Source organism: Chiloscyllium plagiosum, unplaced genomic scaffold (genome assembly GCF_037043375.1).
Source record: "Chiloscyllium plagiosum isolate Xiang-an unplaced genomic scaffold, Cpla_swu_hap1 HiC_scaffold_43, whole genome shotgun sequence".
In the NCBI taxonomy this organism is placed as follows: Eukaryota; Metazoa; Chordata; class Chondrichthyes; order Orectolobiformes; family Hemiscylliidae; genus Chiloscyllium; species Chiloscyllium plagiosum.
The window spans coordinates 35030174-35102262 of record NW_028270181.1 but is presented as its reverse complement, the minus strand read 5'-3'; positions in this window follow the sequence as shown (position 1 = coordinate 35102262).

Below are 72089 nucleotides of genomic sequence, written 5' to 3'. Positions count from 1 at the left end.
CCTGGAATGCAGTGCCTGAGAGTGCGGGATAGGGCGGATTCATCCAGGGATTATGTCTGGAACACAGTGCCAGAGAGTATGGTGGTGGTCGGTTTAATGCTGGAGTTAGGGTCTGGAACACAGTGTCTGAGAGTGAGGGGAGGCCGGATTAATTCAGGGGTTAGGGTCTGGAACACAGTGTCTGAGAATGTAGGTTAGGCCGGATTCATCCAGGGGTTAGGGTCTGGAACACAGTGTCTGAGAGTGTGGGATAGGCCGGATTAATCCAGGGGTTAGGGTCAGGAACACAGTGCCGGAGAGTGTGGGGGAGGCCGGATTAATCCAGGGGTTAGGGTCTGGAACACAGTGCCTGAGAATGTGGGATAGGCCGGATTAATCCACGGGTTAGGGACTGCCACACAGTGTCTGAGAATGTGGGTTAGGCCGGATTAATCCAGGGGTTAGGTTCTGGAACACACTGCCTGAGAATGTGGGGGAGGCTGGATAAATCCAGGGGTTAGTGTGAGGAACAAAGTGCCTGAGAGCATGGGATAGTACAGATTAATTCAAGGATTTATGGTCTGGAACACAGTGCCTGAGAGAGTGGGATAAACCGGATTAATCCAGGGGTTAGGGCCTGGAACACAGTGTCTGAGAATATGGGTTAAGCCAGATTAATCCAAGGGTTAGGGTCTGGAACACCGTGCCTGAGAGTGTGGGGGAGGCTGAATTAATTCAGGTATGAGGGTCTTGAACACAGTGCCTGAAAGTGTGGGATAGGCCGGATTAATCCACGGTTAGGTTCTGGAACACACTGCCTGAGAATGTGGGGGAGGCTGGATTAATTCAGGGTTAAGAATCTGTAAAACAGTGTCTGAGTGTGTGGGATTGGCTGGATTAATCCATGTATTAGGGTCTGGAACACAGTGCCTGAGAGTGTGGGGTAGGCCAGGTCAATCCATGGGTTAGTGTCTGGAACACAGTGCCTGATAGTTTGGGATAGGCCGGATTAATCCAGAGGTTAGGGTCTGGAACACAGTGCCTGATAGTTTGGGATAGGCCGGATTAATCCAGAGGTTAGGGTCTGGAACACAGTGCCTGTGTGCGTGGGATAGGCCGGAATAATCCAGGGGTTAGGGTCTGGAATACAGTGCCTGAGAGTGTGGGGTAGGCCAGGTCAATCCATGGGTTAGTGTCTGGAACACAGTGCCTGATAGTTTGGGATAGGCCGGATTAATCCAGAGGTTAGGGTCTGGAACACAGTGCCTGTGTGCTTGGGATAGGCCGGAATAATCCAGGGGTTAGGGTCTGGAACACAGTGTCTGAGACTGTGGGATAGGCCGGGTCAATCCAGGGGTTAGTGCCTGGAATGCAGTGCCTGAGAGTGCGGGATAGGGCGGATTAATTCAGGTGTTAGGATCTGGAACACAGTGTCTGAGAATGTGGGTTAGCCGGATTAATCCAGGGGTTAGGCTCTGGAACACAGTGCCTGAGAGTGTGCAGGAGGCCGAATTAATTCAGGTGTTAGGGTCTGGAACACAGTGCCTGAGCGATTGGGATAGGCCGGATTAATCCAGGGGTTACGGTCTGGAAAACAGTGCCTGAGAGTGTGGGATACGCCAGAATATTCCAGGTGTTAGGGTCTGGAACACAGTGTCTGAGACTGTGGGATAGGCCGGGTCAATCCAGGGGTTAGTGTCTGGAATGCAGTGCCTGAGAGTGTGGGATATGGTGGATTAATCCAGGTGTTAGAGTCTGGAACACAGTGTCTGAGAGTGTGGGATAGGGCGGATTAATCCAGTGGTTCGGTTCTGGAATACAGTGTCTGAGAGTGTACAATAGGCCGGGTCAATCCAGGGTTTATTGTCGGGAATACAGTGTCTGAGAGAATGGTAATGGTCGGTTTAATACAGGGGTTAGTGTCTGGAACACAGTGTCTGAGAGTATGGGGGTGGCTGAATTAATCCAGGGGTTAGGGTCTGGAACACAGTGCCTGAGAGTGCGGGATAGGTCGGATTAATCCAGGGGTTAGAATCTGGAACACAGTGTCAGAGAGTGTGGGATAGGCTGAATTATTCCAGGCTTTAGGGTCTGTAAAACAGTGTCTGAGGGTGTGGGTTTGGCTGGATTAATAGAAGGCTTAGTGTCTGGAATACAGTGCCTGAGAGTGTGGGATTGGCCGGATTAATCCAGGGGTTATGGTCTGGAAAACAGTACCTGAGTGTGTGGGATAGGCCAGATTAGTCCAGAGGTTAGGGTCTGGAACACAGTACCTGAGAGTGTGGGAGAGGTGGGAATAATCCGGGGGAAGGATCTGTAACACAGTGTCTGAGAGTGTTCGGGAGTCCGAGTTAATCCAGGGTTAAGGGTCTGGAACACAGTTCCTGAGAATTTGGGATAGGCCGGATTAATCCAGGGGTTAGTGTCTGGAACACAGTGCCTAGGAGTGTGGGATAGGCTGGATTAATCCAGGGGTTAGTGTCTGGAACACAGTGTCTGAGAGTGTGGGATAGGCCGGATTCATCTAGGGGTTAGGGTCTGGAACACAGTGTCTGAGAGTGTGGGATAGGCCGGATTAATCCAGAAGTTAGGGTCTGGAACACAGTACCTGAGGATGTGGGATAGGCCGGATTAATCCACGGCTCAGGGTCTGGAACACAGTGTCTGAGAGTGTGGGATTCGCTGGATTAATCCAGGGGTTACGTTCTGGAACACAGTGCCTGAGAGTGTGGGGTAGGCCCAGTTAATCCAGGGGTTAGTGTCTGGAACATAGTCTCTGAGAGTATGGAATTGGGTGGATTAATCCAGGGGTTTTGGTCTGGAATGCAGTTTCTGAGAGTGTGGGATAGGCCAGATTAATGCAGGGTTTAGGGTCTGAAACAAAGTGGCTGAGAGTCAGGAATAGGCCAGAATAATCCATGGTTATGGCCTGGAACACAGTGCCTGAGAGAGTGGGAGAGGCCGGATTAATCCAGGGGTTAGGGTCTGCAACACAATGCCAGAGAGTGTGGGGGATGCTGGATTAATCCAGGGGTTAGGGTGTGGAACAAAGTGCCTGAGAGTGTGGGATAGGCCAGATTAATCCAAGGGTTAGGGTCTGGAACACAGTATCTGAGAATGTGGGTTAGGCCGGATTAATCCAGGGGTTAGGGTCTGGAACACAGTGCCTGAGAGATTGGGATAGGCCGGATTAATCCAGGGGTTTGGGTCTGGAAAACAGTGCCTGAGAGTGTGGGATAGGGCAGAGTCATCCAGGGATTATGTCTGGAACATAGTGCCAGAGAGTATGGTGGTTGTCAGTTTAATGCTGGGGTTAGTGTCTGTAACACAGTGTCTGAGAATGTGGGTTAGGCCGGATTCATCTAGGGGTTAGGGTCTGGAACACAGTGCCTGAGAATGTGGGATAGGCCGGATTAGTCCACGGGTTAGGTTTTGGAACACAGTGCCTGAGAGTGTGGGGGATGCTGGATTAATCCAGGGGTTAGGGTGTGGAACAAAGTGCCAGAGAGTGTGGGTTAGGCCGGATTAATCCAAGGGTTAAGGTTCTGGAACACAGTGCCTGAGAATGTCGGGGAGACTGGATTAATCCAGGGGTTAGGTTGTGGAACAAAGTGCCTGAGAGTGTGGGATAGACCAGATTAAAGAATCTGGAACACAGTGCCTGAGAGAGTGGGATAGGCCGGATTAATCCAGGGGTTAGAGTCTGGAACACAGTGTCTGAGAGTGTGGGAAAGGCTGAAATAATCCAGGGTTTAGTGTCTGTAAAACAGTGTCTGAGAATGTGGGATAGGCAAGATTAATCCAGGGGTTAGGGTCTGGAACACAGTGCCTGAGTTTGTAATAGGCCGGATTAATCCAGGGGTTACGTTCTGGGACACAGTGCCTGAGAGTGTGGGATTGGCCGGATTAATCCAGGGTTTAGGGTCTGGAAAACAGTGTCTGAGAATGTGGGATAGGCAAGATTAATCCAGGGGTTAGGGTCTGGAACACAGGGTCTGAGAATGTGGGTTAGGCCAGATTCATCTAGGGGTTAGGGTCTGGAACACAGTGTCTGAGAATGTGGGATAGGCTGGATTAATCCACGGGTTAGTGTCTGGAACACAGAGTCTGAGGTTGTGGGTTTGGCTGGATTAATTGAAGGCTTAGGGTTTGGAACACAGTGCCTGAGAGTGTGGGATTCTCTGGATTAATCCAGGGGTTACGTTCTGGAACACAGTGCCTGAGAGTGTGGGGTAGTCCCGGTTTATCCAGGGGTTAGTGTCTGGGACACAGTGTCTGAGAATGTGGGTTAGGCCGGATTAATCCAAGGGTTAGGGTCTGGAACACAGTGCCAGAGAGTGTGCGGGAGGCTGAATTAATTCAGGTATGAGGGTCTGGAACACAGTGCCTGAGAGATTGGGATAGGCCGGATTAATCCAGGGGTTAGGGTCTGCAACACAGTATCTGAGAATGTGGGTTAGTCCGGATTAATCCAAGGGTTAGGGTCTGGAACACAGTGTCTGAGAATGTGGGTTAGGACTGATTAATCCAGGGGATAGGGTCTGGAACGCAGTGCCTGAGAGTGTGGGATAGGCCGGATTAATACACGGGTTAGGTTCTGGAACACAGTGCCTGAGAATGTGGGGGAGACTGGATTAATCCAGGGGTTAGGTTGTGGAACAAATTGCCTGAGAGCGTGGGATAGACCAGATTAATTCAAGGATTTAGGGTCTGGAACACCGTGCCTGAGAGAGTGGGATAAACCAGATTAATCCAGGGGGTTAGAGTCTGGAACACAGTGTCTGAGAGGGTGGGATAGGCTGAAATAATCCCGGGTTTAGTGTCTGTAAAACAGTGTCTGAGGGTGTGGGTTTGGCTGGATTAATCCAGGTGTTAGGGTCTGGAACACAGTGCCTGAGTTTGTGATAGGCCGGATTAATCCAGGGGTTAGTGTCTGGAACACAGTGCCTGAGAGTGTGGGATTGGCCAGATTAATCAAGGGGTTAGGGTATGGAAAACAGTGTCTGAGAGTGTGGGATAGGCAGGATTAATCCAGGGGTTAGGGTCTGGAACACAGGGTCTGAGAATGTGGGTTAGGCCGGATTCATCGAGGGGTTAGGATCTGGAACACAGTGCCTGAGAGTGTGGGGATGCTGGGTAAATCCAGGGGTTAGGGTCTGGAACACAGTGCCTGAGTGCGTGGGATAGGCTGGAATAATCCAGGGGTTAGGGGCTGGAACACAGTGTCTGAGAGTGTGGGATAGGGTGGATTTATCCAGGGGTTTTGGTCTGGAATACAGTTTCTGAGAGTGTGTGATACGCCAGATGAATGCAGGTTTTAGGGACTGACACAGAGTGCCTGAGAGTCAGGGATAGGCCAGATTAATCCAGGGGTTAGGGTCTGGAACACAGTGACTGAGAGTTTGGGGAGGTCAGGTCATTCCAGGGGATAGGGTCTGGAACACAGTGCCTGAGAGTGTGGGGGAGGCTGGATTTTTCCAGGGGTTAGGGTCTGCAACACAGTGTCTGAGAATGTTGGTTAGGCCAGATGAATCCAGAAGTTAGGGTCTGGAACACAGTGCCTGAGTGCGTGGGATAGGCTGGAATAATCCAGGGATTAGGGTCTGGAACACAGTGCCTGAGAGTGTGGGGGAGGCCAGATTTATCCAGGGGTTAGGGTCTGCAACACAGTGTCTGAGAATGTTGGTTAGGCCAGATGAATCCAGAAGTTAGGGTCTGGAACACAGTGCCTGAGTGCGTGGGATAGGCTGGAATAATCCAGGGATTAGGGTCTGGAACACAGTGTCTGAGAGCGTGGGATAGGCCGGGTCAATCCAGGGGTTAGGCTCTGGAACACAGTGCCTGAGAGTGTTTGGGAGGCCGAATTAATTCTGGAGTTAGGGTCTGGAACAGAGTGCCTGAGAGATTGGGATAGGCCGGATTAATCCAGGTGTTAGGGTCTGGAAAACAGCGCCTGAGAGTGTGGGATAGGGCGGATTCATCTCGGGATTATGTCTGGAACACAGTGCCAGAGAGTATGGTGATGGTCGGTTCAATGCTGGGGTTCGTGTCTGGAACACAGTGTCTGAGAGTGTGGGTTAGGCTGGACTAATCCAGGAGTTAGGGTCTGGAACACAGTGCCTGAGAGTGTGGGTTAGGCTGGACTAATCCAGGAGTTAGGGTCTGGAACACAGTGTCTGAGAGTGTGGGTAGGCCGGATTAATCAGAGGTTAGGGTCTGGAACACAGTGTCTGAGAATGTGGGTTAGGCCGGATTCATCTAGGGGTTAGGGTCTGGAACACAGTGTCTGAGAATGTGGGTTAGGCCGGATTCATCCAGGGGTTAGGGTCTGGAACACAGTGCCTGAGAGCGTGCGATAGGCCGGATTAATCCAGGGGTTAATGTCTGGAACACAGTGTCTAAGGATGTGGGTTTGGCTGGATTAATCGAAGGCTTAGGGTCTGGAACACAGTGCCTGAGAGTGTGGGGTAGTCCCGGTTAATCCAGGGGTTAGTGTCTGGGACGCAGTGTCTGAGAGTATGGAATAGGGCGGATTAATGCAGGGGTTTTGGTCTGGAATACAGTTTCTGAGAGTGTGGGATAGGCCAGATTAATGCAGGGGTTATGGCCTGGAACACTGTGCCTGAGAGATTGGGATAGGCCAGATTAATCCAGGGGTTAGGGTCTGCAACACAGTGTCTGAGAATGTGGGTTAGGCCGGATTAATCCAAGGGTTAGGGTCTGGAACACAGTGTCTGAGAATGTGGGTTAGGCCGGATTAATCCAGGGGTTAGGATCTGGAACACAGTGCCAGAGAGTGTGCGGGAGGCTGAATTAATTCAGGTTTGAGGGTCTGGAACACAGTGCCTGAGAGATTGGGATAGGCCGGATTAATCCAGGGGTTAGGGTCTGCAACACAGTGTCTGAGAATGTGGGTTAGGCCGGATTAACCCAAGGGTTAGGGTCTGGAACACAGTGTCTGAGAATGTGGGTTAGGCCGGATTAATCCAGGGGATAGGGTCTGGAACGCAGTGCCTGAGAGTGTGGGATAGGCTGGAATAATCCACGGGTTAGGTTCTGGAACACAGTGCCTGAGAATGTGGGGGAGACTGGGTTAATCCAAGGATTTAGGGTCTGGAACACAGTGCCTGAGAGAGTGGGATAAATCGGATTAATCCAGGGGTTAGAGTCTGGAACACAGTGTCTGAGAGTGTGGGATAGGCTGAAATAATCCTAGGTTTAGTGTCTGTAAAACAGTGTCTGAGGGTGTGGGTTTGGCTGGATTAATCCAGGTGTTAGGGTCTGGAACACAGTGCCTGAGTTTGTGATAGGCTGGATTAATCCAGGGGTTACGTTCTGGGACACAGTGCCTGAGAGTGTGGGGTAAATCCGGTTAATCCAGGGGTTAGTGTATGGAACACAGCGCCTGAGAGTGTGGGATAGGCAGGATTAATCCAGGGGTTAGGGTCTGGAACACAGTGACTGAGAGTTTGGGGAGGTCGGGCTATTCCAGGGGATAGGGTCTGGAACACAGTGCCTGAAAGTGTGGGGGAGGCAGGATTTATCCAGGGGTTAGGGTCTGCAACACAGTGTCTGAGAATGTTGGTTAGGCCAGATTAATCCAGAAGTTAGGGTCTGGAACACAGTGCCTGAGTGCTTGGGATAGGCCGGAATAATCCAAGTGTTAGGGTCTGGAAAACAGTGTTTGAGAGTTTGGGATAGGCCGGATTAATCCAGGGGTTAGAGTCTGGAAAACAGTGCCTGAGAGTGTGGGGTAGGCCGGATTCATCCAGAGGTTAGGGTCTGGAACACAGTGTCTGAGAATGTGGGTTAGGCCGGAATAATCCAGGGGTTAGGGACTGGAACACAGTGCCTGAGAGTGTGGGGCAGGCCGGATTTATCCAGGGGTTAGGGTCTGGAACACAGTGCCTGAGAGTGTGTGATAGGCCGGGTCAATCCTGGGGTTAGTGTCTGGAACACATTGCCTGAGAGCGCGGGATAGGTAGGATTAATCCAGGGGTTAGGCTCTGGAACACAGTGTCTGAGAGTGAGCGGGAGTCCAAATTAATTCAGGTGTTAAGGTCTGGAAAACAGCGCCTGAGAGTGTGGGGAGGCTGGGTAAATCCAGGGGTTAGGGTCTGGAACACAGTGCCTGAAAGTGTGGGGGAGGCCGGATTTATCCAGGGGTTAGGGTCTGCAACACAGTGTCTGAGAATGTGGGTTAGGCCGGAATAATCCAGGGGTTATGCTCTGGAACACAGTGCCTGAGCTTGTGGGTTAGGCCAGATTCATCCAGGGATTAGGGTCTGGAACACAGTGCCTGAGAGTGTGGGGAGGCTGGGTAAATCCAGGGGTTAGGGTCTGGAACACAGTGCCTGAGTGCGTGGGATAGGCTGGAATAATCCAGGGGTTAGGGGCTGGAACACAGTGTCTGAGAGTGTGGGATAGGGTGGATTTATCCAGGGGTTTTGGTTTGAACTACAGTTTCTGAGAGTGTGTGATACACCAGATGAATGCAGGGTTTAGGGTCTGACACAGAGTGCCTGAGAGTGTGGGAAAGGCCAGATTAATCCAGGGGTTAGAGTCTGGAAAACAGTGTCTGAGAGTGTGGGATAGGCCAGATTAATCCACGGGTAGGGTCTGGAACACAGTTCCTGAGTGCGTGGGATAGGCCGGAATAATCCAGGTGTTAGGGTCTGGAAAACAGTGTTTGAGAGTTTGGGATAGGCCGGATTAATCCAGGGGTTGGAGTCTGGAAAACAGTGCCTGAGAGTGTGGGATAGGCCGGATTCATACAGAGGTTATGGTCTGGAACACAGTGTCTGAGAATGTGGGTGAGGCTGGACTAATCCAGGAGTTAGGGTCTGGAACACAGTGTCTGAGAGTGTGGGATAGGCCGGATTAATCCAGACGTTAGGGTCTGGAACACAGTGTCTGAGAATGTGGGTTAGGCGGGTTTAATCCAGGGGTTAGGGACTGGAACACAGTGACTGAGAGTGTGGGGGAAGCCCGATTAATCCAGGGGTTAGGGTCTGGAACGCAGTGCCTGAGAGTGTGAGATAGGCCGGGTTAATCCAGGGGTTAGGGTCTGGAACGCAGTACCCATGAGTGTGGGTAAGGCCGCATTAATCCAGTGGTTATGGTCTGGATCATAGTGCCTGAGAGTGCAGGGTAGAACTCTGTAATATAGAGGGTAGGGTCTGGAGCACCGTGCCTAAGAGAGTGAGATAGGCTGGTTTAATCCGGGGTTAGGGTGTGGAAGACAGAGTCTGAGAGTGATGGATTGGTCGGATTAATCCAGGGGTTAGTGTCTGGAACACAGTGTCTGAGAGTGTGGGATAGGCCGGATTAATCCAGGGGTTAGGCTCTGGAACACAGTGCCTGAGAGTGTTCAGGAGGCCGAATTAATTCTGGAGTTAGGGTCTGGAACACAGTGCCTGAGAGTTTGGGATAGGCCGGATTAATCCAGGGGTTAGGGTCTGGAAAACTGCACCTGAGAGTGTGGGAGAGGCCGGTTTAATCCAGAGATTATGTCTGGAAAACAGTGCCAGAGAGTATGGTGGTGTTCGGTTCAATGCTGGGGTTCGTGTCTGGAACACAGTTTCTGAGAGTGTGGGGAGGCCGAATTAATCCAGGGGTTAGGGTCTGGAACAAAGTGTCTGAGAGTGTGGGATAGGCCGGATTAATCGAGGGATTAGGGTCTGGAAAACAGCGCCTGAGAATGTGGGGTAGGCCAGATTCATCCAGGGATTATGTCTGGAACACAGGTCTGAGAGTGTGGGGAGGCGGATTAATCCAGGGATTAGGGTCTGGAACACAATGTCTGAGAAAGTGGGGTTAGGCTGGATTAACCCAGGGGTTAGTGTCTGGAACACAGTGTCTGTGAGTGTGGGATAGGCCGTCTTAATCCAGTGGTTCGGTTCTGGAACACAGTGTCTGAGAATGTGGGTTAGGCTGGATTAATTCAGGGATTAGGGTCTGGAACACCGTGCCTGAGAGTGTGGGATTGGCTGGATTAATCCAGGGGTTAGGCTGTGGAACACAGTGCCTGAGAGTGTGGGGGAGGCTGGATAAATCCAGGGATTAGGGTCTGGAACACAGTGCCTGAGCGTGTGGGATAGGCCGGATTAATCCACGGGTTAGATTCTGGAACACAGTGCCTGAGAGTGTGGGGTAGGCCGGATTAATCCAGGGGTTAGGCTCTGGAACACAGTGCCTGAGAGTGTGAGGGAGGCTGGATAAATCCAGGGGTTAGGGTCTGGAACACAGTGCCTGAGCGTGTGGGATAGGCCGGATTAATCCACGGGTTAGATTCTGGAACACAGTGCCTGAGAGTGTGGTGTAGGCCGGATTAATCCAGGGGTTAGGGTCTGGAACACCGTGTCTGAGCGTGTGGGATTGGCTGAATTAATCCAGGCTTTAGGGTCTGCAAAACAGTGTCTGAGGGTGTGGGTTTGGCTGGGTTAATCAAGGGGTTAGGGTCTGGAACACAGTGTCTGAGAGTGTGGGATAGGCTGGGTCATTCCAGGGGTTCGGGTCTGGAACACAGTGCCTGAGAGCGTGGGATAGGCCGGATTAATCCAGTGGTTATGGTCTGGAACACAGTGCCTGAGTGCGTGGGATAGGCCGGAATAATCCAGGGGTTAGGGTCTGGAAAACAGCGCCTGAGAGTGTGGGATAGGCTGGATTAATCCAGGGGTTAGGGTCTGGAACACTGTGCCTGAGAGTGTGGGGGAAGCCCGATTAATCCAGGGGTTAGGGTCTGGAACACAGTGCCTGAGAGTGTGGGTTAGGCCGGATTAATCCACAGGTTAGAGTCTGGAACACACTCCCTAATAGTGTGGGGGAGGCCGGATTAATCCAGAGGTAAGGGTCGGGAACACAGAGCCTGTGTGTGTGGGATAGGTGGGAGTAATCCAGGGGTTAGGGTATGGAATTCGGTGCCTTTGAGTGTGGGATAGGCCGGATTAATCCAGGCATTAGGGTCTGGAACATAGTGCCTGAGAGTTTGGGGAGGTCGGGTCATTCCAGTGGATAGGGTCTGGTACACTGTGCCTGAGAGTGTGGGGGAAGCCTGATTAATCCAGGGGTTAGGGTCTGGAACACAGTGCCTGAGAGTGTGAGGTAGGCCGGGTCAATCCAGGGGTTAGGGTCTGGAACGCAGTACCCATGAGTGTGGGTAAGTCCGCGTTAATCCAGTGGTTATGGTCTGGATCATAGTGCCTGAGAGTGCAGGGTAGGACTCTGTAATATAGAGGTTAGGGTCTGGAGCACCGTGCCTAAGAGAGTGGGATAGGCTGGATTAATCCGAGGTTAGTTAGAATACAGAGTTTGAGAGTGATGGATTGGTCGGATTAATCCAGGGGTTCGTGTCTGGAACATTGTGCCTGAGAGTTTGGATTGGTCGGCGTCAATCCAGGGGATAGGGTCTGGGACGCAGTACCCATGAGTGTGGGTAAGGCCGTGTTAATCCAGGATATTTCGTCTGGAAAACAGTTTCTGAGAGTGTGGGATAGGCACATTAATCCAGGGGTTAGTGTCTGGAACACAGTGCCTTTGAGTGTTGGATAGGCCAGGTCAATCCAGGGGTTAGGGTCTGGAACAGTGCCTTTGAGTGTGGGATAGTCTGGATTAATCCAGGGGTTAGGGTCTGGAACAAAGTGCCTGAGAGGGTGGGATAGGCCAGATTAATCCAGGGGTTAGGGTCTGGAACACAATGCCTGAGAATGTGGGGAGGCCAAGTCAATCCAGGGGTTAGGGACTGGATCACAGTGCCTGAGAGTGTGGGGAGGCCGAATTAATCTCGGGGTTAGTGTCTGGAACACAGTGCCGGAGAGTTTGGGGGAGGCCGGATTAATGTAGAGGTTCGGGTCTGGAACACAGTGCCTGAAAGTATAGGATAACCCAGATTAATCAAGGGGTAAGTGTCTGGAACACAGTGCCTGAGAGTGTTCGGTAGGCCGAGTCAATCCAGGTGTTAGGGTCTGGAAGACAGTGTCTGAGAGTGCAGGATAGGCCGGATTAATCCAGGGGTTATGGTCTGGAACACAGTGCCTGAGAGTGTGGGATAGGCCAGGTCAATCCAGGGATTATTGTCAGGAATATAGTGTCAGTGAGTGTGTGGGAGGACGGATTAATTCAGGTGTTAGGGTCTGGAACACAGTGTTTGAGAGTTTGGGATAGGCCGGATTAATCCAGGGGTTAGAGTCTGGAAAACAGTTGCTGAGAGTGTGGGATAGGCCGGATTAATCCAGGGGTTAGGGTCTGGAACACAGTGTCTGAGAGTGTGGGATAGGCCAGATTAATCCACGGGTAGGGTCTGGAACACAGTGCCTGAGAATGTGGGATAGGCCGGATTAATCCAGGGGTTAGTGTCTGGAAAACAGTGTTTGAGAGTGTGGGATAGGCCGGATTAATCCAGGGGTTAGGGTCTGGAACACAGTGCCTGAGAGTGTGGGATAGGCCAGATTAATCCACGGGTAGGGTCTGGAACACAGTGCCTGAGTGCGTGGGATAGGCCGGAATAATCCAGGTGTTAGGGTCTGGAAAACAGTGTTTGAGAGTTTGGGATAGGCCGGATTAATCCAGGGGTTAGGGTCTGGAACACAGTGTCTGAGAATTTGGGTTAGGCCGGAATAATCCAGGGGTTAGGCTCTGGAACACAGTGCCTGAGAGTGTGGGATATTCCGGATTAATCCAGGGGTTAGTGTCTGGAAAACAGTGTTTGAGAGTGTGGGATAGGCCGGATTAATCCAGGGGTTAGGGTCTGGAACACAGTGCCTGAGAGTGTGGGATAGGCCAGATTAATCCACGGGTAGGGTCTGGAACACAGTGCCTGAGAGTGTGGTGTAGGCCGGATTAATCCAGGGGTTAGGGTCTGGAACACAGTGTCTGAGAGTGTGGGTTTGGCTGGATTAATAGAAGGCTTAGGGTCTGGAAAACAGCGCCTGAGAGTGTGGGATAGGCCGGATTCATCCAGGGGTTAGGGTCTGGAACACTGTGCCTGAGAGTGTGGGGGAAGCCCGATTAATCCAGGGGTTAGGATCTGGAACACAGTGCCTGAGAGTGTGGGGTAGGCCGGATTAATGCACAGGTTAGGTTCTGGAACACACTCCCTAATAGTGTGGGGGAGGCTGGATTAATCCAGAGGTAAGGGTCGGGAACACAGTGCCTGAGTGTGTGGGATAGGTGGGAGTAATCCAGGGGTTAGGGTATGGAATTCGGTGCCTTTGAGTGTGGGATAGGCCGGATTAATCCAGGCATTAGGGTCTGGAACATAGTGCCTGAGAGTTTGGGGAGGTCGGGTCATTCCAGGGGATAGGGTCTGGAACACAGTGCCTGAGAGTGTGAGATAGGCCGGGTCAATCCAGGGGTTAGGGTCTGGAACGCAGTACCCATGAGTGTGGGTAAGGCCGCGTTAATCCAGTGGTTATGGTCTGGATCATAGTGCCTGAGAGTGCAGGGTAGGATGCTGTCATATAGAGGTTAGGGTCTGGAACACAGTGCCTGAGAGGGTGGGATAGGCCGGATTAATCCAGGGGTTAGGGTCTGGAATATAGTGCCTGAGTGTTTGGGGAGGTCGGGTCAATCCAGGGGATAGGGACTGGATCACAGTGCCTGAGAGTGTGGGGAGGCCGAATTAATCTCGGGGTTAGGGTCTGGAACACAGTGCCCGAGAGTTTGGGGGAGGCCGTACTAATGTAGAGGTTAGGATCTGGAACACAGTGCCTGAAAGTATAGGATAACCCAGATTAATCAAGGGGTAAGTGTCTGGAACACAGTGCCTGAGAGTGTTCGGGAGGCCGAGTCAATCCAGGTGTTAGGGTCTGGAACACAGTGTCTGAGAGTGCAGGATAGGCCAGATTAATCCAGGGGTTAGGGTCTGGAACACAGTGCCTGAGAGTGTGGGATAGGCCAGGTCAATCCAGGGATTATTGTCAGGAATATAGTGTCAGTGAGTGTGTGGGAGGATGGATTAATTCATGTGTTAGGGTCTGGAAAACAGTGTTTGAGAGTTTGGGATAGGCCGGATTAATCCAGGGGTTAGAGTCTGGAAAACAGTGCCTGAGAGTGTGGGATACGCCGGATTAATCCAGGGGTTAGGGTCTGGAACACAGTGCCTGAGAATGTGGGATAGGCCGGATTAATCCAGGGGTTAGTGTCTGGAAAACAGTGTTCGAGAGAGTGGGATAGGCCGGCTTAATCCAGGGGTTAGGGTCTGGAACACAGTGCCTGAGTGCGTGGGATAGGCCGGAATAATCCAGGTGTTAGGGTCTGGAAAACAGTGTTTGAGAGTTTGGGATAGGCCGGATTAATCCAGGGGTTAGAGTCTGGAAAACAGTGCCTGAGAGTGTGGCATAGGCCGGATTAATCCAGGGGTTAATCCAGGTGTTAGGGTCTGACACTATGTTCCAGACCCTAACCCCTGGATTAATTCGGCCGATCCCACTCTCTCAGGCACTGTGTTCCAGACTCTAACTCCTGGATTAATCCGGCCGATCCCACTCTCTCAGGCACTTTGTTCCAGACCCTATCTCCTGGATTAATCCGGCCTAGCCCACACTCTCAGGCACTGAGTTCCAGACTCTAACCCCTGGATTAATCCAGCCTATCCCACACTCCTAGTCACTGAGTTCCAGACACTAATCCCTGGATTAATCCGGCCTATCCCAAATTCTCAGGAACTGTGTTCCAGACCCTTAACCCTGGATTGACTCGGACTCCCGAACACTCTCAGACACTGTGTTACAGATCCTAACCCCCGGATTAATCCGGCCTATCCTACACTGTCAGGCACTGTGTTCCAGACCCTAACCTCTGGACTAATCTGGCCTATCCCACACACTCAGGTACTGTATTCCAGACACTAAGCCTTCTATTAATCCAGCCAAACCCACACCCTCAGACACTGTTTTACAGACCCAAAAGCCTGGAATAATTCAGCCTATCCCACACTCTCAGACACTGTGTTCCAGACACTAACCCCTGGATTAATCCGGCCTACCACACATTCTCAGGCACTGTGTTCCAGAGCCTAACCCGTGGATTAATTCCGGCCGATCCCATACTCTCTGGCACTGTATTCCAGACACTAACACCTGGATTGACCTTGCCTTCCCCACACACTCAGGTATTCTGTTCCAGACCCTAACCCCTGGATTAATCCAGCCTGTCCCACACTCAATTCCATACCCTAACCCCTAGATTATTCCCACCTATCCCACACTCTCAGGCACTGTGTTCGAGACCCTAACCTCTGGATTAATCCGGCCTATTCCACACTCTCAGACACTGTGTTCCAGACCCTAATCCTTGGATTAATCCGGCCTATCCCACTCTCTCAGGCACTGTGTTCCAGACCCTAAATCCTTGAATTAATCAAGTCTATCCCACGCTCTCAGGCACTTTGTTCCACAACCTAACCCCTGGATTAATCCAGCCTCCCCGACATTCTCAGGCAGTGTGTTCCAGAACGTAACCCGTGGATTAATCCGGCCTATCCCACACTCTCAGGCACTGTGTTCCAGACCCTCACCCCTGGATTAATCCGGCCTATCCCAATCTCTAAGGCACTGTGTTCCAGACCCTCATAACTAATTAATTCAGCCTCCCGCACACTCTCAGGCACTGTTTTCCAGAGCCTAACCCCTGGATTAATCCGGCCTAACCCACATTCTCAGACACTGTGTTCCAGACCCTAACCCCTGGATTAATCCGGCCTATCCCACTCTCTCAGGCACTGTGTTCCAGGCCATAACCCTTGGATTAATCCGGCCTATTCCTGACTCTCAGCCACTCTGTTTCAGACCCGAAACCCTGCATTAATCTGGCGTATCCCACACTCTCAGAAACTGTATTCCAGACCCAAAACCCCTGGATTAATCCGCCCTATCCCACACTGTCAGGCACTGTGTTCCACACCCTAACCTCAGGATTAATCCAGCCTCCCTCACACTCTCAGGCAGTGTGTTCCAAAACCTAACCCGTGGATTAATCCGGCCTATCCCACATTCTCAGGCACTGTATTCCAGACCCTAACTTCTGGATTAATCCGGCCAATCCCACACTGTCAGGCACTGAGTTCCAGACCCTAAGCCTTCGATTAATCCAGCCAAACCCACACCCTCAGACACTGTGTTCCAGACACTAACCCCTGGATTAATCCGGCCTATCCCAAATTCTCAGGAACTGTGTTCCAGACCCTTAACCCTGGATTGACTCGGACTCCCGAACACTCTCAGACACTGTGTTACAGATCCTAACCCCTGGATTATTGCCACCTATCCCACACTCTCAGGTACTGTGTTCCAGACCATAACCCCTGGATTAATCTGGCCAATCCCACACTCTCAGGCACTGTATTCCAGACACTAAACCTTCTATTAATCCAGCCAAACCCACACCCTCAGACACTGTTTTACAGACCCTAAAGCCTGGAATAATTCAGCCTATCCCACTCTCTCAGGCACTGTGTTCCAGACCCTAAATCCTTGAATTAATCTGGTCTATCCCACGCTCTCAGGCACTTTGTTCCACACCCTAACCCCTGGATTAATCCGGCCTATGCCGCACTCTCAGGCACTGTGTTCCAGACCCTCACCCCTGGATTAATCCGGTTATCCCACTCTCTCAGGCACTGTGTTCCAGGCCATAACCCTTGGATTAATCTGGCCTGTCCCTGACTCTCAGCCGCTCTGTTTCAGACCCTAAACCCTGTATTAATCTGGCCTATCCCACACTCTCAGAAACTGTATTCCAGACCCAAAACTCCTGGATTAATCCGCCCTATTCCATACTCTCAGACACTGTGTTCCAGACACTAACCCCTGGACTAACCGGGCCTACCCCACACTCTCAGGCACTGTATTGCAGACCCTAACACCTGGATTAATCCAGCCAAACACACACCCTCAGACACTGTCTTCCAGACATTAACACCTGGATTAATCCACGTATCGCACACTCTCAGGCACTGTATTCCAGACCCTAACTTCTGGATTAATCCGGCCAATCCCACACTGTCAGGCACTGAGTTCCAGACCCTAAGCCTTCGATTAATCCAGCCAAACCCACACCCTCAGACACTGTGTTCCAGACACTAACCCCTGGATTAATCCGGCCTATCCCAAATTCTCAGGAACTGTGTTCCAGACCCTTAACCCTGGATTGACTCGGACTCCCGAACACTCTCAGACACTGTGTTACAGATCCTAACCCCTGGATTATTGCCACCTATCCCACACTCTCAGGTACTGTGTTCCAGACCATAACCCCTGGATTAATCTGGCCAATCCCACACTCTCAGGCACTGTATTCCAGACACTAAACCTTCTATTAATCCAGCCAAACCCACACCCTCAGACACTGTTTTACAGACCCTAAAGCCTGGAATAATTCAGCCTATCCCACTCTCTCAGGCACTGTGTTCCAGACCCTAAATCCTTGAATTAATCTGGTCTATCCCACGCTCTCAGGCACTTTGTTCCACACCCTAACCCCTGGATTTATCCGGCCTATGCCGCACTCTCAGGCACTGTGTTCCAGACCCTCACCCCTGGATTAATCCGGTTATCCCACTCTCTCAGGCACTGTGTTCCAGGCCATAACCCTTGGATTAATCTGGCCTGTCCCTGACTCTCAGCCGCTCTGTTTCAGACCCTAAACCCTGTATTAATCTGGCCTATCCCACACTCTCAGAAACTGTATTCCAGACCCAAAACTCCTGGATTAATCCGCCCTATTCCATACTCTCAGACACTGTGTTCCAGACACTAACCCCTGGACTAACCGGGCCTACCCCACACTCTCAGGCACTGTATTGCAGACCCTAACACCTGGATTAATCCAGCCAAACACACACCCTCAGACACTGTCTTCCAGACATTAACACCTGGATTAATCCGCGTATCGCACACTCTCAGGCACTGTGTTCCAGACCCTAACACCTGGACTAATCCGGCCTATCCCACACTCTCAGGCACTTTGTTCCACACCCTAACCTCTGGATTAATCCAGCCTCCCCCACACTCTCAGGCAGTGTGTTCCAAAACCTAACCCGTGGATTAATCCGGCCTATCCCACACTCTCAGGCACTGTATTCCAGACCCTAACTTCTGGATTAATCCGGCCAATCCCACACTGTCAGGCACTGAGTTCCAGACCCTAAGGCTTCCATTAATCCAGCCAAACCCACACCCTCAGACACTGTGTTCCAGACACTAACCCCTGGATTAATCCGGCCTATCCCAAATTCTCAGGAACTGTGTTCCAGACCCTTAACCCTGGATTGACTCCCGAACACTCTCAGACACTGTGTTACAGATCCTAACCCCCGGATTATTGCCACCTCTCCCACACTCTCAGGTACTGTGTTCCAGACCATAACCCACTGGATTAATCTGGCCAATCCAACACTCTCAGGCACTGCATTCCAGACACTAAACATTCTGTTAATCCAGCCAAACCCACACCCTCAGACACTGTTTTACAGACCCTAAAGTCTGGAATAATTCAGCCTATCCCACTCTCTCAGGCACTATGTTCCAGACCCTAAATCCTTAAATTAATCTGGTCTATCCCACGCTCTCAGGCACTTTGTTCCACACCCTAACCCCTGGATTAATCCGGCCTATGCCACACTCTCAGGCAATGTGTTCCAGACCCTCACCCCTGGATTAATCCGGCCTATCCCAATCTCTAAGGCACTGTGTTCCAGACCCTCATACCTCATTAATTCAGCCTCCCGCACACTCTCAGGCACTGTGTTCCAGAGCCTAACCCCTGGATTAATCCAGCCTAACCCACATTCTCAGACACTGTTCCAAGCTCAAACCCTTGGATTAATCCGGCCTATCCCACACTCTCAGACACTGTATTCCAGACCCTAACCCCTGGATTAGTCCGGCCTATCCCACTCTCTCAGGCACTGTGTTCCAGGCTATAACCCTTGGATTAATCCGGCCTATCCCTGACTCTCAGCCACTCTGTTTCAGACTCGTAACCCTGCATTAATCTGGCGTATCCCACACTCTCAGAAACTGTATTCCAGACCCAAAACCCCTGGATTAATCCGCCCTATCCCATACTCTCAGGCACTTTGTTCCAGACACTAACACCTGGATTAATCCGGCCAATCTCACACTGTCAGGCACTGTGTTCCAGACCCTAAGCCTTCGATTAATCCAGCCAAACCCACCCTCAGACACTGTGTTCCAGACTCTAACCCCTTGATTAATCCAGCCTATCCCACACTCTCAGGCACTGTATTCCAGACCCTAAGCCTTCGATTAATCCAGCCAAACCCACACCCTCAGACACTGGGTTCCAGACACTAACCCCTGGATTAATCCGGCCTATCGCACACTCTCAAGCACTGTGTTCTAGACCCGAAGTGTGGATTAATCCGCTCCATCCCACACTCTCAGGCACTTTGTTACACACCATAACCCCTGGATTAATCCAGCCACCCCCACACTCTCAGGAACTGTGTTCCAAAACCTAACCCCCGGATTAATCCGGCCTATCCCACACTCTCAGGCACTGTGTTCCAGACCCTAACCTCTGGACTAATCTGGCCTATCCCACACACTCAGGTACTGTGTTCCAGACCATAACCCCTGGATTAATCCGGCCAAACCCACACCCTCAGACACTGTTTTACAGACCGTAAAGCCTGGAATAATTCAGCGTATCCCACACTCTCAGACACTGTGTTCCAGACACTAACCCCTGGATTAATCCGGCCTACCACACACTCTCAGGCACTGTGTTCCAGAGCCTAACCCGTGGATTAATTCCGGCCGATCCCACACGCTCAGGCACTGTGTTCCAGACCCTAATCCCTGGATTAATCCGGCCTGCCCCACACTCTCAGGCACTTTGTTCCACACCCTAACCCCTGGATTAATCCAGCTTCCCCCACACTCTCAGGCAGTGTGTTCCAAAACCTATCCCGTAGATTAATCCGGCCTATCCCAAATTCTCAGGCACTGTATTCCAGACCCTAACATCTGGATTAATCCGGCCAATCCCACACTGTCAGGCACTGAGTTCCAGACCCGAAGGCTTCCATTAATCCAGCCGACCCCACACTCTCAGACACTGTGTTCCAGACCCTTACCCCTGGATTAATCCAGCCTCCCCCACACTCTCAGGCAGTGTGTTCCAAAACCTAACCCGTGGATTAATCCGGCCTATCCCACATTCTCAGGCACTGTGTTCCAGACCCTAACCCCTGGATTAATCCGGCCTATCCCACACTCTCAGGCACTGTGTTCCAGACCCTAACCTCTGGACTAATCTGGCCTATCCCACACACTCAGGTACTCTGTTCCAGACCATAACCCCTGGACTAATCCGGCCAATCCCACACTCTCAGGCACTGTATTCCAGACACTAAGCCTTCTATTAATCCAGCCAAACCCACACCCTCAGACACTGTTTTACAGACCCTAAAGCCTGGAATAATTCAGCCTATCCCACACTCTCAGACACTGTGTTCCAGACACTAACCCCTGGATTAATCCGGCCTACCACACACTCTCTGGCACTGTGTTCCAGAGCCTAACCCGTGGATTAATTCCGGCCGATCCCACACGTTCAGGCACTGAGTTCCAGACCCTAACCCCTGGATTAATCCGGCCTCCCCCACACTCTCAGGCACTTTGTTCCACACCCTAACCCCTGGATTAATCCAGCCTACCCCACACTCTCAGGCATTCTGTTCCAGACCCTAACCCCTGGATTATTCACACCTATCCCACACTCTCAGGCACAGTGTTCCAGACCCTAACCTATGGATTAATTGAGCCTATTCCACATTCTCAGGCACTGTGTTCCTGATCCTTACCTCTGGATTAATCCAGCCTCCCTCACACTATCAGGGAGTGTGTTCCAGAGCCTAACCCTTGGATTAATCAGGCATTGTGTTCCAGACCCTAAACACTGGATTAGTCCGGCCTATCCCACACTCTCAGGCACTGTTTTCCAGACTCTAACCCCTGGATTAATCTGGCCTATCCCACGCACTCAGGCACTGTGTTCCACACCCTAACTTCTGGATTAATCCGGCCTAACCAACATTCTCAGACAATGTGTTGCAGACCCTAACCCCTGGACAAATCCGGCCTATCCCACACTCTCAGTCACTGTGTTCCAGACCCTAACCCCTGGATTAATAAAGCCTATCCCATACTCAAAGGCACTGAATTCCATACCCTAACCCCTGGATTATTCCCACCTATCCCACACTCTCAGGCTCTGTGTTCCAGACCCTAACCTCTGGATTAATCCGGTTTATCCCACACTCTCAGGCACTGTGTTCCAGACACTAACCCCTGGATTAATCCGGCCTAACGCACACTCTAAGGCACTGTATTCCCGACCCTAACACCTGGATTGATCCAGCCAAACCCACACCCTCAGACACTGTGTTCCAGACACTAACCCCTGGATTAATCCGGCCTACCCCACACTCTCAGGCACTGTATTCCAGACACTAACACCTGGATTAATCCGGTCAAACCCACACTGTCAGGCACTGTGTTCCAGACCCTAACCCCTGGATTTAACCCAGCCTCCCCACACTCTCAGGCACTGTGTTCCAGACCCTAACCCCTGGATCAATCCGGCCAATCCCACACTCTCAGGCATTGTATTCCAGATCCTAAGCCTTCTATTAATCCAGCCAAACCCACACCCTCAGACACTGTTTTACAGACCCTAAAGCCTGGATTAATTCAGCCTTTCCCACACTCTCAGACACTGTGTTCCAGATACTAACCCCTGGATTAATCCGGCCTTCCCCACACTCTCAGGCACTGTGTTCCAGAGCCTTACCCCTGGATTAATCCGGCTTCCCCCACACTCTCAGACACTGTGTTCCAGACCCTAACCCCTGGATTAATCCGGCCTCCCCACACTCTCTGACACTGTTTTCCAGACTCTAAACCCAGCATTATACCGACCACCACCATACTCTCAGGCACTGTGTTCCAGACATAATCCCTGGATGAATCCGGCCTCTCCCAATCTCTAAGGCACTGTGTTCCAGACCCTAACACCTGAATTAATTCGGCCTCCTGCACACTCTCAGGCACTGTGTTCCAGAGCCTAACCCTTAGATTAATCCGGCCGAACCCACATTCACAGACACTGTGTTCCAGACCCTAACGCTTGGATTAATCCGAAATATCCCTCACTCTCAGGCACGGCGTTTGAGACACTAACCCCTGGATTGACCCGGCATATCCCACAGTCTCAGACACTGTGTTCTAGAACGTAACGCCTGGATTAATTCGGCCTATCCCACACTCTCACTCACTATGTTCCAGACACTAACCCATGGATTAAACCAACCACCACCATACTCTCAGACACTGTATTCCCGACAATAAACCCTGGATTGACCCAGCCTATCATACACTCTCAGACACTGTGTTCCAGAATCGAACCACTAGATTAATCCGGCCTATCCCATACTCTCAGACACTGTGTTCCAGACCCTAACACCTGGATTGACCTGGCCTACCCCACACTCTCAGGCACTGTGTTCCAGACCCTAACCCCCGGATTAATCTGGCCTACCCCACACTCTCAGGCACTGTGATCCCGACCCTAACCCCTGGATTAATCCGCCTTATCCCACACTCTCAGGCACTGTGTTCCAGACCCTAACCCCTGGATTAATCCAGCCTGTCCCACACTCAAAGGCACTGAATTCCATACCCTAACCCCTAGATTATTCCCACCTATCCCACACTCTCAGGCACTGTGTTCGAGACCCTAACCTCTGGATTAATCCGGCCTATTCCACACTCTCAGACACTGTGTTCCAGACCATAACCTCTGGATTAATCCGGCCTATTCCACTCTCTCAGGCACTGTGTTCCAGACCCTAAATCCTTGAATTAATCTGGTCTATCCCACGCTCTCAGGCACTTTGTTCCACACCCTAACCCCTGGATTAATCCAGTCTCCCCGACATTCTCAGGCAGTGTGTTCCAGAACCTAACCCGTGGATTAATCCGGCCTATCCCACACTCTCAGGCACTGTGTTCCAGACCCTCACCCCTGGATTAATTCGGCCTATCCAAATCTCTAAGGCACTGTGTTCCAGACCCTCATACCTAATTAATTCAGCCTCCCGCACACTCTCAGGCACTGTGTTCCAGAGCCTAACACCTGGATTAATCCGGCCAAACCCACACTGTAAGGCACTGTGTTCCAGACCCTAAACCTTGGATTAATCCAGCCAAACCCACAACCTCAGACACTGTGTTCCAGACACTAACCCTTGGATTAATCCGGCCTACCCCACACTCTCAGGCACTGTATTCCAGACCCTAACACCTGGATTAATCCGGTCAAACCCACAGTGTCAGGCACTGTGTTCCAGACCCTAAGCCTTCGATTAATCCAGCCAAACCCACACCCTCAGACACTGTCTTCCAGACACTAACCCTTGGATTAATCCGGCCTACCCCACACTCTCAGGCACTGTATTCCAGACCCTAACACCTGGATTAATCCGGTCAAACCCACAGTGTCAGGCACTGTGTTCCAGACCCTAAGCCTTCGATTAATCCAGCCAAACCCACACCCTCAGACACTGTCTTCCAGACACTAACCCCTGGATTAATCCGGCCTATCGCACACTCTCAGGCACTGTATTCCAGACCCTAACAATGGATTAATCCGGCCTATCCCACACGCTCAGGCACATTGTTCCACACCCTAACCCGTGGATTAGTCCGGCCTATCCCACATTCCTATCCAGGGGTTTTGGGTCTGGAATACAGTTTCTGAGAGTGTGGGAAAGGCCAGATTAATGCAGGGTTTCGGGTCTGAAACAGAGTGGCTGAGAGTCAGGTATAGGCCGGATTAATCCAAGGGTTAGGGCTTGGAACACAGTGCCTGAGAGAGTGCGGGAGGCTGAATTAATTAGGTATGAGGGTCTGGAACATAGTGCCTTAGAGATTGGGATAGGCCGGATTAATCCAGGGGTTAGGTTCTGGAACACTGCCTGAGAATGTCGGGGAGGCTGGATTAATCCAGGGGTTAGGGTGTGGAACAAAGTGCCTGAGAGCGTGGGATAGACTAGATTAATTCAAGGATTTAGGGTCGGGAACACAGTGCCTGAGAGAGTGGGATAGGCCGGATTAATCCAGGGGTTAGGGTGTGGAACACAGTGTCTGAGAGTGTGGAATAGGCCGGATTAATCCAGAGGTTAGGGTCTCGAACACAGTGCCTGAGAGTGTGGGATAGGTGGGAATAATCTAGGGGTTAGGGTATGGAATTCAGTGCCTTTGAGTGTGGGACAGGCTGGATTAATCCAGGGGTTAGGGTCTGGAACACAATACCTGAGAGTGTGGGGAAGGCAAGGTCAATCCAGGTGTTGGGGTCTGGAGCACAGTGTCTGAGAGTATGGGATAGACCGGATTAATCCAGTGGTTCGGTTCTGGAATGCAGTGTCTGAGAGTGTACGATAGGTCGGGTCAATCCTGGGTATATTGTCGGGAATACAGTGTCTGAGAGTATGGTGGTGGTCGGTTTAATACAGGGGTTAGTGTCTGGAACACAGTGTCACAGAGAGTGGGATAGGCCGGATTAATCCAGGGGTTAGGGTCTGGAAATCAGTGCCTGAGAATGTGGGGGAGGCCGGATTAATCCAGGGGTTAGTCTCTGGAACACAGTGCCTGAGAGTGTGGGGGAGGCCGGATTAATCCAGAGGTTAGGGTCTGGAACACAGTGCCTGAGCGTGTGGGATCAGCCGGAATTAATCCACGGGTTAGGCTCTGGAACACAGTGCCTGAGAGTGTGTGGTAGGCCGGATTAATCCAGGGGTTAGTGTCTGGAACACAGTGTCTGAGAGTGTGGGATAGGCTGGATTAATAGAAGGCTTAGTGTCTGGAATACAGTACCTGATTGTGTGGGATAGGCCAGATTAGTCCAGAGGTTAGGGTCTGGAAGACAATGCCTGAGAGTGTGGGATAGGCCGGATTAATCCGGGGGTTAGGATCTGAAACACAGTGCCTGAGAGTGTTCGGGAGTCCGAGTCAATCCAGGGTTAAGGGTCTGGAACACAGTTCCTGAGAATTTGGGATAGGCCGGATTAATCCAGGGGTTAGTGTCTGGAACACAGTGCCTAGGAGTGTGGGATAGGCTGGATTAATCCAGGGGTTAGAGTCTGGAACACAGTGCCTGAGAGTGTGGGGTAGGCCAGGTCAATCCAGGTGTTAGTGCCTGGAATACAGTGCCTGAGAGTCAGGGACAGGCCAGATTAATCCAGGGGTTATGGCCTGGAACACAGTGACTGAGAGAGTGGGATAGGCCCGATCAACCCAGGGGTTAGTGTCTGGAACACAGTGTGAGAGAGTGTGGGATTGGCCGGGTCAATCCAGGGGTGAGGGTCTGGAACACAGTGCCTAATAGTGTGGGATAGGCCGGAATAATCCAAGGGTTAGGGTCTGGAACACTGTGCCTGAGAGTGTGGGATAGGTGTGAATAATCCAGGGGTTAGGGTCTGGAACAGAATGCCTGAGAGTGTGGGGTAGGCCAGGTCAATCCAGGTGTTAGTGTCTGGAATACAGTGCCAGAGAGTATGGGATAGGCCGGATCAATCCAGGGGTTAGGCTCTGGAACACAGTGCCTGAGAGTGTGCGAGAGGCTCGTTTTATCCAGGGGTTAGGGTCTGGAACACAGCATCTGAGAATGTGGGTTCGGCCGGATTAATCCAGGTGCTAGGGTCTGGAACACAGTGTCTGAGAGTCTGGGATAGGCCGGATTAATCCAGTGGCTCGGTTCTGGAACACAGTATCTGAGAGTGTACGATAGGCCGGGTCAATCCAGGGTTTATTGTCGGGAATACAGTGTCTGACAGAATGATGGTGGTCGGTTCAATCCAGGGGTTAGGGTCTGGAACACAGTGTCACGGAGTGTGGGATAGGCCGGGTCAATCCAGGTGTTAGTGACTGGAACACAGTATCTGAGAGAGTGGGGGAGGCTGAATTAATCCAGGGGTTAGTGTCTGGAACACAGTGCCTGAGAGTGAGGAATAGGCCGGATTCATCCAGGGATTATGTCTGGAACACAGTGCCTGAGAGTGTGGGGAGGCCGGATTAATCCAGGGGTTAGGGTCTGGAACACAGTGCCTGAGTGATTAGATTTTTAGATGAGATTAGATTAGATTAGATTACTTTACAGTGTGGAAACAGGCCTTTCGGCCCAACAAGTCCACACCGACCCGCCGAAGCGCACCCACCCAGACCCATTCCCCTACATTTACCCCTGCACCTAACACTACAGGCAATTTAGCGTGGCCAATTCACCTAATCTGCACATTTTTGGAGTGTGGGTGGAAACCGGAGCACCCGGAGGAAACCCACGCAGACACGGGGAGAATGTGCAAACTCCACACAGTCAGTCGCCTGAGGCGGGAATTGAACCCGGGTCTCTGGCGCTGTGATGCAGCAGTGCTAACCACTGTGCCACCGTGCCGCCCACCGTGCGTGGGATAGGCTGGATTAATCCAGGGGTTAGGGTCTGGAACACAGTGCCTGAGAGCGTGGGGTTGGCCCGGTCAATCCAGGGGTTCGTGTCTGGAACACAGTGTCTGAGAGTGTGGGATTGGCCGGGTCAATCCAGCGGTTAGTGTCTGGAACGCAGTGCTGAGAGTGCGGGATAGGGCTGATTAACCCAGGGGTTTTGGTCTGGAATACAGTTTCTGAGAGTGTGGGATGGGCCAGATTAATGCAGGGTTTAGGGTATGAAAGAGAGTGCCTGAGAGTCAGGGACAGGCCAGATTAATCCAGGGGTTATGGCCTGGAACACAGTGCCTGAGAGAGTGGAATAGGCCAGATTAATCCAGGGGTTAGGGTCTGGAACACAGTGCCTGAGAGCGTGGGGTTGGCCCGGTCAATCCAGGGGTTCGTGTCTGGAACACAGTGTCTGAGAGTGTGGGATTGGCCGGGTCAATCCAGGAGTTAGTGTCTGGAACACAGTGCCTGATAGTATGGGATAGGCCGGAATAATCCAGAGGTTAGGGTCTGGAACACAGTGCCTGAGAGTGTGGGGTAGGCCGGATTAATCCGGGGGTTAGGTTCTGGAAAACAGTGCCTGAGAGTGTGGGATACGGTGGATTAATCCGGGGGTTAGGTTCTGGAAAACAGTGCCTGAGAGTGTGGGATACGGTGGATTAATCCAGAGGTTAGGATCTGGAACACTGTGCCTGAGAGTGTGGGATAGGTGTGAATAATCCAGGGGTTAGAGTCTGGAACAGAATGCCTGAGAGTGTGGGGTAGGCTAGGACAATCCAGGTGTTAGTGTCTGGAATACCGTGCCTGAGAGTATGGGATAGGCCGGATCAATCCAGGGGTTAGGCTCTGGAACACACTGCCTGAGATTGTGCGAGAGGCTGGTTTTATCCAGGGGTTAGGGTCTGGAACACAGCATCTGAGAATGCGGGTTCGGCCGGATTCATCCAGGGGTTAGGGTCTGGAACACAGTGTCTGAGAGAGTGGGATAGGCCAAATTAATCCAGGGGTTAGGGTCTGGAACACAGTCCCTGATAGTGTGGGATAGGCCGGATTAATCCAGGGGTTAGTGTCTGGAACACAGTGCCTGAGAGTGTGGGATTCGGCGGATTAATCCAGAGGTTAGTGTCTGGAACACAGTGCCTGAGAGTGTGGAATAGGCCCAATTATTCCAGAGGTTAGGGTCTGGAACACTGTGCCTGAGAGTGTGGGATAGGTGTGAATAATCCAGGGGTTAGGGTCTGGAACAGAATGCCTGAGAGTGTGGGGTAGGCCAGGTCAATCCAGGTGTTAGTGTCTGGAACACAGTGCCTGAGAGTGTGAGAGAGGCTGGTTTTATCCAGGGGTTAGGCTCTGGAACACAGCATCTGAGAATGTTGGTTCGGCCGGATTAATCCAGGTGTTAGGGTCTGGAACACAGTGTCTGAGAGTATGGGATAGGCCGGATTAATCCAGTGGTTCGTTTCTGGAACACTATGTCTGAGAGTGTGGGGAGGCTGAATTCATCCAGGGGTTAAGGTCTGGAACAGAGTGCCTGAGAGTGTGGTATAGGTGGGAATAATGCAGGGGTTAGGGTATGGAATTCAGTGCCTTCGATTGTGGGATAGGCCGGATTAATCCAGGGGTTAGGACCTGGAACACAGTGCCTGAGAGTGTGGGGAAGGCCAGGTAAATCCAGGTGTTAGGGTCTGGAACACAGTGTCTGATTGTATGGGATAGGCCGGATTAATCCAGTGGTTCTGTTCTGGAACACAATGTCTGAGAGTGTACGATAGGCCGGGTCAATCCAGGGTTTATTGTCGGGAATACAGTGTTTGAGAGAATGGTGGTGGTCGGTTTAATACAGGGGTTATTGTCTGGAACACAGTGTCAGAGAGTGTGGGATAGGCTGGATTAATCCAGGTGTTAGGGTCTGTAACACAGTGCCTGAGAGTGTGGTGTAGGCCGGATTAATCCAGGGGTTTGGGTCTGGAAAACAGTGTCTGAGAGTGTATGATAGGCCGGGTCAATCCAGGGTGTATTGTCGGGAATACTGTGTTTGAGAGAATGGTGGTGGTCGGTTTAATACAGGGGTTAGTGTCTGGAACACAGTGTCAGAGTGTGTGGGATTGGCCGGATTAATCGAGGATTTAGTGTCTGGAAAACAGTGTCTGAGTTTGTGAGATAGGCCGGATTAATCCAGGAGATAGGGTCTGGAACACAGTGCCTGACAGTCAGGGATAGGCTGGATTAATCCAGGGTTTATGTTCTGGAACACAGTGTCTGAGAGTGTGGGGTAGGCCGGATTAATCCAGGGTGTAAGGTCTGGAACACAGTGCCTGAGAGTGTGGAATAGACCAGATTAATCCAGGGTTTAAGGTCTGGAACAGAGTGCCTGAGAGTGTGGTATAGGTGGGAATAATCCAGGGGTTAGGGTATGGAATTCAGTGCCTGAGAGTGTGGGAAAGGCCAGGTCAATCCAGGTGTTAGGGTCTGGAACACAGTGTCTGAGAGTATGGGATAGGCCGGATTAATCCTGTGGTTCGGTTCTGGAACACAGTGTCTGAGAGTGTACGATAGGCCGGGTTAATCCAGGGTTTATTGTCGGGAATACAGTGTCTGAGAGAATGGTGGTGGTCGGTTTAATACAGGGGTTGGTGTCTGGAACACAGTGTCAGAGAGTGTGGGATAGGCTGAATTAATCCAGGGGTTAAGGTCTGTAACACAGTGTCTGAGAGTGTGGGGTCGGCCAGGTCAATCCAGGTGTTAGGGACTGGAGCACAGTGTCTGAGAATGTGGTATAGGCCGGATTAATCCAGGGGTTAGGGTCTGGAACACAGTGCCTGAGAGTGTGCAGGCGGCAGAATTTATTCAGGTGTTAGGGTCTGGAACACAGTGCCTTAGAGATTGGGATAGACCGGATTAATCCAGGGGTTAGTGTCTGGAAAACAGTGCCTGAGAATATGGGATAGGCCGGATTCATCCAGGGATTATGACTGGAACACAGTGCCCGAGAGTGTGGCGAGGCCGGATTAATCCAGGGTTTAGGGTCTTGAACACAGTGCCTCAGTGCTTGGGATAGGCCGGATTAATCCAGGGGTTATAGGCAGGAACACAGTGCCTGAGAGAGTGGGATAGGCCGGATTAATCCAGGGGTTAGTGTCTGGAACACAGTGTCTGAGAGTGTATGATAGGCCAGGTCAATCTAGGGGTCAGTGTCTGGAACACAGTGCCTGATAGTGTGGGACAGTCCGGATTAATCCAGGGGTTAGGGTCTGGAACACAGTGCCTGAGAGTGTGGGATACTGCGGATTAATCCAGAGGTTAGGGTCTGGAACACTGTGCCTGAGAGTGTGGGATAGGTGTGAATAATCCAGGGGTGAGGGTCTGGAACAGAATGCCTGAGAGTGTGGGGTAGGCCAGGTCAATCCAGGTGTTAGTGTCTGGAATACAGTGACTGAGAGTATGGGATAGGCTGGATCAATCCAGGGGTTAGGCTCTGGGACACAGTGCCTGAGAGTGAACGAGAGGCTGGTTTTATCCAGGGGTTAGGGTCTGGAACACTGTGTCTGAGAGTGTACGATAGGCCGGATTAATCGAGGGGTTAGGGTCTGGAACACAGTGTCTGAGAGTATGGGATAGGCCGGGTCAATTCAGGGTTTATTGTCGGGAATACAGTGTCTGAGATTATGGTGGTGGTCGATTAATACAGGGGTTAGTCTCTGGAACACAGTGTCAGAGAGAGTGGGATAGGCCGGATTAATCCAGTGGTTAGGGTCTGGAACACAGTGTCTGAGAGTGTGGAATAGGCCGGATTAATCGAGGGGTTAGGGTCTGGAACACAGTGTCTGAGAGTGTATGATAGGCCGGGTCAATGCAGGGGTTAGGGTCTGGAACACAGTGCCTGATAGTGTGGTATAGGCCGGAATAATCCAGGGGTTAGGGTCTGGAACACCAGTGTCTGAGAGTGTACGATAGGCCGGGTCAATCCAGGGTTTATTGCCGGGAATACAGTGTCTGAGAGAATGGTTGTGGTCGGTTTAATACAGGGGTTAGTGTCTGGAACACAGTGTCACAGAGTGGGGGATAGGCTGAATTAATCCAGGGGTTAGGGTCTGGAATACAGTGCCTGAGAGTGTGGGATAGGTGTGAATAATCCAGGGTTTAGGGACTGGAACACAGTGCCTGAGAGTGTGGGAAAAGGTGTGAATTATCCAGGGGTTAGGGTCTGGAACACAGTGTCTGAGAGTGTGGAATCGGCCGGTCAATCCAGGGGTTAGTGTCTGGAACGCAGTTCCTGAGAGTGCGGGATATGGCAGATTAATCCAGGGGTTTTGGTCTGGAATACAGTTTCTGAGAGTGTGGGATGGGCCAGATTAATGCAAGGTTTAGGGTCTGAAAGAGAGTGCCTGAGAGTCAGGGACAGGCCAGATTAATCCAGGGGTTATGGCCTGGAACACAGTGTCTGAGAGAGTGGGATAGGCTAGATTAATCCAGGGGTTATGGCCTGGAACACAGTGTCTGAGAGAGTGGGATAGGCTAGATTAATCCAGGGGTTAGGGTCTGGAACACAGTGCCTGAGAGCGTGGGGTAGGCCGGATTAATCCAGGGGTTAGTATCTGGAACACAGTGTCTGAGAATGTGGGGTTGGCCAGGTCAATCCAGGGTTTAGTGTCTGGAACACAGTGCCTGATAGTCTGGGATAGGCCGGATTAATCCAGGGGTTAGGGTCTGGAACACAGTGCCTGAGAGCGTGGGGTAAACCCAGTTAATCCAGGGGTTAGTGTCTGGAACACAGTGTCTGAGAGTGTGGGATAGGCCGGAATAATCCAGGGGTTAGGGTCTGGAACACAGTGCCTGAGAGAGTGGGATAGGCCGGATTAATCCGGGGGTTAGGGTCTGGAACACAGTGCCTGAGAGTGTTGGATACGGCGGATTAATCCAGAGGTTATGGTCTGAAACACAGTGCCTGAGAATGTGGAATAGGCCCAATTAATCCAGAGGTTAGGGTCTGGAACACTGTGCCTGAGAGTGTGGGATAGGTGTGAATAATCCAGGGGTTAGGGTCTGGAACAGAATGCCTGAGAGTGTGGGGTAGGCCAGGTCAATCCAGGTGTTAGTGTCTGGAATACAGTGCCTGAGAGTATGGGATAGGCCGGATCAATCCAGGGGTTAGGCTCTGGAACACAGCATCTGAGAACGTGGGATCGGACGAATTAATCCAGGTGTTAGGGTCTGGAACACAGTGTCTGAGAGTATGGGATAGGCCGGATTAATCCAGTGGCTCGGTTCTGGAACACAGTGCCTGAGAGTGTGCTGGCGGCAGAATTAATTCAGGTGTTAGGCTCTGGAACACAGTGCCTTAGAGATTGGGATAGGCCGGATTAATCCAGGGGTTAGTGTCTGGAAAACAGTGCCTGCGAATATGGGATAGGCCGGATTCATCCAGAGATTATGTCTGGAACACAGTGCCCAAGTGTGTGGGGAGGCCGGATTAATCCAGGGTTTAGCGTCTGGACCGCAGTGTTTGAGAGTGTAAGAAAAGGTGTCAATTATCCAGGGGTTAGGGTCTGGAACACAGTTTCTGAGAGTGTGGAATAGGCCGGTCAATCCAGGGGTTAGGGTCTGGAACGCAGTTCCTGAGAGTGCGGGATATGGCAGATTAATCCAGGGGTTTTGGTCTGGAATACAGTTTCTGAGAGTGTGGGATGGGCCAGATTGATTCAGGGTTTAGGGTCTGAAAGAGAGTGCCTGAGAGTCAGGGACAGGCCAGATTAATCCAGGGGTTATGGCCTGGAACACAGTGTCTGTGAGAGTGGGATAGGCCAGATTAAATCAGGGGTTAGAGTCTGGAACACAGTGCCTGAGAGCGTGGGGTAGGCCGGGTCAATCCAGGGGTTAGTGTCTGGAACACAGTGCCTGATAGTGTGGGATAGGCTGGATTAATCCAGGGGTTCGGGTCTGGAACACAGTGCCTGAGAGCTTGGGGTAAACCCAGTCAATCCAGGGGTTCGTGTCTGGAACACAGTGTCTGAGAGTGTGGGATAGGCCGGGTCAATCCAGGGGTTAGTGTCTAGAACAGTGCCTGAGATCGTGGGATAGACTGGAATAATCCAGGGGTTAGGGTCTGGAACACAGTGCCTGAGAGAGTGGGGTCGGCCAGGTCAATCCAGGTGTTAGGGTCTGGAACACAGTGCCTGAGAGAGTGGGGTCGGCCAGGTCAATCCAGGTGTCAGGGTCTGGAACACAGTGTCTGAGAGTGTGGGGTAGGCCGGATTAATCCAGTGGCTCGGTTCTGGAACACATTGTCTGAGAGTGGGGCCGGGTCAATTCAGGGTTTATTGTCGGGAGTACAGTGTCTAAGATTATGGTGGTGGTCGCTTTAATACAGGGGTTAGTGTCTGGAACACAGTGTCAGACAGAGTGGGATAGGCCGGATTAATCCAGTGGTTAGGGTCTGGAACACAGTGCCTGATAGTGTGGTATAGGCCGGAATAATCCAGGGGTTAGGGTCTGGAACACAGTGTCTGAGAGTGTACGATAGGCCGGCGAATTCCAGGTTTATTGTCAGGAATACAGTGTCTGAGAGAATGGTGGTGTTCGGTTTAATACAGGGGTTAGTGTCTGGAACACAGTATGGGGTAGGCTGAATTAATCCAGGGTTTAGGGTCTGTAACACAGTGCTTGAGAGTGTGAGGTAGGCCAGGTCAATCCAAGTGTTAAGGTCTGGAACACAGTGTCTGAGAGTGTGGATAAGCCGGATTAATCCAGTGGTTCGTATCTGGCACAGTGTCTGAGAGTGTGGTATAGGCCGGATTAATCCAGGGGTTAGGGTCTGGAATACAGTGCCTGAGAGTGTGGGATAGGTGTGAATAATCCAGGAGTTAGGGTCTGGAACACAGTGCATGAGAGTGTGCTGGCGGCAGAATTAATTCAGGTGTTAGGGTCTGGAACACAGTGCCTTAGAGATTGTGATAGGCTGGATTAATCCAGGGTTAGTGTCTGGAAAACAGTGCCTGAGAATATGGGATAGGCCGGATTCATCCAGGGATTATGTCTGGAACACAGTGCCCAAGAGTGTGGGGAGGCCGGATTAATCCAGGGTTTAGGGTCTGGAACACAGTGCCTGAGAGTGTGGGAAAAGGTGTGAATTATCCAGGGGTTAGGGTCTGGAACACAGTGTCTGAGTGTGTGGAATAGGCCGGTCAATCCAGGGGTTAGTGTCTGGAACGCAGTACCTGAGAGTGCGGGATATGGCGGATTAATCCAGGGGTTTTGGTCTGGAATACAGTTTCTGAGAGTGTGGGACGGGCCAGATTAATGCAGGGTTTAGGGTCTGAAAGAGAGTGCCTGAGAGTCAGGGACAGGCCAGATTAATCCAGGGGTTATAGCCTGGAACACAGTGTCTGTGAGTGTACAATAGGCTGGCTAATTCCAGGGTTTATTGTCGGGAATACAGTGTCTGAGAGAATGGTGGTGGTCGGTTTAATACAGGGTTTAGTGTCTGGAACACAGTGTCACAGAGTGTGGGGTAGGCTGAATTAATCCAGGGTTTAGGGTCTGTGACACAGTGCCTGAGAGTGTGGGGTAGGCCAGGTCAATCGAGGTGTCAGGGACTGGAACACAGTGTCTGAGAGTGTGGGGGATGCTGAATTAATCCAGGGGTTAAGGTGTGGAACATAGTGCCTGAGAGTGTGAGGTAGGCCAGGTCAACCCAAGTGTTAAGGTCTGGAACACAGTGTCTGAGAGTGTGGGATAGGCCGGATTAATCCAGTTGTTCGTTTCTGGAACACTGTGTCTGAGAGTGTGGTATCGGCCGGATTAATCCAGGGGTTAGGGTCTAGAATACAGTGCCTGAGAGTGTGGGATAGGTGTGAATAATCCAGGGGTTAGGGTCTGGAACACAGTGCCTGAGAGTGTGTTGGTGGCAGAATTAATTCAGGTGTTAGGATCTGGCACACAGTGCCTTAGAGATTGGGATAGGCCGGATTAATCCAGGGATTATGTCTGGAACACAGTGCCCGAGAGTGTGGGGAGGCCAGATTAATCTAGGGTTTAGGGTCTGGAACACAGTGCCTGAGAGTGTGGGAAAAGGTGTGAATTATCCAGGGGTTAGGGTCTGGAATACAATGCCTGAGAGTGTAAGATAGGCCGGCTAATTCCAGGGTTTATTGTCGGGAATACAGTGTCTGAGAGAATGGTCGGTGTAATACAGGGGTTAGTGTCTGGAACACAGTGTCACAGAGTGTGGGGTTGCTGAATTAATTCAGGGTTTAGGGTCTGTTACACAGTGCCTGAGAGTGTGGGATAGGCCAGGTCAATCCAGGTGTTAGGGACTGGAACACAGTGTCTGAGAGTGTGGGGGATGCTGAATTAATCCAGGGGTTAGGGTGTGGAACATAGTGCCTGAAAGTGTGGGGTAGGCCGGATTAATCCAGTGGTTCGTTTCTGGAACACTGTGTCTGAGAGTGTGGTATAGGCCAGATTAATCCAGGGGTTAGAGTCTGGAACACAGTGCCTGAGAGCGTGGGGTCGGCCCAGTGATACCAGGGGTTAGTGTCTGGAACACAGTGTCTGAGAGTGTGGGATAGGCCGGGTCAATCCAGGGGTTAGTGTCTAAAACACAGTGCCTGAGAGTGTGGGATAGGCCGGAATAATCCAGGTATTAGGGTCTGGAACACAGTGCCTGATAGTGTGGAATAGGCCGGAATAATCCAGGTGTTAGGGTCTGGAACACAGTGTCTGAGAGTGTGGGATTGGCCGGATTAATCTAGTGGTTCGTTTCTGGAACGCTGTGTCTGAGAGTGTGGTATAGGCCGGATTAATCCAGGGGTAGTGTCTGGAAAACAGTGCCTGAGAGTGTGGGGAGGCCGGATTAATCCAGGGGTAAGGGTCTGGAACACAGTGCCTTAGTGCTTGGGATAGGGTAGATTAATCCAGGGGTTTTGGTCTGGAATGCAGTTTCGAGAGTGTGGGATGGGCCAGATTAATGCAGGGTTTAGGGTCTGAAAGAGAGTGCCTGAGAGTCAGGGATAGGCCGGATTAATCCAGGGGTTATGGCCTGGAACACAGTGCCTGAGAGAGTGGGATAGGCCGGTTTAATCCAAGGGTTAGGGTCTGGAACACAGTGCCTGAGAGAGTGGGATAGGCCGGATTAATCCAGGAGTTAGGGTCTGGAACATAGAGCCTGAGAGTGTGGGATAGGCCAGATTAATCCAGGGGTTAGGCTCTGGAACACAGTGCCTGAGAGTGTGGGGGAGGCCGGATTTATCCATGGGTTAGGGTCTGGAACTCAGTGTCTGAGAGTGTGGAATAGGCCGGATTAATCCAGGGGTTAGGGTCTGGAACACAGTGTCTGAGAGTGTATGATAGGCCGGGTCAATCCAGGGTTTATTGTCGGGAATACAATGTTTGAGAGAATGGTGGTGGTCGGTTTAATACAGGGGTTTGTGTCTGGAACACAGTGTCAGAAATTGCGGGATAGGCTGGATTAATCCAGGGTTTTGTGTCTGTAAAACAGTGTCTGAGGGTGTGGGTTAGGCTGGATTAATCCAGGGGTTTAGGGTCTGGAAAACAGTGTCTGAGTTTGTGAGATAGGCCGGATTAATCCAAGGTTGAGGGTCTGTAACACAGTGTCTGAGGGTGTGGGTTAGGCCGGATTAATCCAGGGGTTTAGGGTCTGGAACACAGTGCCTGAGAGTGTGGGATAGGACAGATTAATCCAGGGGTTAGGGTCTGGAACGCCGTGCCTGAGAGTGTGGGATAGGCCGGAATAATCCAGGGGTTAGGGTCTGGAACACAGTGCCTGAGAGTGTGGGATAGGCCGGATTAATCCAGAGGTTAGAGTCTGGAACACAGAGCCTTAGAGTGTAGAATAGGCCAGATTAATCCAGGGGTTAAGGTCGGGAACAGCGTGCCTGAGAGTGTGGTATAGGTGGGAATAATCCAGGGGTTAGGGTATGGTATTCAGTGCCTTTGAGTGTGGGATAGGCCGGATTAATCCGGGGGTTAGGGACTGGAACACAGTGCCTGATAGTGTGGGAAAGGCCAGGTCAATCCTGGTGTTAGGGTCTGGAACACAGTGTCTGAGAATATGAGATAGGCCGGATTAATCCAGTGATTCAGTTCTGGAACACAGTGTCTGAGAGTGTACGATCGGCCGGGTAATTCCAGGTTTTATTGTCGGGAATACAGTGTCTGAGAGAATGGTGGTGGTCGGTTTAATACAGGGGTTAGTGCCTGGAACACAGTGTCACAGAGTGTGGGATAGGCTGAATTAATCCAGGGTTTAGGGTCTGCAACACAGTGGCTGAGACTGTGGGGGAGGCTGAATTAATCCAGGGGTTCGGGTCTGGAACACAGTGCCTGAGAGTGTGGGGAAGGCCCGGTTAATCCAGGGGTTAGTGTCTGGAACACAGTGTCTGAGAGTGTGGGATTGGCCGGATGAATCCAGGGGTTATTGTCTGAAACACAGTGCCTGATAGTGTGGGATAGGCCGGAATAATCCAGGGGTTAGGTTCTGGAACACAGTGCCTGAGAGGTTGGGATAGGCCGGATTCATCCAGGGATTATGTCTGGAACACAGTGCCTGAGAGTGTGGGGAGGCCAGATTAATCCAGGGGTTAGAGTCTGGAACAGAGTGTCTCAGAATGTGGGTTAGGCCGGATTAATCCAAGGGTTAGGGTCTGGAACACAGTGTCTGAGAGTGTGGAATAGGCCGGTCAATCCAGGAGTTAGTGTCTGGAACGCAGTGCCTGAGAGTGCGGGATAGGGCTGATTAATCCAGGGGTTTTGGTCTGGAATACAGTTTCTGAGAGTGTGGGATGGGCCAGATTAATGCAGGGTTTAGGATCTGAAAGAGAGTGCCTCAGAGTCAGGGGTAGGCCAGATTAATCCAGGGGTTATAGCCTGGAACACAGTGCCTGAGAGAGTGGGATAGGCCGGATTAATCCAGGGGTTAGGGTCTGGAACACAGTGCCTGAGAGTTTGGAATAGGCCGGATTAATCCTGAGGTTAGGGTATGGAACACAGTACCTGAGAGATTGGGATAGGCCAGGTCAAACCAGGGTTGAAGGTCTGGAATATATTGTCTGAGAGAATGGGACAGGCTGGATTAATCCAGGGGTTAGGGTCTGGAACAGAATGCCTGAGGGTGTGGGGTAGGCCAGGTCAATCCAGGCGTTAGTGTCTGGAATACAGTGCCTGAGAGTATGGGATAGGCCGGATCAATCCAGGGGTTAGGCTCTGGAACACAGTGTCTGAGAGTGTGCGGGAGGCCGGATTTATCCAGGGGTTAGGGTCTGGAACACAGTGTCTGAGAGTGTACGATAGACTGGGTTAATCCAGGGTTTATTGTCGGGAATACAGTGTCTGAGTGTATGGTGGTGGTCGGTTTAATACAGTGGTTAGTGTCTTGAACACAGTGTCAGTGAGAGTGGGATAGGCCGGATTAATTCAGGGGTTAGGGTCTGGAAAACAGTGCCTGAGAGTGTGGGATAGGCCGGATTAATCCAGGGGTTAGGCTCTGGAACACAGTGCCTGAGAGTGTGGGGGAGGCCGGATTTATCCAGGGGTTAGGGTCTGGAACACAGTGCCTGAGAGTGTGGGATAGGCCGGATTAATCCAGTGGTTTGTATCTGGCACAGTGTCTGAGAGTGTGGTATAGGCCGGATTAATCCAGGGGTTAGGGTCTGGAATACAGTGCCTGAGAGTGTGGGATAGGTGTGAATAATCCAGGAGTTAGGGTCTGGAACACAGTGCCTGAGAGTGTGCTGGCGGCAGAATTAATTCAGGTGTTAGGGTCTGGAACACCGTGCCTTAGAGATTGTGATAGGCTGGATTAATCCAGAGTTAGTGTCTGGAAAACAGTGCCTGAGAATATGGGATAGGCCGGATTCATCCAGGGATTATGTCTGGAACACAGTGCCCGAGAGTGTGGGGAGGCCGGATTAATCCAGGGTTTAGGGTCTGGAACACAGTGCCTGAGAGTGTGGGAAAAGGTGTGAATTATCCAGGGGTTAGGGTCTGGAACACAGTGTCTGAGTGTGTGGAATAGGCCGGTCAATCCAGGGGTTAGTTTCTGGAACGCAGTACCTGAGAGTGCGGGATATGGCGGATTAATCCAGGGGTTTTGGTCTGGAATACAGTTTCTGAGAGTGTGGGACGGGCCAGATTAATGCAGGGTTTAGGGTCTGAAAGAGAGTGCCTGAGAGTCAGGGACAGGCCAGATTAATCCAGGGGTTATAGCCTGGAACACAGTGTCTGTGAGTGTACAATAGGCTGGCTAATTCCAGGGTTTATTGTCGGGAATACAGTGTCTGAGAGAATGGTGGTGGTCGGTTTAATACAGGGTTTAGTGTCTGGAACACAGTGTCACAGAGTGTGGGGTAGGCTGAATTAATCCAGGGTTTAGGGTCTGTGACACAGTGCCTGAGAGTGTGGGGTAGGCCAGGTCAATCGAGGTGTTAGGGACTGGAACACAGTGTCTGAGAGTGTGGGGGATGCTGAATTAATCCAGGGGTTAAGGTGTGGAACATAGTGCCTGAGAGTGTGAGGTAGGCCAGGTCAATCCAAGTGTTAAGGTCTGGAACACAGTGTCTGAGAGTGTGGGATAGGCCGGATTAATCCAGTTGTTCGTTTCTGGAACCCTGTGTCTGAGAGTGTGGTATCGGCCGGATTAATCCAGGGGTTAGGGTCTAGAATACAGTGCCTGAGAGTGTGGGATAGGTGTGAATAATCCAGGGGTTAGGGTCTGGAACACAGTGCCTGAGAGTGTGCTGGTGGCAGAATTAATTCAGGTGTTAGGATCTGGCACACAGTGCCTTAGAGATTGGGATAGGCCGGATTAATCCAGGGATTATGTCTGGAACACAGTGCCCGAGAGTGTGGGGAGGCCAGATTAATCTAGGGTTTAGGGTCTGGAACACAGTGCCTGAGAGTGTGGGAAAAGGTGTGAATTATCCAGGGGTTAGGGTCTGGAATACAATGCCTGAGAGTGTAAGATAGGCCGGCTAATTCCAGGGTTTATTGTCGGGAATACAGTGTCTGAGAGAATGGTCGGTGTAATACAGGGGTTAGTGTCTGGAACACAGTGTCACAGAGTGTGGGGGATGCTGAATTAATTCAGGGTTTAGGGTCTGTTACACAGTGCCTGAGAGTGTGGGGTAGGCCAGGTCAATCCAGGTGTTAGGGACTGGAACACAGTGTCTGAGAGTGTGGGGGATGCTGAATTAATCCAGGGGTTAGGGTGTGGAACATAGTGCCTGAAAGTGTGGGGTAGGCCGGATTAATCCAGTGGTTCGTTTCTGGAACACTGTGTCTGAGAGTGTGGTATAGGCCAGATTAATCCAGGGGTTAGAGTCTGGAACACAGTGCCTGAGAGCGTGGGGTCGGCCCAGTGATACCAGGGGTTAGTGTCTGGAACACAGTGTCTGAGAGTGTGGGATAGGCCGGGTCAATCCAGAGGTTAGTGTCTAAAACACAGTGCCTGAGAGTGTGGGATAGGCCGGAATAATCCAGGTGTTAGGGTCTGGAACACAGTGTCTGAGAGTGTGGGATTGGCCGGATTAATCTAGTGGTTCGTTTCTGGAACACTGTGTCTGAGAGTGTGGTATAGGCCGGATTAATCCAGGGGTAGTGTCTGGAAAACAGTGCCTGAGAGTGTGGGGAGGCCGGATTAATCCAGGGGTAAGGGTCTGGAACACAGTGCCTTAGTGCTTGGGATAGGGTGGATTAATCCAGGGGTTTTGGTCTGGAATGCAGTTTCGAGAGTGTGGGATGGGCCAGATTAATGCAGGGTTTAGGGTCTGAAAGAGAGTGCCTGAGAGTCAGGGATAGGCCGGATTAATCCAGGGGTTATGGACTGGAACACAGTGCCTGAGAGAGTGGGATAGGCCGGTTTAATCCAAGGGTTAGGGTCTGGAACACAGTGCCTGAGAGAGTGGGATAGGCCGGTTTAATCCAGGAGTTAGGGTCTGGAACATAGAGCCTGAGAGTGTGGGATAGGCCGGATCAAACCAGAGGTTAGGGTCTGGAACACAGTGCCTGAGAGTGTGGGATAGGCCAGATTAATCCAGGGGTTAGGCTCTGGAACACAGTGCCTGAGAGTGTGGGGGAGGCCGGATTTATCCATGGGTTAGGGTCTGGTACACAGTGCCTGAGAGTGTGGAATAGGCCGGATTAATCCAGGGGTTAGGGTCTGGAACACAGTGTCTGAGAGTGTATGATAGGCCGGGTCAATCCAGGGTTTATTGTCGGGAATACAGTGTTTGAGAGAATGGTGGTGGTCGGTTTAATACAGGGGTTTGTGTCTGGAACACAGTGTCAGAAATTGCGGGATAGGCTGGATTAATCCAGGGTTTTGTGTCTGTAAAACAGTGTCTGAGGGTGTGGGTTAGGCTGGATTAATCCAGGGGTTTAGGGTCTGGAAAACAGTGTCTGAGTTTGTGAGATAGGCCGGATTAATCCAAGGTTGAGGGTCTGTAACACAGTGTCTGAGGGTGTGGGTTAGGCTGGATTAATCCAGGGGTTTAGGGTCTGGAACACAGTGCCTGAGAGTGTGGGGTAGGCCGGATTTATCCAGGGGTTACATTCTGGAACACAGTGCCTGAGAGTGTGGGATAGGCCGGATTAATCCAGAGGTTAGAGTCTGGAACACAGAGCCTGAGAGTGTGGAATAGGCCGGATTAATCCAGGGGTTAAGGTCTGGAACAGCGTGCCTGAGAGTGTGGTATAGGTGGGAATAATCCAGGGGTTAGGGTATGGTATTCAGTGCCTTTGAGTGTGGGATAGGCCGGATTAATCCGGGGGTTAGGGTCTGGAACACAGTGCCTGAGAGTGTGGGAAAGGCCAGGTCAATCCAGGTGTTAGGGTCTGGAACACAGTGTCTGAGAATATGGGATAGGCCGGATTAATCCAGTGATTCCGTTCTGGAACACAGTGTCTGAGAGTGTACGATCGGCGGGGTAATTCCAGGTTTTATTGTCGGGAATACAGTGTCTGAGAGAATGGTGGTGGTCGGTTTAATACAGGGGTTAGTGTCTGGAACACAGTGTCACAGAGTGTGGGATAGGCTGAATTAATCCAGGGTTTAGGGTCTGCAACACAGTGGCTGAGACTGTGGGGGAGGCTGAATTAATCCAGGGGTTTGGGTCTGGAACACAGTGCCTGAGAGTGTGGGGAAGGCCCGGTTAATCCAGGGGTTAGTGTCTGGAACACAGTGTCTGAGAGTGTGGGATTTGCCGGATCAATCCAGGGGTTATTGTCTGAAACACAGTGCCTGATAGTGTGGGATAGGCCGGAATAATCCAGGGGTTAGGTTCTGGAACACAGTGCCTGAGAGGTTGGGATAGGCCGGATTCATCCAGGGATTATGTCTGGAACACAGTGCCTGAGAGTGTGGGGAGGCCAGATTAATCCAGGGGTTAGGGTCTGGAACACAGTGTCTGAGAGTGTGCGGGAGGCCGGATTTATCCAGGGGTTAGGGTCTGGAACACAGTGTCTGAGAGTATGGGATAGGCCAGATTAATCCAGGGGTTAGGCTCTGGAACACAGTGCCTGAGAGTGTGGGGGAGGCCGGATTTATCCAGGGGTTAGGGTCTGGAACACAGTGTCTGAGAGTGTGGGGGAGGCTGGATTAATCCAGGGGTTAAGGTCTGGAACACAGTGCCTGAGAGAGTGGGATTGGCCGGATTAATCCAGGGGTTAGGGTCTGGAACACAGTGTCTGAGAGTATGGGATAGGCCGGATAATCCAGTGGTTCGGTTCTGAAACACAGTGTCTGAGAGTGTACGATAGACTGGGTTAATCCAGGGTTTATTGTCGGGAATACAGTATCTGAGAGTATGGTGGTGGTCGGTTTAATACAGGGGTTAGTGTCTGGAACACAGTGTCAGAGAGTGTAGGGGAGGCCGGATCAATCCAGGGGTTTGTGTCTGGAACGCATTGTCTGAGAGCGCGTTTTGGTAGGATTAATCCAGGGGTTAGGCTCTGGAACACAGTGCCTGAGAGCGTGGGATAGACCGGATTAATACAGGGGTTAGGGTCTGGAACACAGTGTCTGAGAGTGTGGGATAGGTATGAATAATCCAGGGGTTAGAGTCTGGAACACAGTGCCTGAGAGTGTGGGATAGGTATGAATAATCCAGGGGTTAGAGTCTGGAACACAGTGCCTGAGAGTGTGCGGGAGGCCGGATTAATCCAGTGGTACGGTTCTGGAAGACAGTGTCTGAGAGTGTACGATAGACCGGGTGAATCCAGGGTTTATTGTCGGGAATACAGTTTCTGAGAGTATGGTGGTGGTCGGCTTAATACAGGGATTAGTGTGTGGAACACAGTGTCAGAGAGAGTCGGATAGGCCGGATTAAACCAGGGGTTAGGGTCTGGAAAACAGTGCCTGAGAGTGTGGGATAGGCAGGATTAATCCAGGGGTTAGACTCTGGAACACAGTGCCAGAGAGAGTGGGGGTTGCCGGATTTATCCAGGGGTTAGGGTCTGGAACACAGTGTCTGAGAGTGTGGGATAGGCTGGATTACTCCAGAGGTTCGGGTCTGGAACACAGTGCCTGAGTGCTTGGGATATGTCGGAATAATCGAGGGTTAGGGTCTGGAACACAGTGTCTGAGAGTGTGGGATAGGCCGGGTCAATCCTGGGGTTAGTGTCTGGAACACATTGCCTGAGAGCGCGGGATAGGTAGGATTAATCCAGGGGTTAGGCACTGGAACACAGTGTCTGAGAGTGTGCGGGAGTCCAAATTAATTCAGGTGTTAGGGTCTGGAACACAGTGCCTGAGAGATTGGGATAGGCTGGATTAATCCAGGGATTAGGGTCTGGAAAACAGCGCCTGAGAGTGTAGGTTAGGACAGATTCATCCAGGGATTATGTCTGGAACACAGTGCCTGAGTGTTTGGTGGTGGTTGGTCTAATGCTGGGGTTAGTGTCTGGAACACAGTGTCTGAGAGTGTGGGGAGGCCGGATCAATCCAGGGGTTAGGCTCGGGAACACAGTGCCTGAGAGTGTGGGTTAGGCCAGATTAATCCAGGGGTTAGTGTCGGGAACACAGCGCCTGATCGTGTGGGATAGGCCGGATTAATCCACGGGTTAGGCTCTGGAACACAGTGCCTGAGAATGTGTGGGTTAGGCTGAATTAATCCAGGGTTTACGGTGTGTAAAACAGTATCTGAGGGTGTGGGTTTGGCTGGATTAATAGAAGGCTTAGGGTCTGGAATACACTGCCTGCGAGTGTGGGATTGACTGGATTAATCCAGGGGTTAGGGTCTAGAAAACAGTACCTGAGAGTGTGGGATAGGCCAGATTAGTCCAGAGGTTAGGGTCTAGAACACAGTACCTGAGAGTGTGGGAGAGGTGGGAATAATCTGGGGGTTAGGATCTGTAACACAGTGTGTGAGAGTCTTCGGGAGACTGAGTCAATCCAGGTGTTAGGGTCTGGGACACAGTTCCTGAGAATTTGGGATAGGCTGGATTAATCCAGGGGTTAGAGTCTGGAACACAGTGCCTGAGAGTGTGGGATCGGCCAGATTAATCCTGGGTTTGTGTCTGGAATACAGTGCCTGAGAGAGTGGGATAGACCGGAATTATCCAGGTGTTAGGGTCTGGAAAACAGTGCCTGAGAGTGTGAAATAGGGCAGATTCATCCAGGGATTATGTCTGGAACACAGTGCCTGAGAGTGTGGTGGTGGTCGAAGTTCTGCTGGGGTTAGTGTCTGGAACACATTGTCTGAGAATGTGGGTTAGGCCGGATTAATCCAGGAGTTAGGGTCTGGAACACAGTGCCTGAGAGGTTGGGATAGGCCGGATTAATCCAGGGGTTAGGTTTTGGAACACACTGCCTGAGAGTGTGGGGGAGGCTGCATTAATCCAGGGGTTAGGGTGTGGAACAAATTGCCTGAGAGTGTGGGATAGGCCGGATTAATCCACGGTTAGGGTCTGTAACACAGTGCCTGAGAGTGTGCGATAGGCCGGATTAATCCAGGGGTTAGTGTCTGGAACACAGTGTCTGAGGGTGTGGGTTTGGCTGGATTAATCGAAGGCTTAGGGACTGGAACACAGTGCCTGACAGTGTGGGATTGGCCGGATTAATCCAGGTGTTAGGGTCTGGAATACAGTGACTGATAGTGTGGGATAGGCCGGATAAATCCAAGGGTTACGTTCTGGAACACAGTGCCTGAGAGTGTGGGATAGGCCGGATTAATCCAGGGGTTAGGCTTTGGAACACAGTGCCTGACGGTGTGGGGGAGGCTGGATTAATCCAGGGGTTAGGGTCTGGAACACAGTGTCTGAGAATGTGGGGGAGGCTGGATTAATCCAGGGGTTAGTGTCTGGAACACAGTGACTGAGAGTGTGGGAAAGGCTAAATTATTCCAGGGTTTAGGGTCTGTAAAATAGTGTCTGAGAGTGTGGGTTTGGCTGGATTAATAGAAGGCTTAGTGTCTGGTATACAGTGCCTGAGAGTGTGGGATTGGCCGGATTAATCAAGGGGTTATGGTCTGGAAAACAGTACCTCAGTGTGTGGGATAGGCCAGATTAGTCCAGAGGTCAGGGTCTGGAACACAGTACCTGAGAGTGTGGGAGAAGTGGGAATAATCCGGGGGTTAGGATCTGTAACAAGGTGTCTGAGAGTGTTCGGGAGTCCGAGTCAATCCAGGGTTAAGGGTCTGGAACACAGTTCCTGAGAATTTGGGATAGGTCGGATTAATCCAAGGGTTAGTGTCTGGAACACAGTGTCTGAGTGTGTGGGATAGGCTGGATTAATCCAGGGGTTAGTGTCTGGAACACAGTGTCTGAGAATGTGGGTAAGGCCGGATTAATCCAGGGGTAAGGCTGTGGAACACAGTGCCTGAGAGTGTGGGATAGGCCGGATTAATCCACGGTTAGGGTCTGGAACACAGTGCCTGAGAGTGTGCGATAGGCCGGATTAATCCAGGGGTTAGTGTCTGGAACACCGTGTCTGAGGGTGTGGGTTTGGCTGGATTAATCGAAGGCTTAGGGACTGGAACACAGTGCCTGACAGTGTGGGATTGGCCGGATTAATCCAGGTGTAAGGGTCTGGAATACAGTGACTGATAGTGTGGGATAGGCCGGATGAATCCAGGGGTTACGTTCTGGAACACAGTGCCTGAGAGTGTGGGATAGGCCAGATTAATCCAGGGGTTAGGCTCTGGAACACAGTGCCTGACAGTGTGGGGGAGGCTGGATTAATCCAGGGGTTAGGGTCTGGAACACAGTGTCTGAGAGTGTGGGATAGGCTAAATTATTCCAGGCTTTAGGGTCTGTAAAATAGTGTCTGAGAGTGTGGGTTTGGCTGGATTAATAGAAGGCTTAGTGTCTGGTATACAGTGCCTGAGAGTGTGGGATTGGCCGGATTAATCAAGGGGTTATGGTCTGGAAAACAGTACCTGAGTGTGTGGGATAGGCCAGATTAGTCCAGAGGTCAGGGTCTGGAACACAGTACTGAGAGTGTGGGAGAAGTGGGAATAATCCGGGGGTTAGGGTCTGTAACACAGTGTCTGAGAGTGTTCGGGAGTCCGAGTCAATCCAGGGTTAAGGGTCTGGAACACAGTTCCTGAGAATTTGGGATAGGTCGGATTAATCCAAGGGTTAGTGTCTGGAACACAGTGTCTGAGTGTGTGGGATAGGCCGGATTAATCCAGGGGTTAGGGTCTGGAACACAGTGTCTGAGAATGTGGGTTAGGCCAGCTTAATCCAGGGGTAAGGCCGTGGAACACAGTGCCTGAGAGATTGGGATAGGCCTGATTAATCCAGGGGTTAGGGCCTGCAAAACAGTGCCTGAGAGTGTGGTGGAGGCCGGATTAATCCAAGGGTTAGTGTCTGGAATACAGTGCCTGAGAGTGTGGGATTGGCCGGATTAATCAAGGGGTTATGTTCTGGAAAACAGTACCTGAGTGTGTGGGATAGGCCAGATTAGTCCAGAGGATAGGGTCTGGAACACAGTACCTGAGAGTGTGGGAGAGGTGGGAATAATCCAGGGGTTAGGATCTGTAACACAATGCCTGAGAGTGTGGGATTGGCCGGATTAATCAAGGGGTTATGGTCTGGAAAACAGTACCTGATTGTGTTGTGTGATTGGCCAGATTAGTCCAGAGGTTAGGGTCTGGAACACAGTACCTGAGAGTGTGGGAGAGGTGGGAATAATCTGGGGATTAGGATCTGTAACACAGTGTCAGAGTGTTCGGGAGTCCGAGTCAATCCAGGGTTAAGGGTCTGGAATACAGTTCCTGAGAATTTGGGATAGGTCGGATTAATCCAAGGGTTAGTGTCTGGAAAACAGTGTCTGAGAGTGTGGGATAGGCTGGATTAATCCAGGGGTTAGGGTCTGGAACACAGTGTCTGAGAGTGTGGGGCGGCCTGATTAATCCAGGGGTTAGGGTCTGGAACACAGTGCCTGAGAATGTGGGATAGGCCGGATTAATCCACGGGTTAGGTTTTGGAACACACTGCCTGAGAGTGTGGGGGAGGCCGGATTAATCCAGGGATTAGGGTGTGGAACAAAGTGCCTGAGAGTGTGGGATAGGCTGAATTAACCAGGTTTCAGGGTGTGTAAAATAGTGTCTGAGAGTGTGGGTTTGGCTGGATTAATAGAAGGCTTAGTGTCTCGAATACAGTGCCTGAGAGTGTGGGATTGGCCGGATTAATCCAGGGGTTAGGGTCTGGTACACAGTGCCTGAGAATGTGGGATAGGCCGGATGAATCCGGGGGTTAGGGTCTGGAACACAGTACCTGAGTGTGTGGGATAGGCCAGATTAGTCCAGAGGTTAGGGTCTAGAACACAGTACCTGAGAGTGTGGGAGAAGTGGGAATAATCCGGGGGTTAGGATCTGTATCACAGTGTCTGAGAGTGTTCGTGACTCCGAGTCAATCCAGGGTTAAGGGTCTGGAACACAGTTCCTGAGAATTTGGGATAGGTCGGATAAATCCAAGGGTTAGTGTCTGGAACACAGTGTCTGAGTGTGTGGGATAGGCTGGATTAATCCAGGGGTTAGTGTCTGGAACACAGTGTCTGAGAATGTGGGTTAGGCCGGATTATTCCAGGGGTTAGGGTCTGGAACACAGTGTCTGAGAGATTGGGATAGGCCGGCTTAATCCAGGGGTAAGGCTGTGGAACACAGTGCCTGAGAGATTGGGATAGGCCGGATTAATCCAGGGGTTAGGGCCTGCAAAACAGTGCCTGAGAATGTGGGATAGGCCGGATTAATCCACGGGTTAGCTTTTGGAACACACTGCCTGAGAGTGTGGGGGAGGCTGGATTAATCGAAGGCTTAGGGTCTGGAACACACTGCCTGAGAGTGTGGGGGAGGCTGGATTACTCCACGGTTAGGGTCTGGAACACAGTGCCTGAGAGTGTGGGGAGGCCTGATTAATCCAGGGGTTAGGGTCTGGAATACAGTGCCTGAGAGTGTGGGATAGGCCGGATTAATCCAGGGGTTACGTTCTGGAACACAGTGCCTGAGAGTGTGGGGTAGGCAGGATTAATCCAGGGGTTACGTTCTGGAACACAGTGCCTGAGAGTGTGGGGGAGGCCGGATTAATCCAGGGGTTAGGCTCTGGAACACAGTGCCTGAGAGTGTGGGGGAGGCCCGATTAATCCAGCGGTTAGGGTCTGGAACACAGTGCCTGAGCGTGTGGGATCGGCCGGAATTAATCCATGGGTTAGGCTCTGGAACACAGTGCCTGAGAGTGTGTGGTAGGCCAGATTAATCCAGGGGTTAGTGTCTGGAACACAGTGTCTGAGAGTGTGGGATAGGCTGAATTATTCCAGGCTTTAGGGTCTGTAAAACAGTGTCTGAAGGTCTGGGTTTGGCTGGATTAATAGAAGGCTTAGTGTCTCGAATACAGTGCCTGAGAGTGTGGGATTGGCCAGATTAATCCAGGGGTTAGGGTCTGGTACACAGTGCCTGAGAATGTGGGATAGGCCGGATGAATCCGGGGGTTAGGGTCTGGAACACAGTACCTGAGTGTGTGGGATAGGCCAGATTAGTCCAGAGGTTAGGGTCTGGTACACAGTGCCTGAGAATGTGTGGTAGGCCAGATTAATCCAGGGGTTAGGGTCTGGAACACAGTGTCTGAGAATGTGGGTTAGGGCAAATTCATACAGGGATTCTGTCTGAAACACAGTGCAGAGAGTATGGTGGTGGTCGGTTTAATGCTGGGGTTAGCGTCTGGAACACACTGTCTGAGAGTGAGGGAAGGCCGGAGTAATCAGGGGGTTAGGGTCTGGAACACAGTGTCTAAGAATGTAGGTTAGGCCGGATTCATCCAGGGGTTAGGGTCTGGCACACAGTGTCTGAGAGATTGGGACAGGCCGGATTAATCCAGGGGTTAGGGTCAGGAACACAGTGTCTGAGAATGTGGGTTAAACTGGCTTAATCCAGGGGTTAGGCTCTATAACACAGTGCCTGAGAGTGTGGGGGAGGCCGGATTAATCCAGGGGTTAGGGTGTGGAACAAATTGCCTGAGAGTGTGGGATGGACCGGATTAATCCACGGTTAGGGTCTGGAACACAGTGCTTGAGAGTGTGCGTTAGGCCGGATTAATCCAGGGGTTAGTGTCTAGAACACAGTGTCTGAGGGTGTGGGTTTGGCTGGATTAATCGAAGGCTTAGGGTCTGGAATACAGTTTCTGAGAGTGTGGGATAGGCTGGATTAATCCAGGGGTTAGTGTCTGGAACACAGTGCCTAGGAGTGTGGGATAGGCTGGATTAATCCAGGGGTTAGAGTCTGGAACACAGTGCCTGAAAGTGTGGGATTGGCCGGATTAATCCAGGTGTTAGGTTTTGGTACACACTGCCAGAGAGTGTGGGGAAGGCTGGATTAATCCAGGGGTTAGGGTGTGGAACAAAGTGCCTGAGAGTGTGGGATAGGCCGGATTAATCCAGGTGTTAGGGTCTGGAACACAGTGCCTGAGAGTGTGCGATAGGCAGATTAATCCAGGGGTTCGTGTCTGGAACACAGTTGTCTGAGGGTGTGGGTTTGGCTGGATCAATCGAAGTCTTAGGGTGTGGAACACAGTGCCTGAGAGTGTGGGATTGGCCGGATTAATCCAGGTGTTAGGGTCTGGAATACAGTGCCTGAGAGTGTGGGGTAGGCCCGGTTAGTCCAGGGGTTAGTGTCTGGAACACAGTGTCTGAGAGTATGGAATAGGGCGGATTAATCCAGGAGTTTTGGGTCTGGAATATAGTTTCTGAGAGTGTGGGATAGGCCAGATTAATACAGGGTTTAGGGTCTGAAACAGAGTGGCTGAGAGTCAGGGACAGGCCAGATTAATCCAAGGGTTATGGCCTGGAACACAGTGCCTGAGGGTGTGGGATAGGCCGGATTAATCCAGGGGTTAGGGTCTGGAATACAGTGCCTGAGAGTGTGGGGTAGGCCGGATTAAAACAGGGGTTACGTTCTGGAACACAGTGCCTGAGAGTGTGGGGGAGGCCGGATTAATCCAGGGGTTAGGCTCTGGAACACAGTGCCTGAGAGTGTGGGGGAGGCCCGATTAATCCAGCGGTTAGGGTCTGGAACACAGTGCCTGAGCGTGTGGGATCGGCCGGAATTAATCCATTGGTTAGGCTCTGGAACACAGTGCCTGAGAGTGTGTGGTAGGCCAGATTAATCCAGGGGTTAGTGTCTGGAACACAGTGTCTGAGAGTGTGGGATAGGCTGAATTATTCCAGGCTTTAGGGTCTGTAAAACAGTGTCTGAAGGTGTGGGTTTGGCTGGATTAATAGAAGGCTTAGTGTCTCGAATACAGTGCCTGAGAGTGTGGGATTGGCCAGATTAGTCCAGAGGTTAGGGTCTGGAACACAGTGCCTGAGAGTGTGGGATATGCCGGATTAATCCGGGGGTTAGGGTCTGGAACACAGTACCTGAGTGTGTGGGATAGGCCAGATTAGTCCAGAGGTTAGGGTCTGGAACACAGTGCCTGAGAGTGTGGGATATGCCGGATTAATCCGGGGGTTAGGGTCTGGTACACAGTGCCTGAGAATGTAGGATAGTCCGGATTAATCCACGGGTTAGGTTTTGGAACACACTGCCTGAGAGTGTGGGGGAGGCTGGATTAATCCAGGGGTTATGGTGTGGAACAAAGTTCCTGAGAGTGTGGCATAGGCCGGATTAATCCAGGGGTTAGGGTGTGGAACACACTGCCTGAGAATGTCGGGGAGGCTGGATTAATCCAGGGGTTAGGGTGTGGAACAAAGTGCCTGAGAGCGTGGGATAGACCAGATTAATTCAAGGATTTAGGGTCTGGAACACAGTGCCTGAGAGAGTGGGATAGGCTGAATTATTCCAGGCTTTAGGGTCTGTAAAACAGTGTCTGAGGGTGTGGGTTTGGCTGGAATAATAGAAAGCTTAGTGTCTGGAATACTGTGCCTGAGAGTGTGGGATTGGCCAGATTAATCCATGGGTTATGGTCTGGAACACAGTACCTGAGGGTGTGGGAGAGGTGGGAATAATCCGGGGGTTAGGATCTGTAACACAGTGTCTGAGAGTGTTCGGGAGTTCGAGTCAATCAAGGGTTAAGGGTCTGGAACACAGTTCCTGAGAATTTGGGATAGGCCGGATTAATCCAGGGGTTAGAGTCTGGAACACAGTGCCTGAGAGTGTGGGATTGGCTGGATTAATGGAAGCCTTAGGGTCTGGAACTCAGTGCCTGACAGTGTGGGATTGGCCGGATTAATCCAGATGTTAGGGTCTGGAATACAGAGCCTGAGAATGTGGGATAGGCCGGATTAATCCACGGGTTAGGTTTTGGAACACACTGCCTGAGAGTGTGGGGGAGGCTGGATTAATGCAGAGGTTAGGGTGTGGAACAAAGTCCCTGAGAGTGTGGGGTAGGCCCGGTTAGTCCAGGGGTTAGTGTCTGGAACACAGTGTCTGAGAGTATGGAATAGGGCGGATTAATCCAGGAGTTTTGGGTCGGGAATACAGTTTCTGAGAGTGTGGGATAGGCCAGATTAATACAGGGTTTAGGGTCTGAAACAGAGTGGCTGAGAGTCAGGGCAGGCCAGATTAATCCAAGGTTTATGGCCTGGAACACAGTGCCTGAGAGAGTGGGATAGGCCGGATTAATCCAGGGGTTAGGGTCTGGAACACAGTGCCTGACAGTGTGGGATTGGCCGGATTAATCCAGGTGTTAGGGTGTGGAATACAGTGCCATAGAGTGTGGGATATGCCGGATTAATCCAGGGGTTACGTTCTGGAACACAGTGCCTGAGAGTATGGGATAGGGCGGATTAATCCAGGGGTTTTGGGTCTGGAATACAGTTTCTGAGAGTGTGGGAAAGGCCAGATTAATGCAGGGTTTCGGGTCTGAAACAGAGTGGCTGAGAGTCAGGGATAGGCCGGATTAATCCAAGAGTTATGGCCTGGAACACAGTGCCTGAGAGTGTGGGATAGGCCGGATTAATCCAAGGGTTAGGCTCTGGAACATAGTGTCTGAGAGTGTGCGGGAGGCTGAATTAATTAGGTATGAGGGTCTGGAACACAGTGCCTGAGAGAGTGGGATAGGCCGGATTAATCCACGGGTTAGGTTCTGGAACACACTGCCTGAGAATGTCGGGGAGGCTGGATTAATCCAGGGGTTAGGGTGTGGAACAAAGTGCCTGAGAGCGTGGGATAGACTAGATTAATTCAAGGATTTAGGGTCTGGAACACAGTGCCTGAGAGTATGGGATAGGCCGGATCAATCCATGGGTTAGAGTCTGGCACACAGTGCCTCAGAGTGTGCAGGCGGCCGGATTAATCCAGAGGTTAGGGTCTCGAACACAGTGCCTGAGAGTGTGGGATAGGTGGGAATAATCTAGGGGTTAGGGTCTGGAACAGAATACCTGAGAGTGTGGGGAAGGCAAGGTCAATCCAGGTGTTAGTGTCTGGAATACAGTGCCTGAGAGTATGGGATAGGCCGGATTAATCCAGGTGTTAGGGTCTGGAACACAGTGTCTGAGAATGTGGGTTTAGGCCGGATTAATCCAGTGGTTCGGTTCTGGAACGCAGTGTCTGAGAGTGTACGATAGGTCGGGTCAATCCTTGGTATATTGTCGGGAATACAGTGTCTGAGAGTATGGTGGTGGTTGGTTTAATACAGGGGTTAGTGTCTGGAACACAGTGTCACAGAGAGTGGGATAGGCCGGATTAATCCAGGGGTTAGGGTCTGGATATCAGTGCCTGAGAATGTGGGGGAGGCCGGATTAATTCAGGGGTTAGGCTCTGGAACACAGTGCCTGAGAGTGTGGGACAGGCTGGATTAATCCAGGGGTTAGGTTCTGGAACAGAATACCTGAGAGTGTGGGGAAGGCAAGGTCAATCCAGGTGTTAGTGTCTGGCATACAGTGCCTCAGAGTGTGCGGGAGGCCGGATTAATCCAGGGGTTAGTGTCTGGAACACAGTGTCTGAGAATGTGGGTTTAGGCCGGATTAATCCAGTGGTTCGGTTCTGGAATGCAGTGTCTGAGAGTGTACGATAGGTCGGGTCAATCCTTGGTATATTGTCGGGAATACAGTGTCTGAGAGTATGGTGGTGGTTGGTTTAATACAGGGGTTAGTGTCTGGAACACAGTGTCACAGAGAGTGGGATAGGCCGGATTAATCCAGGGGTTAGGGTCTGGATATCAGTGCCTGAGAATGTGGGGGAGGCCGGATTAATTCAGGGGTTAGGCTCTGGAACACAGTGCCTGAGAGTGTGGGACAGGCTGGATTAATCCAGGGGTTAGGTTCTGGAACAGAATACCTGAGAGTGTGGGGAAGGCAAGGTCAATCCAGGTGTTAGTGTCTGGCATACAGTGCCAGAGAGTATGGGATACGCCGGATCAATCCAGGGGTTAGAGTCTGGCACACAGTGCCTCAGAGTGTGCGGGAGGCCGGATTAATCCAGGGGTTAGTGTCTGGAACACAGTGTCTGAGAATGTGGGTTTAGGCCGGATTAATCCAGTGGTTCGGTTCTGGAACGCAGTGTCTGAGAGTGTACGATAGGTCGGGTCAATCCTTGGTATATTGTCGGGAATACAGTGTCTGAGAGTATGGTGGTGGTCGGTTTAATACAGGGGTTAGTGTCTGGAACACAGTGTCACAGAGAGTGGGATAGGCCGGAATTAATCCACGGGTTAGGCTCTGGAACACAGTGCCTGAGAGTGTGTGGTAGGCCGGATTAATCCAGGGGTTAGTGTCTGGAACACAGTGTCTGAGAGTGTGGGATAGGCTGAATTATTCCAGGCTTTAGGGTCTGTAAAACAGTGTCTGAGGGTGTGGGTTTGGCTGGTTTATTAGAAGGCTTAGGGTCTGGAATACAGTACCTGAGTGTGTGGGATAGACCAGATTAGTCCAGAGGTTAGGGTCTGGAACACAGTGACTGAGAGTGTGGAATAGGCCGGATTAATCCGTGTGTTAGGATCTGTAACACAGTGTCTGAGAGTGTTCGGGAGTCCGAGTCAATCCAGGGTTAAGGGTCTGGAACACAGTTCCTGAGAATTTGGGATAGGCTGGATTAATCCAGGGGTTAGTGTCTGGAACACAGTGCCTAGGAGTGTGGGATAGGCTGGATTAATCCAGGGGTTAGAGTCTGGAACACAGTGCCTGAGAGTATGGGATAGGGCGGATTAATCCAGGGGTTTTGGGTCTGGAATACAGTTTCTGAGAGTGTGGGAAAGGCCAGATTAATGCAGGGTTTCGGGTCTGAAACAGAGTGGCTGAGAGTCAGGGATAGGCCGGATTAATCCAAGAGTTATGGCCTGGAACACAGTGCCTGAGAGTGTGGGATAGGCCGGATTAATCCAAGGGTTAGGCTCTGGAACATAGTGTCTGAGAGTGTGCGGGAGGCTGAATTAATTAGGTATGAGGGTCTGGAACACAGTGCCTGAGAGAGTGGGATAGGCCGGATTAATCCACGGGTTAGGTTCTGGAACACACTGCCTGAGAATGTCGGGGAGGCTGGATTAATCCAGGGGTTAGGGTGTGGAACAAAGTGCCTGAGAGCGTGGGATAGACTACATTAATTCAAGGATTTAGGGTCTGGAACACAGTGCCTGAGAGAGTGGGATAGGCCGGATTAATCCAGGGGTTAGGGTCTGGACCACAGTGTCTGAGAGTGTGGAATAGGCCGGATTAATCCAGAGGTTTGGGTCTCGAACACAGTGCCTGAGAGTGTGGGATAGGTGGGAATAATCTAGGGGTTAGGGTCTGGAACAGAATACCTGAGAGTGTGGGGAAGGCAAGGTCAATCCAGGTGTTAGTGTCTGGAATACAGTGCCTGAGAGTATGGGATAGGCCGGATCAATCCATGGGTTAGAGTCTGGCACACAGTGCCTCAGAGTGTGCAGGAGGCCGGATTAATCCAGAGGTTAGGGTCTCGAACACAGTGCCTGAGAGTGTGGGATAGGTGGGAATAATCTAGGGGTTAGGGTCTGGAACAGAATACCTGAGAGTGTGGGGAAGGCAAGGTCAATCCAGGTGTTAGTGTCTGGAATACAGTGCCTGAGAGTATGGGATAGGCCGGATCAATCCATGGGTTAGAGTCTGGCACACAGTGCCTCAGAGTGTGCAGGAGGCCGGATTAATCCAGAGGTTAGGGTCTCGAACACAGTGCCTGAGAGTGTGGGATAGGTGGGAATAATCTAGGGGTTAGGGTATGGAATTCAGTGCCTTTGAGTGTGGGACATGCTGGATTAATCCAGGGGTTAGGGTCTGAAACAGAATACCTGAGAGTGTGGGGAAGGCAAGGTCAATCCAGGTGTTAGTGTCTGGAATACAGTGCCTGAGAGTATGGGATAGGCCGGATTAATCCAGGTGTTAGGGTCTGGAACACAGTGTCTGAGAATGTGGGTTTAGGCCGGATTAATCCAGTGGTTCGGTTCTGGAACGCAGTGTCTGAGAGTGTACGATAGGTCGGGTCAATCCTTGGTATATTGTCGGGAATACAGTGTCTGAGAGTATGGTGGTGGTTGGTTTAATACAGGGGTTAGTGTCTGGAACACAGTGTCACAGAGAGTGGGATAGGCCGGATTAATCCAGGGGTTAGGGTCTGGATATCAGTGCCTGAGAATGTGGGGGAGGCCGGATTAATTCAGGGGTTAGGCTCTGGAACACAGTGCCTGAGAGTGTGGGACAGGCTGGATTAATCCAGGGGTTAGGTTCTGGAACAGAATACCTGAGAGTGTGGGGAAGGCAAGGTCAATCCAGGTGTTAGTGTCTGGCATACAGTGCCAGAGAGTATGGGATACGCCGGATCAATCCAGGGGTTAGAGTCTGGCACACAGTGCCTCAGAGTGTGCGGGAGGCCGGATTAATCCAGGGGTTAGTGTCTGGAACACAGTGTCTGAGAATGTGGGTTTAGGCCGGATTAATCCAGTGGTTCGGTTCTGGAACGCAGTGTCTGAGAGTGTACGATAGGTCGGGTCAATCCTTGGTATATTGTCGGGAATACAGTGTCTGAGAGTATGGTGGTGGTCGGTTTAATACAGGGGTTAGTGTCTGGAACACAGTGTCACAGAGAGTGGGATAGGCCGGAATTAATCCACGGGTTAGGCTCTGGAACACAGTGCCTGAGAGTGTGTGGTAGGCCGGATTAATCCAGGGGTTAGTGTCTGGAACACAGTGTCTGAGAGTGTGGGATAGGCTGAATTATTCCAGGCTTTAGGGTCTGTAAAACAGTGTCTGAGGGTGTGGGTTTGGCTGGTTTATTAGAAGGCTTAGGGTCTGGAATACAGTACCTGAGTGTGTGGGATAGACCAGATTAGTCCAGAGGTTAGGGTCTGGAACACAGTGACTGAGAGTGTGGAATAGGCCGGATTAATCCGTGTGTTAGGATCTGTAACACAGTGTCTGAGAGTGTTCGGGAGTCCGAGTCAATCCAGGGTTAAGGGTCTGGAACACAGTTCCTGAGAATTTGGGATAGGCTGGATTAATCCAGGGGTTAGTGTCTGGAACACAGTGCCTAGGAGTGTGGGATAGGCTGGATTAATCCAGGGGTTAGAGTCTGGATCACAGTGCCTGAGAGTGTGGGATAGGCCGGATTAATCCAGGGGTTAGGGTCTGGAACACAGTGCCTGAGAGTGTGGGATCGGCCGGATTAATCCAGGGGTTAGGGTCTGGAACACAGTGTCTGAGAATATTTGATAGGCCGGATTAATCCACGGGTTCGGTTTTGGAACACACTGCCTGAGAGTGTGGGGGAGGCTGGATTAATCCAGGGGTTAGGGTGTGGAACAAAGTGCCTGAGAGTGTGCGATAGGCCGGATTAATCCAGGGGTTAGTGTCTGGAAAACAGTGTCTGTGGGTGTGGGTTTAGCTGGATTAATCGAAGTCTTAGGTCTGGAACACAGTGCCTGACAGTGTGGGATTCGCAAGATTAATCCAGGTGTTAGGGTCTGGAGTACAGTGCCTGAGAGTGTGGGTTAGGCTGGATTAATCAAGGGGTTAGAGTCTGGAACACAATGTCTGAGGGTGTGGGTTTGGCTGGATTAATCGAAGGCTTAGGGTCTGGAACACAGTGCCAGACAGTGTGTGATTGGCCGGATTAATCCAGGTGTTAGGGTCTGGAACAAAGTGCCTGAGAGTATTGGATATGGCGGATTATTCCAGGGGTTTTGGGTCTGGAATACAGTTTCTGAGAGTGTGGGATAGGCTGGATTAATCCAAGGTTTAGGGCTTGGAACACAGTGTCTGAGAATGTGGGTTAGGCCGGATTAATCCATGGGTTAGGCTCTGGAACACAGTGCCTGAGAGTGTGCGGGAGGCTGAATTAATTAGGTATGAGGGTCTGGAACACAGTTCCTTAGAGATTGGGATAGGCCGGATTAATCCAGGGGTGAGGGTCTGGAACAAAGTGCCTGAGAGTGTGGGATAGGCTAGATTAATTCAAGGATTTAGGGTCTGGAACACAGTGCCTGAGAGTGTGCGATAGGCCGGATTAATCCAGGGGTTAATGTCTGGAAGACAGTGTCTGAGGGTGTGGGTTTGGCTGGATTAATCGAAGGCTTAGGGTCTGGAACACAGTGCCTGACAGTGTGGGTTTGACCGGATTAATCCAGGGGTAAGGCTCTGGAACACAGTGCCTGAGAGTGTGGGATAGTCCGGATTTATCCAGGGGTTAGAGTCTGGAACACAGTGTCTGAGAATGTGGGTTAGGCCAGTGTAATCCAGGGATTATGTCTGGAACACAGTGCCTGAGATTATGGTAGTAGTCGGTTTAATGCTGGGGTTAGTGTCTGGAACACAGTGTCTGAGAGTGTGGGTAGGCCGGATTAATCCAGGGGTTAGGCTCTGGAACACAGTGCCTGAGAGTGTGGGGGAGGCCGGATTAATCCAGGGGTTAGGGTCTGGAACACAGTGCCTGAGCATGTGGGATCGGCCGAATTAATCCACGGGTTAGGCTCTGGAACACAGTTCCTGAGAGTGTGTGGTAGGCCAGATTAATCCAGGGGTTAGGGTCTGGAACACAGTGCCTGAGAGTGTGCGATAGGCTGGATTAATCCAGGGGTTAGAGTCTGGAACACAATGTCTGAGGGTGTGGGTTTGGCTGGATTAATCTAAGGCTTAGGGTCTGGAACACAGTGCCTGACAGTGTGGGTTTGACCGGATTAATCCAGGGTTAGGCTCTGGAACACAGTGCCTGAGAGTGTGGGGAAGGCCGGATCAATCCAGGGGTTAGTATCTGGAACACAGTGTCTAAGAGTGTGGGAAAGGCTGAATTAATCCACACTTTAGGGTCTGTAAAACAGTGTCTGAGGGTGTGGGTTTGGCTGGTTTAATAGAAGGCTTAGGGTCTGGAACACAGTGCCTGAGAGTGTGCGATAGGCCGGATTAATCAAGGGGTTAGAGTCTGGAACACAGTGTCTGAGGGTGTGGGTTTGACTGGATTAATCGAAGGCTTAGGGTCTGGAACACAGTGCCTGACAGTGTGGGATTGGCCAGATTAATCCAGGTGTTAGGGTCTGGAATACTGTACCTGAGAGTGTGGGATAGGCCGGATTAATCCAGGGGTTACGTTCTGGAACACAGTGCCTGAGAGTATGGGATAGGGCGAATTAATCCAGGGGTTTTGGTCTGGAATACAGTATCTGAGAGTGTGGGATAGGCCAGATTAATGCAGGGTTTCAGGTCTGAAACAGAGTGGCTGAGAGTCAGGGATAGGCCAGATTAATCCAAGGGTTATGGCCTGGAACACAGTGCCTGAGAGAGTGGGATAGGCCAGATTAATCCAGGAGTTAGGGTCTGGAACACAGTGTCTGAGAATGTGGGTTAGGCTGGATTAATCCAAGGGTTAGGGTCTGGAACACAGTGTCTGAGAATGTGGGTTAGGCCGGATTAATCCAGGGGTTAAGCTCTGGAACACAGTGCCTGAGAGTGTGCGGGAGGCTGAATTAATTAGGTATGAGGGTCTGGAACACAGTGCCTTAGAGATTGGGATAGGCCGGATTAATCCAGGGGTGAGGGTCTGGAACACAGTGCCTGAGAGTGTGGGATAGGCCGGATTAATCCACGGGTTAGGTTCTGGAACACACTGCCTGAGAATGTCGCGGAGGCTGGATTAATCCAGGGGTTAGGGTGTAGAACAAAGTGCCTGGGAGCGTGGGATAGACCAGATTAATTCAAGGATTTAGGGTCTGGAACACAGTGCCTGAGAGAGTGGGATAGGCCGGATTAATCCAGGGGTTAGGGTCTGGAACACAGTGTCTGAGAGTGTGGAATAGGTGGGAATAATCTAGCGGTTAGGGTATGGAATTCAGTACCTTTGAGTGTGGGACAGGCTGGATTAATCCAGGGGTTAGGCTCTGGAACACAGTGCCTGAGAGTGTGGGATAAGCCGGATTAATCCAGGGGTTCGGGTCGGGATCACAGTGCCTGTGTGGGGTGGGCCAGATTAATCTGGGGGTTAGGGTCTGGAACACAGTGCCTGAGAGTGTGGGGAAGCTGGGTCAATCCAGGGGTTTTGGTCTGGATCACATTGCCTGAGTGGGATAGGCTGGATTTATTCCGGGGTTTTGGTCTGGAATACAGATTCTGAGAGTGTGTGATATGCCAGACGAATGCAGGGTTTAGGGACTGACACAGAGTGCCTGAGAGTCAGGGATAGGCCAGATTAATCCAGGGGTTAGGGTCTGGAACACAGTGCCTTTGAGTGTGGGATAGGCCGGATTAATCCAGGGGCTAGGGTCTGGAACACAGTGCCTGAGAGTGTGGGATAGGCCGGATTTATCCAGGGGTGAGGGTCTGCAACACATTGTCTGAGAATGTTGGTTAGGCCGGATTAATCCAGAAGTTAGGGTCTGGAACACAGTGCCTGAGTGCGTGGGATAGGCCGGATTAATCCAGGGGTTAGAGTCTGGAAAACAGTGCCTGAGAGTGTGGGATAGGCCGGACTAATCCAGGTTTTAGGGTCTGGAACACAATGCCTGATTAATCCAAGGGTTAGGGTCTGGAACACACTCCCTGATAGTGTGGGGGAGGCTGGATTAATCCAGAGGTAAGGATCAGGAACACAGTGCCTGAGAGTGTGGAATAGATGGGAATAATTCAGGGGTTAGGGTATGGAATTCGGTGCCTTTGAGTGTGGGATAGGCCGGATTAATGCAGGCATTAGGGTCTGGAACATAGTGCCTGAGAGTTTGGGGAGGTCGGGTCATTCCAGTGGATAGGGTCTGGAACACAGTGCCTGAGAGGGTGAGATAGGCCGGGTCAATCCAGGGGTTAGGGTCTGGAACGCAGTACCCATGAGTGTGGGTAAGGCCGTGTTAATCCAGGAGTTTTCGTCTGGAAAACAGTTTCTGAGAGTGTGGGATAGGCGCATTAATCCACAGGTTAGGGTCTGGAACACAGTGCCTTTGAGTGTGGGATAGGCCAGGTCAATCCAGGGGTTAGGGTCTGGAACACCGTGCCTTTGAGTGTGGGATAGTCCGGATTAATCCAGGGGTTAGGGTCTGGAACAAAGTGCCTGAGAGGGTGGGATAGGCCGGATTAATCCACGGGTTAGGGTCTGGAACACAATGCCTGAGAATGTGGGGAGGCCGAGTCAATCCAGGGGTTAGGGTCTGGAACACAGTGCCTGAGAGTATAGGATAACCCGGATTAATCAAGGGGAAAGTGTCTGGAATTCAGTGCCTGAGAGTGTGAGATAAACCGGATTAATCCAGGGGTTAGGGTCTGGAACACAGTGCCTGAGAGTGTGGGATTGGCCGGATTAATCCAGGGGTTAGTGTCTGGAACACAATGTCTGAGGGTGTGGGTTCGGCTGGATTAATGGATGTCTTAGGGTCTGGAACTCAGTGGCTGACAGTGTGGGATTGGCCAGATTAATCCAGATTTTAGGTTCTGGAATACAGTGCCTGAGAATGTGCGATAGGCCGGATTAATCCACAGGTTAGGTTTTGGAACACACTGCCTGAGAGTGTGGGGGAGGCTGGATTAATCCAGGGGTTAGGGTGTGGAACAAAGTGCCTGAGAGTGTGGGATTGGCCGGATTAATCCAGGTGTTAGGGCCTGGAACACAGTGTCTGAGAGTGTGGAATAGGCCGGATTAATCGAGGGGTTAGGGCCTGGAACACAGTGTCTGAGAGTGTATGATAGGCCGGGTCAATGCAGGGGTTAGGGTCTGGAACACAGTGCCTGATAGTGTGGTATAGGCCGGAATAATCCAGGGGTTAGGGTCTGGAACACAGTGTCTGAGGGTGTGGGTTTTGCTGGATTAATCCAGGAGTTTTGGGTCTGGAATACAGTTTCTGAGAGTGTGGGATAGGCCAGATTAATGCAGGGTTTAGGGTCTGAAACAGAGTGGCTGAGAGTCAGGGACAGGCCAGATTAATCCAAGGGTTATGGCCTGGAACACAGTGCCTGAGAGAGTGGGATAGGCCGGATTAATCCAGGGGTTAGGGTCTGGAACACAGTGTCTGAGAATATGGGTTAGGCCGGATTCATCCAGGGATTATGTCTGGAACACAGTGCCTGAGGGTGTGGGTTTGGCTGGATTAATCGAAGGCTTAGGGTCTGGAACACAGTGCCTGACAGTGTGGGATTGGCCGGATTAATCCAGGTGTTAGGGTCTGGAATACAGTGCCTGAGAGTGTGGGATAGGCCGGATTACTCCAGGGGTTACGTTCTGGAACACAGTGCCTGAGAGTGTGTGGGAGGCCGGATTAATACAGGGGTTAGGGTCTGGAACACAGTGTCTGAGATTGTGGGGGAGGCCGGATTAATCCAGGAGTTAGGGTCTGGAGCACAATGCCTGAGCGTGTGGCATCCCCCGGAATTAATCCACGGATTAGGCTCTGGAACACAGTGCCTGAGAGTGAGTGGTAGGCCGGATTAATCCAGGGGTTAGTGTCTGGAACACAGTGTCTGAGAGTGTGGGATAGGCTGAATTATTCCAGGCTTTAGGGTCTGTAAAACAGTGTCTGAGGGTGTGGGTTTGGCTGGATTAATAGAAGGCTTAGTGTCTGGAATACAGTGCCTGAGAGTGTGGGATTGGCCGGATTAATCCAGGGGTTATGGTCTGGAACACAGTACCTGAGTGTGTGGGATAGGCCAGATTAGTCCAGAGGTTAGGGTCTGGAACACAGTGCCAGAGAGTGTGGGATAGGCCGGATTAATCCGGGGTTTAGGTTTTGGAACACATTGCCTGAGAGTGTGGGGGAGGCTGGAATAATCCAGGGGTTATGGTGTGGAACAAAGTGCCTGAGAGTGTGGGATGAACCGGATTAATCCACGGTTAGGGTCTGGAACACAGTGCTTGAGAGTGTGCGATAGGCCGGATTAATCCAGGGGTTAGTGTCTGGAACACAGTGTCTGAGGGTGTGGGTTTGCCTGGATTAATCGAAGGCTTAGGGTCTGGAACACAGTGCCTGACAGTGTGGGATTCGCCAGATTAATCCAGGTGTTAGGGTCTGGAATACAGTGCCTGAGAGTGTGGGATAGGCCGGATTAATCCACGGGTGACGTTTTGGAACACTCTGCCTGAGAGTGTGGGGGAGGCTGGATTAATCCAGAGGTTAGGGTGTGGAACAAAGTGCCTGAGAGTGTGGGATAGGCCGGATTAATCCAGGTGTTAGGGTCTGGAACACAGTGTCGGTTTGGGTGTGGAACAAAGTGCCTGAGAGTGTGGGATAGGCTGGATTAATCCAAGTCTTCGGGTCTGAAACCCAGTGCCTGACAGTGTGGGATTGGCCGGATTAATCCAGGTGTTCGGGTCTGGAATACAGTGCCTGAGAGTGTGGGTTAGGCCCGGTTAGTCCAGGGGTTAGTGTTTGGAACACAGTGTCTGAGAGTATGGAATAGGGCGGATTAATCCAGGAGTTTTGCGTCTGGAATACAGTATCTGAGAGTGTGGGATAGGCCAGATTAATACAGGGTTTGGGTCTGAAACAGAGCGGCTGAGAGTCAGGGACAGGCCAGATTAATCCAAGGGTTATGGCCTGGAACACAGTGCCTGAGAGAGTGGGATAGGCCGGATTAATCCAGGGGTTAGGGTCTGGAACACAGTGCCTGACAGTGTGGGATTAGCCGGATTAATCCAGGTGTTAGGGTCTGGAATACAGTGCCTGAGAGTGTGGGAAGGCCGGATTAATCCAGGGGTTACGTTCTGGAACACAGTGCCTGAGAGTATGGGATAGAGCGGATTAATCCAGGGATTTTGGGTCTGGAATACAGTTTCTGAGAGTGTGGGAAAGGCCGGATTAATGCAGGTTTTCGGGTCCGAAACAGAGTGGCTGAGAGTCAGGGATAGGCCGGATTAATCCAATAGTTATGGCCTGGAACACAGTGCCTGAGAGAGTGGGATAGGCCGGATTAATCCAGGGGTTAGGGTCTGGAACATAGTGTCTGAGAATGTGGATTAGGCTGGATTAATCCAAGGGTTAGGGCTTGGAACACAGTGTCTGAGAATGTGGGTTAGGCCGGATTAATCCAGGGGTTAGGCTCTGGAACACAGTGCCTGAGAGTGTGCGGGAGGCTGAATTAATTAGGTTTGAGGGTCTGGAACACAGTGCCTTAGAGATTGGGATAGGCCGGATTAATCCAGGGGTGAGGTTCTGGAACACAGTGCCTGAGAGTGTGGGATAGGCCGGATTAATCCACGGGTTAGGTTCTGGAAAACACTGCCTGAGAATGTCGGGGAGGCTGGATTAATCCAGGGGTTAGGGTGTGGAACAAAGTGCCTGAGAGCGTGGGATAGACTAGATTAATTCAAGGATTTAGGGTCGGGAACACAGTGCCTGAGAGAGTGGGATAGGCCAGATTTATCCAGGGGTTAGTGTCTGGAACACAGTGTCTGAGAGTGTGGAATAGGCCGGATTAATCCAGAGGTTTGGGTCTCGAACACAGTGCCTGAGAGTGTGGGATAGGTGGGAATAATCTAGGGGTTAGGGTATGGAATTCAGTGCCTTTGAGTGTGGGATAGGCCGGATTAATCCAGGGGTTAGTGTCTGGAACACATTGCCTGAGAATGTCGGGGAGGCTGGATTAATCCAGGGGTTAGGGTGTCGAACACAGTGCCTGAGAGAGTGGGATCTGCCGAATTAATCCAGGGGTTAGGGTCTGGAACACACTGCCTGAGAATGTGGGATAGCCCGGATTAATCCAGGGTTAGGGTCTGGAATACAGGGGTCTCAGGCACTTTGTTCCACACCCTAACCCCTGGATTAATCCAGCCTCCCCGACATTCTCAGGCAGTGTGTTCCAGAGCCTAACCCCTGGATTAATCCGGCCTAACCCACATTCTCAGACACTGTGTTCCAAGCCCTAACCCTTGGATTAATCTGGCCTATCCCGCACTCTCAGACACTGTGTTCCAGACCCTAACCCCTGGATTTGTCCGGCCTATTCCACTCTCTCAGGCACTGTGTTCCAGGCCATAACCCTTGGATTAATCCGGCCTATCCATGACTCTCAGCCACTCTGTTTCAGACCCGAAACCCTGCATTAATCCGGCCTATCCCACACTCTCAGAAACTGTATTCCAGACCCTAACACCTGGATTAATCCGGCCAATCTCACACTGTCAGGCATTGTGTTCCAGACCCTAAGCCTTCGATTAATCCAGCCAAACCCACACCCTCAGATACTGTGTTCCAGACCCTAACCCCTGGATTAATCCGGCGTATCGCACACTCTCAGGCACTTTGTTCCACACCCTAACCCCTGGATTAATCCAGCCTCCCCCACACTCTCAGGCAGTGTGTTCTGAAACCTAACCCGTGGATTAATCCAGCCTATGCCACACTCTCAGGCACAGTGTTCCAGACCCTAACCTCTGGATTAATTGGGCCTATTCCACACTCTCAGGCACTGTGTTCCAGACCATAACCTCTGGATTAATCTGCCGTATCCCACACTATCAGGCACAGTGTTCCAGACCCTAACCCTTGGATTATTCCGGCCTATCCCACACTATTAGGCACTGTGTTCCAGACCCTCACTCCTGGATTGAACCGGCCTCCCCACACTCTCAGACACTGTGTTCCAGACCCTCACCCCTGGATTAATCTGGCCTGTCCCTGACTCTCAGGCACTCTCTTTCAGACCCTAAACCCTGCATTAATCTGACCCATCCCACACTCTCAGAAACTGTATTCCAGACCAAAACCCCTGGATTAATCCACCATATCCCGCACTCTCAGGCACTGCGTTCCAGACACTAACCCCTAGATTGACCGGCCTATTCCACACTCTCAGACACTGTGTTCCAGATCCTAACACCTGGATAATTCACACCTATCCCACACTCTCAGGCACTGTGTTCCACACCCTAACCCCTAGATTAATCCGGCCTATCCCAAGCACTTTAAATCTCCTGGTAGTTTATATGTATTTATAAATTCAGCACATAGTCTGAGCGCTAAACTGAGGTGACAGTAAATCTCCTTGTTATATATATTTATTTAACCCGCCAGCCTCAGTCATTGTCTGAAACTAAGGAGATTCTAAATATCTTGGTTATATGTTTTTATTTAACCAGCCAGCCCAGAGTCAGAGCCCGACAATGAGCAGACTCTAAATCTCCTGGTTACGTTTATTTATTTCGTCAGTCAGCACAGAATCAGTGCCACAAAATGAGGAGACTCTAAATCTCCTGTTAATATTTAATTAACCAGCTCGTTATATATATTAAACAGACAGAACAGAGTCAGTGCCCCAGAATGAGCAGACTCTAAATCCCCTGGTTATATATATTAGACCGGCCAGCACAGAGTCAGTGCCCTAACCTGACCTGACCTGAGGAGACACTAAATCTCCTGATTATATATTTATTTAACCAGGCAACATAGAGTCAGTGTCCTAAACGGAGGTGACTCTATGTTGCCTGGTTTTATATATTTATGTATTTATCCATCCAGCACATAGTCTGAGCCCTAAAAAGAGGAAACTGTAAATCACCTAGTTATATAAATGTATTTAATCCGCCAGCCCACAGTCAGTGGCCTAAGCTGAGGAGACTCTAAATCTCCTGGTTATATATATTTAAATGGACAGCGCAGAGTCAGTGCTCTTAAATCAGGAGAATCTAAATCTCTTGGTTTTATGTATTTATTTAACCAACCAGCACAGAGTCAGTGCCCTATAAAGCGCAGAATCTAAATTTCGTGGTTGTGTTTATTTATTTAATCAACCAGCATAGAATCAGTGCCTTAAAATGAGGAGACTCTAAATCTCCTGGTTATATATATTTATTTAACCAGCCAGCACAGTGTCAGTGCTCTAAACTGAGAAGACACTAAATCTCCTGATTATATGTATTTATTTAACCAGCCAGCCCACAGTCAGTGCCCTAAACTGAGGAGTCTATAAATATTCTGGTTATACATATTTAACCAGACATCACAGAATCAGTGCCCTTAACTGAGGAGACTCTAAATCTCCTGGTTACATATATTTATTTAACTCACCAGCAGAAAGTCAGTGCCCTAAACTGAGAAGACTCTAAATCTCCTGGTTATATATATTAAACCAGCCAACACACAGTCAGTGCCCTAAACTAGAGACTCTAAATCACCTGGTTGTATCTATTTATTTAATCAGCCAGCACAGAGTCAGTGCCCCAAACTGAGGAGACTCTAAATATTCTCGTTATAAAAATTTTAACCAGCCACCATACAATCAGTGCCCTAAACTGAGGAGACTCTAAATCTCCTGGTTATTAATATCTATTTATCCATCTTGCATGTAGTCTGAGCCATAAACTGAGGAGAATCTAAATCTCCTGGTTATATATATTTATTTAACCAGCCAGCACAGAGTCAGTGCACTAAATTGTGGAGAATTTCAATCTCCTGGTTGTATATATTTATTTAACCAGCCAGCACAGAGTCAGTGCCTTAAATTGTGGATAATTTAAATCTCCTGGATATGCATGTTTATTTAACCATCCTGCACAGAGTCTGTGCCATAGACTGAGGAGAATCTGAATCTCGTGGTTGTGTATATTTAAACATGATTCGGAGATGCCGGTGTTGGACTGGGGTGTACAAAGTTAAAAATCACACAACACCAGGTTATAGTCCAACAGGTTTAATTGGAAGCACACTAGCTTTCGGAGCGAATCACCTGATGAAGGAGCGTCGCTCCGAAAGTAGTGTGCTTCCAATTAAACCTGTTGGACTATAACCTGGTGTTGTGTGATTTTTAACTATATTTAAACAGACAGCACAGAGTCAGTGCCCTCACCAGAGGAGACTCTAAATCTCCAGGTTATATATATTTTTTTAGATTAGATTAGATTACTTACAGTGTGGAAACAGGCCCTTCGGCCCAACAAGTCCACACCGACCCGCCGAAGCGCAACCCACCCATACCCCTACATTTACCCCTTTTAACATAACACCACGGGCAATTTAGCATGGCCAATTCACCTGACCTGCACATCTTTGGACTGTGGGAGGAAACCGGAGCACCCGGAGGAAACCCACGCAGACACGGGGAGAATGTGCAAACTCCACACAGTCAGTCGCCTGAGTCGGGAATTGAACCCGGGTCTCTGACGCTGTGAGGCAGCAGTGCTAACCACTGTGCCACCGTGCCGCCCACCAATATATAACCAACCAACCAATATATATTTATATAACCAGCCAGCCCAGAGACAGTATCCCAAACTGAGGAGACTCTAACCCTCCTGGCTATATACATTTAACCAGCCAGCACAGAGTCAGTGCCCTTATCTGAGGAGACGCTAAATCTCATGGTTATATATATTTATTTAACCAGCCAGCACAGAGTCAATGCACTAAATTGAACAGAATTTAAATCTCCTGGTTACATGCATATATTTAACCAGCCAGCACAGAGTCAGTGACCCAAAGTGAGGATTCGCTACATCTCCTGGTTATGTATATTGACCCAGCCAGCCCAGAGTCAGTGCTCCAAACTGAGGAGACTCTAAATATCCTGGATATATATATTTAAACAGACAGCAAAGAGGCAGTGCCCTAAACTGAGGAGACTTGAAATCTCCCGGCTATATATATGTATTAATCCATCCAGCACATAGTCTGAGCCCTAAACTGGGGAGACTGTAAATCTCCTAGTTATATATATTTATTTAAGCCGCCAGCCCACAGTCAGTGCCATAAACTGAGGAGACTCTCAGTCTCCTGGTTATATATATTTAACCAGCCAGCACCGAGTCTGTGCCCTAAACTGAGGAGACTCTAAATCTCCTGGATATATATATTTATTTAATCAGCCAGACCTGAGAGAGTGCTCAAAACTGAGGAGATGCTAAATATACTGGTTTTATATATTTAACCAGAAGGCACAGAGTCAGTGCCCTAAACTGAACAGGTTCTAAATCTCCTAGTTATATCTATTCATTTGACCAGCCAGCCCAGAGTCAGTGCCCCAAACTGTGGAGACTCTAAATATCCTGGTTATAAAAGTTTTAACCAGCCACCACACAGTCAGTGCCTTAAAATGAGGAGTCTCTACATCTCCAGGTTATATTTAATTAACCATCTCGCACAGAGTCGGGGCCTTAAACTGAGGAGACTCTAAATCTCCTGGTTATGTATAATTAACTTGCGAGCACAGAGTCAGTGCCCCAAACTGAGGAGACTCGAAATATCTTGGTTATAATACAGTATTTAACCAGCCAGCACAGGGTCAATGCCCTATAATGAGCAGAGTCTAAATGTGCTGCTTATATTTATCTATTTATTCAGTCAGCACAGAGTCAGTGCCCTAAACTGAGGAGACTCTAAATATCCTGGTTATATATATTTAAATGGACAGCATTGAGCCAGTGCCTTAAACTGAGGAGACACTAAATCTCTGGGTTATACATATTTATTTACCCAGCCAGCCCAGAGTCAGTCCCCTTAACTGATGAGACTCTAAATCTCCAGGTAATATATATTTAACCAGCCAGCCCAGAATCAGTGCCCTAAACTGAGGAGACTGTAAATCTCCTCCTTATATATATTTAAACAAACAGCACAGAGTTAATGCACTTAACTGAGGAGATACTAAATCTCCTAGTTCCATTTCTGTATTTAACCAGCCAGCAGAAAGTCAGTGCCCTAAACTGAGGAGACTGTAGTTATCCTGGTTCTATATATTTAACCAGCCAACAACGAGTCAGTGCCCTAAACTGAGGAGAATCTGAATCTAATGGTTATATATACTTATGTAACCAGCCAGCAGAATGTCAATGCCCTAACCTGAGGACATTCTAAACCTCTTGTTTATGTACATTTATTTAACTAGCCAGCACAGTCTCAGTGCCCCATAATGAGCAGACACTAAATCTTTGGTGATATATATTTAACCATCCAGCACAGAGTCAGTGCTCTAAACAGAACGGACTCTAAATCTCCAGGTTTTATATATATTTATTAAACTGGCCAGCACAGAGTCAGTGCCCTCGACAGAGGAGATTTTGAATTTCCTGGTTATATATATTTATTTAACTAGCCAGCAAAACGTCAGTGCCTCAAACAGAGGAGACTCTAAATCTCCTGGTTATATATATTTATTTTACCAGCCAGCATCGAATCAGTGCCCTAACATGAGCCGACTCCAAATCCCCTGGTTATATATCTTTAACCAGCCAGCACAGAGTCAATGCCCTAAGCTGAAGAGACCCTAAATCTCCTGGATGTATCCAGTTATTTAACCAGCCACCACACAGTCAGTGCCCTAAACTGAGGAGACTTTTCTTTAGACTGTGACGTCCAGGAATGGACAACGGAGAACTACAAACCTGCGTATACAGAAAACCGACAAACACTGACCAAATACTGAACTACACCAGCAACCATCCCAACACACACAAACAAAGCTACATCAGAACACTATTCCAACGAGCCACCACACACTGCAGCACAGACGAACTTCGGAAAACAGAGGAGAACCACCTATACAACGTATTCAAGAAGTATGGGTACTCAAATAATACAGTGCGCAGATTCCTCAGGAACAAGCCACGACAAGCAGACCAAACACAGCCAGAAACCCTAACCACCTTACCATACATCAAAGAAGTTCCAGAAATGACAGCCAGACTACTAAGACCCCTCGGAATCCTAGTAGCACACAACCCACCAACACTCTCAACCAATAACTAACAAACTTAAAAGTACAACCCATTACAAAACCAACGTCATCTACAAAATTCCATACAAGGACGGCCACAAACACTATGTAGGACAAACAGGAAGAAAGTTAGCCACCAGGATACACGAACACCAGCTATCCACAAAAAGACATGACCAACTCTCGCTAGTAACCCTACACACGGATGAAACAAAACACCATTTCGACTGGGACAACACATCTATCCTGGGACAGGCTAAGCAAAGACATGCCAGAGAATTCCTAGAGGCCTGGCACTCCAACCACAACGCCATAAACAAACAAATAGATCTAGATACATCCAACAACCCGTCTGAAAACAAACAGGAAATGACATCACCACAAACCCCAGGAACCCCATCCAGAAGAAAGATATCAATGGAAGGCAGGAGACAACAGCTTCGCTTCACTTGGAGGTCACCACTGATGATGTTACCTAGCCAGGTAATGAAACTTCTGGATATCAAACCTACAGCTCAGCGAGCAAACCTACCCTAAATCTGCCAGATGTTGCAGCGACAAGCAGGGGTGACATATGGAAGAGGTAATAGTTGTTTATGATCTGCAGGATGGCACAGAGACAAGCAGGAGTGAAATCTGGAAGAGGTAATAGTTGTTTATAATCAGAACGATGTTGCAGAGTCAAACAGGAGTGAAATAAGGAAGCAGTAATAGTTCGTTTCTGGTCTGCAGATTTTTACAGGGACAAGCAGGAATGGAATCTAGATGAGGTAATAGCTGATTATAATCTGCCAGAAGTTACAGAAACAATTCGGAGTGAAATCTGTTCGAGATAATTGTTGTTTATGATCAGCATGATGTTACAGAACAAGCAGGAGTGAAATCTGGTCGAGGTAATATATTTTTATTGGCTGCAGGATTTTACTGAGACAATGAGGAGAGCGTAGATTCACGAGGTCAATTCCTGGAATGGCGGGACTATCTTATGTTGAAAGATTGGAGCGACTGGGCTTGTATACCCTTGAGTTTAGAAGACTGAGAGGGGATCTGATTGAGACATATAAGATTATTAAAGGATTGGACACTCTGGCGGCAGGAAACATATTCCCGCTGATGGGTGAGTGCCGAACCAGAGGACACAGCTTAAAAATACGGGGTAGGCCATTTAGAACAGAGTTGAGGAGAAACCTCTAGAACCGGAGAGTGGTGGGTGTGTGGAATGCTCTGCCCCAGAAGGCAGTGGAGGCCCAGTCTCTGGAATCGTTTAAGAAAGAGTTGGATAGAGCTTCAAGAATAGTGGAATCAAGGGTTATGGAGATAAAGCAGGAACAGGATACTGATTGAGGATTCTGGATTAGTGGTGCTGGAAGAGCACAGCAATTCAGGCAGCATCCGAGGACAGGCAAAATCCGAGGACAGGCAAAATCGACGTTTCGGGCAAACATGAATTCCTGATGAAGGGCTTTTGCCCGAAACGTCGATTTTGCCTGTCCTCGGATTTTGCCTGTCCTCGGATGCTGCCTGAATTGCTGTGCTCTTCCAGCACCACTAATCCAGAATCTGGTTTCCAGCATCTGCAGTCATTGTTTTTACCTTACTGATTAAGGATGATTAGCCATGATCATAATGAATGGTGGTGCAGGGTCGAAGGGCAGAATGGCCTACTCCTGCACCTATTGTCTATTGACTACATTCTCAGAGCTGGGAAAAGGAGGTTTAAACACTCTGGTGGACCATAGAAATAATCATTTTGAGATGGATTGATTAACCACGGGCCAGTGAGCATGGATTTATTCAGGGAAAAACGTGTATGATGATCTTGACAGATGCCCTCCAAAGGAAGGTGATGACCGATGGAAGGAGTCCTTGTGATGTAGATCAACTGGATTACAGGATTAGTGCTCATGTGCCTGACTGGGATAGTTCAGCTGAGACAATATGCTCTGTAGAAATTCCCCAAGGTTCCTTCTAGAGCAGCTTCCAGACCCACGGCACTACCATGTGGAATGCTGAGCACAGCAGACACACGGGAACACCACCAGTTGACAATTCCACATCAAGCCATTCCCCACCCTGGCTTGGAAAAACATCTCAGT